General features: G+C 34.0%; 4 protein-coding genes across 4 annotated transcripts; 2 read left to right on the forward strand and 2 right to left on the reverse strand.

The window, feature by feature from the left end:
• Positions 1 to 16,606: 16,606 nt before the first annotated feature.
• On the reverse strand, positions 16,607 to 23,430 carry LOC115991014 (calcium-transporting ATPase 8, plasma membrane-type-like). Its single transcript, XM_031114769.1, has 5 exons — positions 23,269 to 23,430; positions 22,882 to 23,040; positions 22,108 to 22,440; positions 21,447 to 21,630; positions 16,607 to 18,709 (listed from the first exon to the last, which is right to left on the reverse strand). Exons 1-5 carry the CDS (start codon positions 23,428 to 23,430, stop codon positions 16,626 to 16,628), a joined length of 2,922 nt encoding a protein of 973 aa, XP_030970629.1. The 3' UTR covers positions 16,607 to 16,625.
• A 10,821-nt stretch (positions 23,431 to 34,251) lies between these two features.
• LOC115991015 (calcium-transporting ATPase 12, plasma membrane-type-like) lies at positions 34,252 to 41,065 on the reverse strand. The gene is made up of 5 exons (XM_031114770.1): positions 40,904 to 41,065; positions 40,473 to 40,631; positions 39,699 to 40,031; positions 38,901 to 39,233; positions 34,252 to 36,579 (listed from the first exon to the last, which is right to left on the reverse strand). Exons 1-5 carry the CDS (start codon positions 41,063 to 41,065, stop codon positions 34,252 to 34,254), a joined length of 3,315 nt encoding a protein of 1,104 aa, XP_030970630.1.
• Positions 41,066 to 43,995: 2,930 nt separating this feature from the next.
• On the forward strand, positions 43,996 to 45,455 carry LOC115991016 (putative protease Do-like 14). Its single transcript, XM_031114772.1, has 6 exons — positions 43,996 to 44,073; positions 44,199 to 44,298; positions 44,735 to 44,854; positions 44,925 to 45,107; positions 45,201 to 45,328; positions 45,450 to 45,455. Exons 1-6 carry the CDS (start codon positions 44,059 to 44,061, stop codon positions 45,453 to 45,455), a joined length of 552 nt encoding a protein of 183 aa, XP_030970632.1. The 5' UTR covers positions 43,996 to 44,058.
• An 8,948-nt stretch (positions 45,456 to 54,403) lies between these two features.
• Positions 54,404 to 55,064, forward strand: LOC115992530 (NADH-ubiquinone oxidoreductase 20.9 kDa subunit-like). Its single transcript, XM_031116734.1, has 2 exons — positions 54,404 to 54,572; positions 54,688 to 55,064. Exons 1-2 carry the CDS (start codon positions 54,410 to 54,412, stop codon positions 54,834 to 54,836), a joined length of 312 nt encoding a protein of 103 aa, XP_030972594.1. The 5' UTR covers positions 54,404 to 54,409; the 3' UTR covers positions 54,837 to 55,064.
• Positions 55,065 to 72,089: the final 17,025 nt, after the last annotated feature.

A 72,089-nucleotide genomic window follows, 5' to 3' on the forward strand; every position in this document is an offset into this window, starting at 1 on the left:
GTAATTTAATTCAGCGCGTGGTTGAACCCATCCACTTTATGGACTTCATAATTTTCTGATCATCCTCTTGGATGAACTTGTCCTCTTATGGACTTGTAATTTAATTCAACACGTGGTTGAACTCGTCCACTTTATGGACTTCATAATTTTCTGATCATCCTTGTTGATGAACCCGTCCTCTTATGGACTTGTAATTTTAGTTCAACACGTGGTTGAACCCGTCCACTTTATGGACTTGACATGTCAAATCACCCCCTTTGGGATGAGTCTGAGTTTATCCACTTGGACTTAATCATTTCAAACCACCCCCTTTGGGATGGGTTTGTCAACCTGGACCTGACATTTCAAATTACCCCTTTTGGGATGAATTCGTCCGTTTAGGACTTTAGTAATTTCGTAGATATGTAGATATCATACACGATATTTTTAAATAACTCCTCTTATTATATATGGTAAACATGCAAGTAGAAATTGTTAAAAAACTAAATAATAAAAAGTTAACTAGAAAAAAATAAACTAGAAATGAGGAGTGTTATATTATTGTTCATGTTGTCGCCTACTGGTAGTACTTTAGGTGCTTTGTGTTCTATGGGTGATTCAACTTTCGCCCGTCTAGTGTCTCTAGGTGGTAGGTTCCCTTCCTATGCCATGATGCGACTCTATATGGTCATTCCTAGTTAGGTCTTAGCTTCCCTTAGAAGGCGTCTCTTGTGGCACCTATCACCTTTCTCAAGACGAGATCTCCAACCTGGAAGTCTTTGTGTCTGACCCTAGAGTTGTAATGCTTGGCCATGAGATTCTAGTACCATGCTAACCTCTACTTAGCTGTTGCTCTTACTTCTTCCACCAAATCAAGCTGCTAATGCATTGCTTTGTCATTCTTGCCTTTGTCGTGGTTCCCTACTTTGTAGCTTGTAAGTCCTATTTCAGCCGGGATGATAGCCTCACTTTCGTATGCCAATCGAAACGATGTTTCCCCTGTAGGCGCTCTTGCCGTCATCCTGTATGTCCATAAAACACTTGGTAGTTTGTTCGGCCATATACCCTTTGCCCCCTCGACCCGAGTCTTGATGATTTTGAGCAAGGATCGGTTTGTGACATCAATTTGTCCATTGACCTGAGGGTGAGCGGGCGATGAGTAGTGGTTTTTGATCCCTAGCTGTGAGTAGAAGTTTCTGAACGCGACATTGTCAAACTGCTTTTTATTGTCGGAGACAAGCACTTTAGGTATACCGTACCTGCAGATAATGCTCTTCCATACGAAGTTGCTCACATTCTTCTCCATAATGGTGGCCAGGGCTTCTACTTTTACCCATTTGGTGAAGTAGTTGATGCCGACCACCAGGAACTTCAATTGTCTAACCGTTGTTGGGAAGGGGCCCATGATATCCATTCTCCATTGAGCGAATGACCATGGAGAAATTGTTAAAAAACTAAATAATAAAAAGTTAACTAGAAAACAATAAACTGGAAATGAGGAATTTTATATTATTACTCATGTTGTCGCCTACTGGTAGTACTTCTTTAGGTGCTCTGTGTTCCATGGGTGATTCAACTTTCACCTGTCCAGTGTCTCCAGGTGGTAGGTTCCCTTCCTATGTCATGATGTGACTCTGTATAGTCCTTCCCAGTTAGGTCTTAGCTTCCCTTAGAAGGCATCTCTTGTGGCGCCTATCACCTTTCTCAAGACGAGATCTCCAACCTGGAAGTTTCTGTGTCTAACCCTAGAGTTGTAATGCTTGGCCATGAAATTCTAGTACCGTGCTAACCTCTACTCAGTTGTTGCTCTTACTTCTTCCACCAAATCAAGCTGCAGATGCATTGCTTCGTCATTCTTGCCTTCGTCGTGGTTCCCTACTTTGTAGCTTGTAAGTCCTATTTTAGCCGGGATGATAGCCTCACTTTCATAAAACACTTGGTAGTTTGTCCGGCCATATACCCTTTGCCCCCTCGAGCCGAGTCTTGATGATTTTGAGCAAGGATTGGTTCTTGACCTCAACTTGTCCATTGACCTGAGGGTGAGCGGGCGATGAGTAGTGGTTTTTGATCCCTAGCTGCGAGCAGAAGTTTCTGAATGTGACAGTGTCGAACTGCTTTTTATTGTCGGAGACAAGCACTCTAGGTATACCATACATGCAGATAATGCTCTTCCATACGAAGTTACGCATATTCTTCTCCGTGATGATGGCCAGGGCTTCTACTTTTACCCATTTGGTGAAGTAGTTGATGCCGACCACCAGAAACTTCAATTGTCTTACCATTGTTGAGAAGGGGCCCATGATATCCAATCTCCATTAAGCGAATGGCCATGGAGCCGCTATTGGGGTGAGCTCCTCTATCGGTTGCCTGATGAGGTTGTCAAATCTCTGACACTTGTCGCAAGCTTTGACATATGCATGGGCATCCTTTTGCATCGTTGGTTAGTAGTATCCAGCTCGGATTAGTTTATGTACCAACAATCGTGATCACAAGTGGTTTCCATAGACTCTTTCGTGGACTTTTCTCATGACATAGTCTGCCTCATTGGGTACAAGGCACCTTAGGTACGGTCGGGAGAAGCCCCTTTTATATAGAATGTCTTTAATCAAAAGGAAGCGAGCTGCCTGAACCTTTAACTTCCTTGAAGCCTCTTTGTCGTTTGGCAGCACCCTGTCCTTTAGGTAGGAGGCTATTGGTGTCGTCTAATAGTTCTCAGAACTTATCTCCTGCACACTGGTATCATCTATTAATGATGAGATTTGGATGAAGGATAGTACCTGATCGGGGGCGAGCATGTGTTTTGCTGAAACAGTTTTAGCAAGTCAGTCGGCGTGCTCATTCTCCTCCCATGGGATTTGAACAAATTTTACTCGAAGACTTCTAATTCGATCCTTCACCTGCTCAAGGTACTTCTTTATCCGTTCATTCTTGTATTCATAGTCGCCATTAACTTGACTGGTTACTACTTGGGAATCTTAGTACATGACCAAATTTTCAGCTCCCGGCGTCTTGGCGAGGTCTAGCCCTGCTATCAAGGCTTCGTACTTCGCTTTGTTATTAGTCATAAGAAAGTCCAGATGGACCATGCATTCGATCTTATCTCCTTCTAGGTTGCGGAGTATCACACCAACTCCACTTGCTTACCTATTAGAGGACCCGTTTGTGTGGATGCTCCAATGCGGGATCTCTTCTACCCCTTAACCTTCAATAAGGGTGAATTTTGCAATGAAATCAGCTACTACTTGCCCCTTTATAGCCATGCGTGGTCGATATGTATGTCGAATTCACTTAGCTCGACTGCCCATAATGCCATCCGTCCTAAAGTTTCGGGGCTGCTCATAGCTTTACACAAGGGCTTATTAGTCAGAACGATCACAGTGTGCACTAGAAATACGGCTTGAGCTTTTGTGCCACACTTACTAACACAAAAGTGAGCTTTTCCATTTGAGGGTACCTCTCTTCCGCTCTTCGGAGTTCTCGGCTTATGAAGTATACGGGCTTCTGCACCCCATCCTCTTCTCTTATCAAAGCCGCGCTAATAGTGGCTAGGACGACGGCTAGGTATAGGAACAATTCTTCCCCTGGTTTAGATGGGCTTAGTAATGGCGGAAAAGAAAGATATACCTTTAGATCTTCAAATTCTTGTTGGCACTTGGCCGTCCTTTCAAACAACTTCTTTAATTTGTGGAAGAAGGGTAGACACTTATCTGTTGCTCTTGAGATGAACCTGTTTAATGCAGTTACCTTGCCGTTCAGGCTTTACCTCTTTGACCGTCTTTGGCGGGGCTAACTCCATTATGACCTGTATCTTTTCTAGGTTGACTTCAATACCTCTTTGGGATACTATGAATCCTAGGAACTTTCTTGTCGTCACCCCGAACATGCACTTTTTTGGATTCTGCTTTATGTTGTATGACTGAAGGGTATCGAAGGTCTCTTGGAGTTCGCTTAAGTGGTCGTCCTTTCGTATGCTATTTACCAACATGTCGTCTACATAAACTTGCACATTCCTTCCGATCTAATGCGTGATTTTTCTATTCATCAGCCTTTGGTATGTAGTGCCCGCGTTCTTGAGTCCGAACGACATCACTTTGTAGCAAAAGAGACCTTGGCTACTGACAAATGAAATCTTCTCCTAATCATCCTTACTCAGTTTGATCTGGTTGTAACCAGAGAATGCGTCCATGAAGTTTAGCAGCTGGTGTCTTGCAGTTGAGTCTACCAAGGTGTCAATCGATGGGAGAGGATAGCTGTCCTTGAGGCAGGCCCCGTTTAGGTCCTTGAAATCTACGCACATCCTTCACTTTCCGTTGGCTTTCTTAACCATCACCACATTCACCAGCCAATTGAGGTAGTACACTTCTCATATGAAGTCTGCTTCCTGTAATTTTTTAATCTCCTCAGCTATGGTTTTGTCCCGCTCCTATGTGAACACTCGCTTTTTCTGTCGGAATGGAGAGAATGAGGGCGATACATTTAACTTGTGGATTATTATCGACGGATCAATTCCTGGCATATCCTCATGAATCCAAGTGAACACGTCCTGGTTTTCCCTTAGGAACAACGTGAATGCTTGACACACTGGCTGGCCGGCCAAAATGCCTATCCTCATTGTTCATTCAGGCCTAGAGTCATCAAGGAGTGCTTCTTCCAACCCTTCGACTGGTTCTGCTACTGTCCGCTATTCTTCTATGCACATTGTCTATAAATGATTGTCCATCTCTAGCATGGCAATGTAGCATTCACGTGCTGCCACTTGATCTCCTCTTACTTCTCCCATTCCGTATTCGGTGGGAAACTTGATCGTCAAATGGTAGATGAAGGTTACGGCTTTCCATGAATTCAAAGTAGGGCGACCCAATAAGGCATTGTACGCAGATGAACAATTAACAACTAGGAACGTGACGTCCTTGGTGATCTACTGAGGGTAATCACCGATCGTTACTAGCAGGGTGATCGCTCTAGGGGATGCACCCTTGTTCCTCTGAATCCTACGAGTAGAGCGTTGGTTGGAATCAAACATGCTCTCCCTATCCTCATCTGCTGGAATGTCGGGTAGTATAGTATATCAACAGAGCTTTCGTTGTCTACAAGGATTCGGTGTGTGTTGTAATCCCCTACACGAATGTTGACTACAAGCGCATCGTCATATGGGTGATGGAGACGTCGGGCGTCTTCCTCTGTGAATCCAATCATGGGGTTATTGATTCGCGTTATCTTTAGGACGTACCCCGTCAGTTGGACGTTCTGAACCATCTACAGGTAGGTCTTGCTTGCTTTCTTGGAAGAACTGGAAGCCGTACTACCCTTATAATCATTCTTATGTCTCCCAATGATGGCCTAGGGCGCTCGTTTTCTCTCTAGGCAGGTTGTTCTTGTGGTCTTTCCATCCCTTCCTTATCGATGAACCTCTGTAACTTTTTTTGCCTGATAAGAGCTTCTATCTACTGTTTCAAGTCATAGCATTCAGATGTATCGTGGCCGTGATCGCGGTGGAAATGGCAGTACTTCTCCCTAGACCTCTTGCTAGGATCTCCCTTCAACTTGCCAGGGAATGTCAGGGCTCCTTCGTCCTTGATTTGCGTCAGGACTTGATTAATCAGGGTGTTCAGAGGGGTGAAGCTTGCAAATCTTCCTATGGGAGGTTTGGAGCATCTATCTTCCCTTCTATCTCCTGTCCTGGCCATCTTTCTCCCCCTGTCCTGTCGTGCTTCCTCTTTTCTCTCTCTCTTTTTAGGCTTGTCTTCGAGAGCTATTAGTGCGTCTTTCGTGTTCATGTATTTAGTAGCCTTTTAGAGCACATCCGACATGGTTTCGGGTCATTCTTATACAAGGAAAATAGAAACTTACCCTTCTGCAGCCTGTTCGTGAACACATCAATGAGTATCTTGTCATCAGCTTCATCGATTGAGAGTGCCTCCTTGTTAAAGCAGGCTATGTAAGACCTCAGTGTCTCATCCTCTCGTTACTTAATGCTCATTAGGCATGCAGTGGATTTCTTATACCTGTGCCCATTGATGAAGTGTGAGGTAAACTGGGCGCTCAACTCCTTAAAGGTACCAATGAAATTGGGCGTCAACCTGCTGAACCAAATCTTTGCAGGGCCCTTCAATGTAGTGGGGAAGACCTTGCACATAATCTCATTTGCCACTCCTTGCAGGTGCATTAGAGTCTTGAAGGACTCTGGGTGATCTAATGGGTCCATAGATCCATCATAGTTTTCCATCTGAGGCATTTGAAATTTTGGCGGTAGAGGGAACGACAAGACGGATGCAGTGAATGGTGAATCAGTTCAATGGACCAAGTCGTTGAGGTCACTAGACACCCGTCCTCTGAGGGCGTTCATCATGAAGTCCATCCCTTCTTTCATCATCTGTATCTCCGTGACTATATGAGGGGGAGCCATATTTATGCTAGATGGACGGCTGGTATCTTGTCGTTCTTGTCTACTAGGGGCGTTGCTACCTTCCGGCCCCTCTTGGTTCCTTCTTTCAGCGCTAGTTCCTTCTTGATCTTCCTCTTGGGTGTTAAGATCTGTGTTCTTTTGGCTCAGCTGTTCCTCCAGGTCATGATTCTGCTTGGTGAGGCGTTCCACCACTGCTGCGAGGGTTTGAACTTGTCTCTCTAGGCAGTGGTGCGCGGTTTGTCACGCTGATTGTTAGTGGTTGTTGCCATCGAACGAGTAAGTATCATGCAACTTTTTGTCCGGGAAGTGGCAGATATGGCTTATCTCCCTTTTCCCACAGATGGTGCCAACTGATGATGCCAAAAATTGTTAATAAGCCACACAGTACTCACATGCTAAAGATAATACTTGCAAAACAAAAATAATGAAAACCTTAGGAGAGTACTAGTGTGGTACCGGCCAAAAACCCTCTGAATGTTAAGTTAGAAATTTTTTCACAACTCTAGAGTACCAGAGCTAGGGTAAATTATGTGTACATTTTTCTTAAGGGCCTTGGGTTCTTATAGTTGTGTAATATCGACTTTCGTTTCTTGCATAGGAAGGTATTTCCTTACGGGGAAGATCATCATAAATGTGCGTATATTACGGGATCCCTTTCCTGTTAGAATTCTACTGATTAGGGTTAAGTGTGAGACACAAGTTGTTTCCATTTAGGACTCCTTGGAGGCCACTTAAGTCATGTGGATACCACGTGGCCTTTAGATCCGTCCACCTTATGTCCGTGTGCCTCAGATCCATCCATATATGAAGACTTACCGTCCACATAGTCTAGTACCGTCAGGTCTACTTAAATGGATCCGTCATCCCTGATTTTATACAGAAATACACATCTATTAATAGTATGCACATGGGATATACGAAAGATATTGTTGCATACTATCCTAAACAACATGTAATTGAACTCAGTTAACTCTTGAGAGTTAAGGCTGTGTTTGTTTTGGGTGAAAATCACTTCCGGAAATGCTTTTCCGTAAATGCGGGTGTTTGGTTGCGCATGGAAAATAAATTTTCCGGAAATGCTTTTCAGTTGACCGTGTGTTGGGGTGTAAAATGATTTCTGTTTTTATTTTACCTTCAAATATCATTTTCCGGAAAACAGAGAGAAAGCTGAGTGAGAGTGAGATCGCGCCCGCGCGCAGAGAGAGAGAGAGTGAGAGAGAGAGAGAGAGAGAGAAAGGAAGAAGAGAGAGGGAGAGAGCACACCCCTCCGGCTAGAGAGATCGCACTCAAAGAGAGATCAAACCCAGAGCCCAAAGCCCTTCGACTTCGACTTCGAATCGCACCCTTCGACTTCACCGTTCGACTTCAACTTCGAATCGCACCCAGATCACACCCTTCGACTTCGCCGACGAACCCAGAGCCTAGATCACGCATCCGACTTCGCCGAGATCGCACCCCAGGATCGCACTGAGATGGCACCGATCGCACGGAGATCGCTGTTGACACCCTATTTTGCAACCCGTATTTAACCTCACATGAAGGGTAAAAGGGTAATTTCACATTGAAAATATGCATCTTGATTCTGATCATTAGATCTTTAATCTCATTTCACCAAAATGATCTTGATGTTGTAACGATCAAATTGACTAGCCATGAGCCCTAATCGGACCATTAGATTGAAAGTTATCATCAAATCAAGTTTTAATGGCTGAGATGCACTATTACAAATTGAGTCTGACTATATGTGATTATGAACAATTGATTTCAATTGGTTATAAATATAATCAATTTGAGATCGATGATGTGTCATAATTTGATTGGTTAGGACTACATTTTATGGTAGAGTTGCATACACCTAATTAACTAGATAATTAAACATTAATTATTCAATGAGTAATATGTGCAATTATCTTTTAATTAGAGTAAATTTAGAGCCAATTAAGTCTAAAATGGGAGTGATTGGAGCCATTTAATGTTAATTGGGAGCTAATTTGGGGACCTATTAATGTTAATTGTGCTGAAACTATTTTTTAACAAATGATTTCTGCTTACCATTTCATTGATATCTCTCAGAATATTTTGAATCTGTGAATGAGGTTATTTTTCCCAGAAACTAGACATCCGGGGCTTTAATTTGAGCACAAGAATGAAACAATTCTGATCAGAATTGAGGCAGATATGATTTTTCAAAGTTAGTTCTATAGGCTGTGACAGCAGTTACGGGAAAACCGAATTTTGGCTTGCTCCTCACTCCCACCAATCTTTCCATTTAATGCACCAGATTTTCCCAAAGGCTAAAATGAGGTCCAAGTTCATGATTCCTTGTCAACTCTCATTAAATGGCCTTCCATTCATATTTCCTCCACCACTACTATATAAACCCCCCCTCTCCTTCATTCCAAAACACACAGAAAATCTCCATCTCTTTTCTTCTCTTGAGTTCTAGTGAAGTTGAGTAGTCTTATCATATCTTGGTCTTCCTGAGACTCAAGGTATTGAGTGAGACTCACTCTCCCTCTCCTAATTCTTCTTTTTCTCCACCCTTAGGACCTCCATCAAGAATCCCCTCCTTTATTATATGGATCTTGCATGAATGTATAATCTCATTCCCTAACTGTTTGCTTATATTGTCATGATGAGAATTTAAGATTAAAGCATGATAATTCTCTTGAATATGTTTGAATGTTCTTAATTGTTCTTATGTGTTCTTCACATGTTCTTAGTTGTTCATCACATGTTCATGCATATCACTAGATTTAATCTTAAATCCACATCAAAAATATGAAAAACATGTTTGTTTAGTAATTCTTTCAAATCCTTGAATCTAGGTTATCACTATCCACACACATTCACTAGAGTTCATTTTTTAATCCAAACGTCATGCTTAATAAATTGAATTAGGGTTTATCACATGCACACACATTAAATTCAACATACAAATTGATTGACATATTGGATGATGTGATATGAATGTTGGCCACCATAGTCTAGAAGACCGGTTTCACCGGGCAAGATGGGTGCCTAACACCTTCCCATCTTGTAACATAGCCTCCGAGCTTAGATCAAGGGTTAGTAGATCAAATACTTATCCATGTAATTTTTGATTTTTAGATTGTAATTAGGAAATAAAGCCATGTACTTTATCTTAGATTGTATCTAGGACCAAAACCATGTAATTTTCCTATGATCAATGTAAATTCAATTTCAAATTAATAAAATGAGGAAGTTTTCATTCATGGTTTTCTTATTTTTCCAATAATTAAATAAGTGGCGACTCCATTGTAAAACCCTTAATCTAAAGGGAAAAATATAACTAGTCGAACCTCCATTTTGAGAGGCAATAACACGACTCCACCCATTCACGTGGGTTTGGCCTAACACATCCTATAAAAACGGGCCGGGGGCGCGGTCTCTCACAATCGCAATTGAGAAATGGTTGGGTTTTGATGAATTTGACCGGATTTGATGAATTTTTTTTGGTTGGGTTTTGTTTCTGTGTTAGAAATGGTATTATATATTTGTTTGGAAGCTGAGAAAATGTGAGGAACAAGAAGAAAATGTGTTTTCTATATTATTTTCAGCAACACAACCAAACACTAGAAAATATTTTCCAAAACATTTTTTGGAATGCAACCAAAAACTTGAAAATATTTTCCTTTCCCGAAAATAGCATTTCCGGAAAATATTTATTTTCCGGAAAATATTTAACATAAACCTTCCGGAAAATATTTTACATAAACCAAACACAGCCTAAGTCTTGGTTCATTACCCCAAGTGATAGTTCTTCCACAAAGAAGTGTCATAACATCATCTATATGAGGAGTCTTGGTGTAAGGATAGGTAGGTCAAGACACAAGAGGAACATTGAGAACTTAAGAAACTATTTTCTTGAAACCAATTGCTTTCTTAGCACTTAGCTGCCCGACCCGCACCCCATGAGTTTGCAGCAAGACCACAATTCATTTCAAACAACTAAAGAAATCCCAAAATTGAACTAGAAATTCAAATCCGATTTGGACATTACAACACTCACCAATATATCCCATTAATCCATAATTCTCTTTGCCCCATAAATTTTAATCTTGCCTAGAAATTCAAAGCAGACTATACAACAAGAACACAACAACACAGTCAAAAGCACAACCCCTTATTAATGAAACAGTAATTCCATCATTTCATTAAAAGGAAATTCAAAAAAAAAAAAAAAAATCTACAGTTAAGAGCGTACATTTTTCTTAAGGGCCTTGGGTTCTTATAGTTGTGTAATACCGACTTTCGTTTCTTGCATAGGAAGGTATTTCCTTACGAAGAAGATCATCATAAATGTGCGTATATTACGAGATCCCTTTCCTATTAGAATTCTACTGATTAGGGTTAAGCGTGAGACACAAGTTGTTTCCATTTAGGATTCCTTGGAGGTCACTTAAGTCATGTGGATACCACGTGGCCTTTAGATCCGTCCACCTTATGTCCGTGTGCCTCAGATCCATCCATGTATGAAGACTTACTGTCCACATAGTCTAGTACCGTCAGGTCTACTTAAATGGATCCATTATCCCTAATTTTATACAGAAATACACATCTATTAATAGTATGCACATGGGATATAGGAAAGATATTGTTGCATACTATCCTAAACAACATGTAATTGAACTCAGTTAACTCTTGAGAGTTAAGGCTGTGTTCGTTTTGGGTGAAAATCACTTCCATAAATGCTTTTCCATAAATGCAGGTGTTTGGTTGCGCATGGAAAATAAATTTTCCGGAAATGCTTTTCAGTTGACCGTGTGTTGGGGTGTAAAATGATTTCCATTTTTATTTTACCTTCAGATATCATTTTCTGGAAAACAGAGAGAGAGCTGAGTGAAAGTGAGATCGCGCCCGCGCGCAGAGAGAGAGAGAGAGAGAGAGAGAGGGAGAGAGCACACCCCTCCGGCTAGCCAAGCTCCGGCCAGAGAGATCGCACCCAGAGAGAGATCGAACCCAGAGCCCACAGCCCTTCGACTTCGACTTTGAATCGCACTCAGATCGCACCCTTCGACTTCGCCGGCGAACCCAGAGCCCTTCGACTTCACCATTCGACTTCGACTTCAAATCGCACCCAGATCTCACCCTTCGACTTTGCCGGCGAACCCAGAGCCCAGATCACGCATTCGACTTCGTCGAGATCGTACCCCAGAATCGCACCAAGACGGCACCGATCGCACTGAGATCACAATTGAGAAATGGTTGGATTTTGATGAATTTGATCGGATTTGATGAATTTTTTTTGGTTGGGTTTTGTTTCTGTGTTAGAAATGGTATTTGTGGGGCCAAAGAACTTATGACCTAGCCCACTTTCCACTAGGGCCTAGGGCCCTTGCCGAGGAGGGTAGTTGCCGAGGACGAGTAGGGAAAGACCAAATAGCCTAGAGACGCAGCTGAGGATGACCCTGTCCTCGGCATCCGAAGACTCCGAAGGGAAGAGTGACATGTCATCAAGGGCCGCCTCCAAAAGACCCCCAGAAGAAGAGGCGAGTAGAATGAGACCCACGTGGGGGTACGGTGTGGAGGTGGTTCAAGGTAAATACGTCCCCTCCACATTGAATGCATCCACAAACGTCCCAACCATATTAATGAGAAAAGACGCCTGAACAGTGTGACTTCGGTTATTGCAACTAACAAAAAGCAAGGGGAAGCGGCTGATGGGACAGGTACTTGAATAGGCACTTGCCTGATCAATAGGTGGAGGGCTATGATCAGTCAAGAGGGGCTATATAATGTGAAGACTGATGCGCCAAGAAAGAGGCTGGGAAAAAAGGCCAAGAACCACAGCCTCCCAGACCGTCTCGAGGAGAAAGACTCCCCGAGCGAACATGGTTTAATTCTGTATGAACACCACGACTAAGCACCGTTCAGTGACCAAGGCCTAACCTTTTAAACCCACACTCTACAAATTATATTGTTTGGGCCCTCAACGTGCGAACCCAATACTGTTTTGGGGCCGTCGCGAATTGAGTCCATACAGTATTATATATTTGTTTGGAAGCTGAGAAAATGTGAGGAACAAGAAGAAAATGTGTTTTCTATATTATTTTCAGCAACGCAACCAAACACTAGAAAATATTTTCCAAAACATTTTTTGAAATGCAACCAAACACTTGAAAATATTTTCCTTTCCCAAAAATAGCATTTCCGAAAAATATTTATTTTCCAGAAAATATTTTACATAAACCAAACACAGCCTAAGTCTTGGTTCATTATCCTAAGTGATAGTTCTTCCACAAAGAAGTGTCATAACATCATCTATATGAGGAGTCTTGGTGTAAGGATAGGTAGGTCAAGACACAAGAGGAACATTGAGAACTTAAGAAACTATTTTCTTGAAACCAATTGCTTTCTTAGCACTTTGCTGCCCGACCCGCACCCCATGAGTTTGCAACAAGACCACAATTCATTTCAAACAACTAAAGAAATCCCAAAATTGAACTAGAAATTCAAATCCGATTTGGACATTACAACACTCACCAATATATCCCATTAATCCATAATTCTCTTTGCCCCATAAATTTTAATCTTGCCTAGAAATTCAAAGCAGACTATACAACAAGAACACAACAACACAGTCAAAAGCACAACCCCTTATTAATGAAACAGTAATTCCATCATTTCATTAAAAGGAAATTCAAAAAAAAAAAATTCTACAGTTACAATATCTTTAACTACAATTGTAACTAACTAGAGTACACAGAATTTTTTACTGTACAAAAACTTTTGTACAAAATTGAATTTCAAAGAAAAAAAAAAGTGACAAACCTTACCTGCATAAGAAGCTTGATACGTTCGAGCGGAGCCGTGAAGGTCTTGGCGGCTGTGGCACTGGAGCCGAAGAGCGCGGCTTCTTTGGGGACGTAAGCAGCTAAAGCCAGTGGGTGTTTGAGGAGCTGAGCCGGAGTCGGGTCGAACTCTTTTGTCTTTTCTGCCACTGAAAGGCAGGCGAAATTACAACGATTGCCATTGGCAGTGCCACTGTTAGCAAGTCTGTTGTTAGTTGGAAAAACACCAAAATATCTAAACGAGAGGCCCCTATTGCTTCATTGAGTCATCAAACTATGTTCCATATTTATCCTTGGGTCTTAAGAGACCTTATCAAGCAATTCAAAGCACACACGCACACTCTCCCTCTAGCCCAGCCAAGCTCTTTGAGCTTATCACTCAGGCCCGTAGGTCATATCAGTGGAGTATGCTCACCGATCTCGCTCACTCTCATTTCCATAAGCCACAGGTGCTTTTTCCCTCATGCATGTAATTATTTTTTGTTATCATTTTAGTTTCTTGTACATGCATTTGCATTTTATAATATATACACTCCGAGGCTTTTGTTTCAAGGGTGAGAGAAACCTAGTGTAGATTGACCTATTTAATTTTTATTTATTCTCTCAACATTTAAAATTTTATTTCTTCCTACTTGCATGCTCTTGTTAATATATATATATATATATATATATATATATATTTTTTTTTTTTTTTTTTTTCTGGGAAATTGTTGGAAATATGGGAATGGTGGGGATTTAAAGGAGGTATGAGATGTAGGCTTGTGCTTTTACTTTAATAAAGATTTATCGTTATTGTTATTTGGTTATTTGCACTTTTGAATTGGGTTTTAGTTTGTAAGTTAGTGTCCAGGTGGTTGGTGATGGTGTGGAACTGTTTTTGTATGCTTCCTTTGTCGTTGAATCAAGAAATGGTGTTACTTAGATGGACTAAGCTTCATTTTTTTTTTTTTTTTTTTTTTTTTTTTGTGGGTACTATTGACTTGATTTTAGCTTAAGTTTTTGAATTGATTGATAGAGCAAGCCAAGCCGAGTATGGTTCAAGCTTTATAATTAGCTACACTTGAAGGTTGTTATTCAACATATATGAGCAAGCTTGCATCAAGCTCAAGCAGAGTTTGAATATCTCATTAATCTTGTCAAGTTTGATAACTCAATGTTTGGCTTGGTTTGGCTAGATTAGAGCCCTAATCATTGTCAACAAATAACACTGTAATGGAAGTACTTACCCCAAAAAAAAAACTTTGAAATTATAGATGTGTTAAGTTGTCAAAATGGGATAAGGCAATGAGTGCAATCGTTGGTTAGTCATACTTAGCAAAAAAGAATCGGAGCTAAAATCCTCTTGAATTGATATTATTGGCCTCATACCAAGGTTAATGATTCAATTATGTATATGATCATATCCGCTAAAATATGATTAACTCAATGTTTGGCTTGATTTGGCTAGATTAGAGCCTTAATCATTGTCAACTGATAAAACTATAGTGGAAGTACTTACCCAAAGAAAAAAATTGAAAAGAAAACTTCGGAGGTAAAGTAGATGTGACAAGTTGTCAAAATAGGATAAAGCAATGGGTCTTAGTCATACTTAGCAAAAAAGAATCGGATTAAAATCCTCTTGAATTGATATTATTGGCCTCATACCAAGATTAATGATTCAATAATGCAAATGATGATATCCTCTAAAATGTGATTAACTTAGACCAGTATGCATGATATTCTTAAAAATCAACAAAATAAAAGCAGGTTATGTACATTTTGTTTTCATTATATAGTAAATATTTAAAGAAAATGTTTAGATTATATTGTACTAACAATATAAGATTATGTTAGACACTCTTCCTGTAAAGTTGTCACGATAATTCTGTAGCCCATGTGGATGGGTTCTAGTTCTTAATATAATTCATGTTTACCAACAACAACAACAACCAAAATATGTATATATATAAAAGATTCACATTATTGTACCTTTTATTTAAACTATAATGTAAGATTTTCATTACTAGTACATTAATATAAACCTATAATTACCCAATATGTAAGCATTATCTTTTGCCAATCTTGGCAAAAGTGTGTCATTTGTTTATGTTATATTGTTGTAGTTTCAGATATAATGTCAATTCTTTTACTCAAAGATCTTAATTAAGAATATTTTGAAACTCTAAAAAAAAATCCCTATTATGGGCAATCTAGTATAAACTATTAAATTACACCTTTACAATTATCTTTCGTAATATTGTGCAAAGGCAGAGTATTCTTAAAAATGACTTTATCTATAAGATTGAAAGTTGTCGGTTCAATATAAAGGTCCTAGTATGCTAACACTTGTGAGGTGTTATGAACATTGTGGACTCTATAAATTGAAACATGGTCTTAACAAATGCTAGCTTTTCCTAACAATGAACAAATCTGTTAAGAAAGTTGAGGACAATAATTACCTTTATAACTTTTTTAGTAATGTTAGGAACATCTTTTTTTTTTTTGTAATTGTTGATGCAATAAGTTGTAATTTAGATTGTGCATTACATATCTCTCATGGACTTGTAAGCACTCAAAACCTTATTTAAATATTCCCAACTTATTATAATAATAATAAAAAAATGTTTTTTTTGTTATTTATTTATGAATAAATTACATATTTGGTCTCTATCATTTACATTATATTTCAATTTGGTCCATTACTTTTTAATTGTGTCAATTAGACCTACAACCTTTAGTGTCGTATCAACTTAGTCTCTACTATTATTTTTTGTATGAAAATTGCTGATATGACTAATGGTCAAAATAAAAATTAATTTTTGTTGACATAGCAGTAAACTAAAATTTTATTTTGGGTGTTTGTAACGTTAGTAATTTTTATTTAAAAGATAATAGTAACTAGATGATTGTGAGAGAGACATTACCGCATGCTCCTTACCATCCGCCTCACCCACATGCTCCCATCCCCGTGGGAATTTTTTTTTTTTTTTTTTTTTTTGACAATACACAGTGGAGCAAGAAAACCTCAAATCAATTAATAAACTGATAAATTTATTAACAAAACAAAGGATAAATGATTAAATGAACAAACTCAGTGAGATGTGTGAAACATGAGAGAATGGATTCAAAATAGTGGTCATATATTCAAGAGATGAAGTACATATAAATACTGAAATACACATCAACAGAAGTTATATTAAACAACATATAACCATTACATTATCTATAGTTTCGAGTCTTTCGACAGAATCTTGACTCTCGAACTAACACCAGTAATAACAGCCAAAACCAATCACACGTAATATAAGTTACAAACTTTTAATAGCTTCTTCTAATGTGCAGCACAACTCGAAGCTAGCTTCAACAGATCGATAATGAAAGATTTCAATATGTACGTACACAACAAGTCCCTTTGTCCAGTGATGCACGACACGTTGTCCTGCTTATCAAGAAGTGCATGCACTTTGTAAACCAATCAATAGACAATTAATAACCCTTGAAACCATCCCAACTGAAAGACAAATGAACCACTGAATCCAAGTCAACTTTGCATCGGCTACCAGAATATGTGAAATTTCAATAAAAGCCACCTGCCCTAACAGAATAGCACCCACAGCCAACAAAAACAAGGGGTTACGAGGAAAGTGCTGAAGCACATTCTTAGTCCCCACTTGTCTTGCATTAATAATGTTACAGACTTGGCAGAGGACAAAAATATTGAAGATAATGGTATTACCAACCTTCTTATTAATGCCAATGATGGTTTGCCCTTTGAACTGGCATGTCACTAAGACGCCAAGTTGATACAGAGCTTGGATGACAACGTTTCGCCATATGGCCATGTTGATAAGTGGTTCAGTTTTTCTCAATGGTGGCTTTTCCATCAGCTCCTTTGATGGTGGCTCAGTCAATAATCCAAGGCCACCAAGAAGAGTCACAACAAAGTTTGCCCAGACTAATTGGATGGTCGTAATTGGAGAATTTCCACAAAACATTGTTGTGATAGAGGTTATCAACAACCCTGATATATTCATGGTGAGCTCAAGTTGCATATACTTGCGAATATTGTCATAAATACATCTTCCGCATCTGACAAGAGTCACAAGACTGTCCAAGAAACTGAGATTTCCATCCACGATGATGATGTCAGAACTTTGCCTAACCATTTCACTGCTAAAAGTCTGTATAGTGATCCCTACATCAGCTTCCTTTAGTGCTGGAATCACATTTCTTTTAATTCCAACCATTGCTACTGTGTGACCTTTTTCCTTCAAACATTGCACTAGAGCGAGCTTGTCAGAAGGGGTTAAACTTCCCATTAAGATGATTTTATCCACTTCATCCATCTGCTTTTCGTTGATGTAATTTTGAAAATCTTTAGCCTCGAGCTTCAATTTATCTGCATTGGGAAGTAGTCCACACTTGCAAGCTATGTCTTCCAATATTGAGACATCATCTTCTGAAACCAGTATGATATTAACTCCAGCATTTATCAAAGCTTCTATTTCTCTTTTTGTCGAGTCAGCTGCCTCTGAGTTTATTGATCGCCAAACACTTTCGTCAATACAGACAGTTGTGACTGAATTCATGGTGAAACAAGCCAAGGTTTCTTGAACAGTGGCCTTGCCAAATAGCATCTTCTTATTCCAATAACCAATGGCAAGAGTGACTACAAAAGGTATCCCTTCTGTTACTCCAAACAGAAACGTAAGAATTGAAGTTGATAACGTGGTGAACTTCCCATTTGGTGTCAAGAAAATTTTCTTACTCGTATCCATGATCTCTTTACTTGCAGCTGCTTTCCCCTTGAGGTCTGGGAGGTTAAAATGAAATCTTTTATTTTGAAGCTTAAAATGGAAGAACAACACTATAAGGTTGAGGATGGAGAGTAAAAGCCCTGTAATTTGTATGCTATTGTTCAGCTTATCAAGTTGCCCTGGTAATGGGGTCTTGTTGAGGGCGCCATAGGTAACCTGGTTCAACAAATCACCCAGTGTTGTGTTTATGCCCACTGATGTAACTAGCATGCAACCTTTTCCAGCAATCACCTTTGGACCATAGAAGAGAAATGGGTTTTCGTTGTTAATGATGGAGTCAAGATCATCATCCAGTTTTATGTATTCACCAGATACGAGCAAACCATCAGCAGGGACTAGAGATCCCCTCTCGAGGCATACTATGTCTTCCAACAAAACATCTGAGATGGATACTTTCAGCGACCTTCCCCCTCTAATGACCTCAACTTCCTCTTGGTGCATTTCCAAAGTATTCTGCCTTCTTGACATCTGCCGCGAACGTTCGAGCCAAAGTTCCCGTAAGGAATGAATAACCACAAGCACCATTATGAAAAGAATTGTGATGACACCTTTATGCCAATCGTTTGGGCTTTTCATAACGATCCCAAAGCCGAGTAACAGCATTGCATACACGAAGAGAAGAAAAATAATCCAATCATTGCATGTTTTCAAGAGTGATTTGAAGCAGCCTCGTGCAGGAGCCTGTGTTAGGGAGGGTGATGATTTAGCAATATCTATGCGTTGAGTACATGGATCTTGCTTAAGACCAGGGATTCTCTTCTGTAAATCAGTACCTAGAGCCTCTGCAATTCTTTGGATGCCACAGTTGTCATTCTCACCATTTACAGTAATGGAGACTTGAGCTGATGCAGATGAGATTTCCAAATCCTGAGAAATAACAATGAGATGATATATTAGAGTTTTGCAAATAACATAATTATTTACAATAAAATACTAAAAAAACTAAAAACTAAGAATACTGTAATAAAATAATTTTTAAATGTATGAATAATGCTATGAGACTCATTTTTAATGGAAAAGTTATTGAAAAGTGAAAAGTGAAGTTTGTGAGTCTCATGAACAGTGCACGGAACTCACTGATGTACACTGTACCTGTATAAAAGTCAACAACTGCAATTAAAAAAAAAAAAAGAAAAGAAAACGCGCAAACTAAAAAAGCAAACGTGAATAAGCTGAATCTAAACCAAAGTAGTACTTTTTAGCCTTTCAGGTCGTATTTTAATATATATGGTAAAAACATGTACCAAAAGTTCCAAAACACCTATTAAAAATAAAAATAATTTTAAAAAAAGAAAAGGAGAAAAAGAACTTAGGCAAGTTTAAAGCAAGGCAATGAGTCGAAATATGCCCCAAGATTTTCCAAGCAAGCCAATGACCATCATGTGATTGAGCCGAAGTATGCCCTAAGATTCAACCAGCGTCTAGACGAAGACGGTAAATATAAGTTTGTGAGTTTTTCACATTCCATGAAGTATTTATGGGTCTAATTAATGGGTGTTCTTAGATAATTAATTAACTATTCTAGAAAAAAATTTATACCATTTTTTGTAAAAAAATATAAAAAACTGTCATAAAATTCAATTGATTTTTTTTTTTTTTTTTATAAAAAATTTTCTAAGTTAATACCCTTAAACTTATGTTAACTTTTCTCTTTTACCTTTTTTTTTTGTTGCCTACTTTCAGCCTATATTCCACTACTTGAAAGCCTCTCTCGGAATCTACGAGGGCAAAAGATAGCTGCGATTTTTTTTTTGCCTCAGTGCTTTAGGTCATTTGAAAAAAAATAAACCTTGACCGTGAGTCCGTGACTTGTATATAGCTCTATCAAATCTACTTAACTATATATAAAGAGTCAAGGGCTCTAATAGCATCAGCAGTAGGCTTCTCAAATGCCAAATTATAAATTTCATTTGGCATTTGGGCCCAAATTGCTCCAGCAATTGGATGACTATACCTGGGACCAGCCAGATTTTTTTGGCATAGTGCTACAATGTGATCTCATATGTGAGATCGCATTGTAGCGCTAAGCCATCCAAAAAAAATGTATTTTAATGATAAAGTAGAATAGGAAAATATTATTTTAATGATAAAGTGTATTTTATTGTGTAGAAATATTATTTTAATAAGTAGAGTAGGAAAATAAAAGTTGAGATGCTGGGTGTATTGTAAAATGATATGGTATAATTGATAAAGTAGTTTTTTAGAATGATAAAATAAGATGAGATATAAAAACTGGTTGTGAATACTCTAACTATGGTACTTTTTGTTTATTCAAATTTTGTCTTTTTGTAATAAGTAAAAAAGGTGAGTTTGATGAGAAAGAAAAATTTTTAACATTAAGGTGCAGTTTGGATAGGGCGTTTGCGCGTCTACGTTTCCTCTTTCTGTGTTTTTTTTTTTTTTTTTCTCCCCAGCCGCAACTGTTGACCCGATCTTCTGTGAACAGTGTACTTGTGCGCTGTTCACGGGTCCCACAAACTCCACTTTTTATCAACTTTTTCATTAAAAATGGGTCTCACAGCACTATTCACACATTTAAAAATTATTTTACTATAGTATTTTCAGTTTTCAGTTTCAGCAAAATAAGTTCTATCCAAATAGACCCTAAATTTTTACAATAAAGTAACAAGTTATTATTTACTATTATTAATAATAAAAAAATAATTTTAGTAGTGGGTTTAAATTAGAATCATTAACAACCTACCATCGAAGATTTATTATAAAAGTATTATAAAAATATTATAGACGTAACACTTAATATTTAATACTATTACCATAACTATAAATAAATAAATAAAGTATTACAAAAAAATATTACATCTACAATATTTTTCAATGGTAAATTGTTATTTTAAATTGAACTTACCAATAAAATTATTTTTTTAACTACCAATAACAACATGTAATAACTTATTACTTATGATTTATAATAAAAATATTATGAATTTAGTATTTCGCTTGTGAGATATTAAGATATTTTATTGTCCTCATAATATTTTTATAACTGCTGAAATGTTTTTTTTTTTAAATTTAAAAAACAAATGCTTTAGAAAATAGAAAACTTATACTTTCAGAGCTTTATCTGCTCTTATAGTACGTGAATTTGCTCCTTCAGTTTCAAAACGATTTCGTTCCAACAGTGTCTTGCAGATATACTTGACGATGTCTCTACCATTAATAGAAAGAGTAAGCGTGTAATTCAAATCAAGTATATGACTTATAAGCTCAAACAAATTAACCAAAATTTCACTATCCACTACTATAGATCCACTCCACAGGAGGAAAAAAAAAAAAAACTTACTGCTTCTCCTGTGTCACTGGGGCTGAGATTGTCTAGAGCAACAGAACCTTTCTCAGATTCATCTCCTTTTCGATCCCGTAGCATTGAAACAATCCATTGCCAACGGTTTCGGGCACGGGCCTGTGTTGGGGAGAGTCTGTTAGATATGCTTTGAGAGCATAGATCTTGTTCAAGACCAGGGATTCCCTTCTCTAAATCTGTATCTAGAGCCTCTGCAATTTCTTGGATGCCTCCAAACTTCTGCATTGAATCCAAGTCCTCCTCGACCATCAAGGCAATATTTGCTTGTTGCAGTTTTGCATCACCAATACAATTGTTGGAGATTTTCACAGCCTGCAAAATATCAATTAGATTATATATTAGTGTTCTTGATATTCTTTAATGTTATGTTTGAGGGAGAGAAAGGAGTGGAGGATTTGGAGTAGAGTCCACCATTATTGAGGAGAACCCTTTTTTGTTCTATGGTGCAAAGGTGATTGATGGAAAGGGTTTCATACTAGTTGCATCAGTGGGCACGAACACTAGATTGGGTGATTTGATGAAGCAGCCCAAGACCCCGAAAAGACCCCCTTGAATTTTTCAAACATACAAAGTAGGCATGCTCAAGGTCTCTATCATTACCAAGATTGACCTAAAGGAAATACGAACTCCATCTTTAAGGCCTTTAAATTTTGAAACAGACAAAGTAAGCATGTAATTCAGATCAAGTATATGACTTATAACAAGCTCAAACAAATTAACCAAAATTTCACTATCCACTAATATAGATCCACACTCCACAGGAAAAAAAAAAAAAAAAAAAAAACTTACTGCTTCTCTTGTGTCACTGGGGCTGACATTATCTACAGCAACAGAACCTTTCTCAGATTCATCACCTTTTCGATCCCGTAGCATTGAAACAATCCATTGCCAATGGTTTCGGGCAGGAGCTTGTGTTGGAGAGATTGTGTTAGCTATGCGTTGAGAGCATAGATCTTGCTCAAGACCAGGGATTCCCTTCTCTAAATCTGTATCTAGAGCCTCTGCAATTTCTTGGATGCCTCCAACCTTCTGCATTGAATCCAAGTCCTCCTCTACCATCATGGCAATGTTTACTTGTTGCAGTTTTGCATCACCAATGCAATAGTTGGAAATTTTCACAGCCTGCAAAATATCAATTAGATTAAATATTAGTATTCTTGCTATTCTTTAATGTTATATTTGGAAGAGAAGGAGAATGAGAAAGAGGAGAGGAGAATAAAGGTAAAGGTGATATATCTCTGAATATCTCCATATCCTTCTCCATCCAAACCTACGTTAATTCTTGAACTCAGTTGACTTGAAGGCAGACACAAGCATCAAGAAAGTATATTCTGGTCACCTATTCTCCTCTTCTTTCTCCATATCCCTCCATCACCTCTTGAAGATAACTAAAGCACTTTCATCTACAAGTAGGGCAAAATATAGCAGCGGTTTTTCTTTCTTCTTCTTTTTTCATGGCTTTGGCATGTGAGAGCTCAAACAATAAGCCCGCTCAAAGAAATAAAGGTATACTTTTTGCCATATATAGATCCATGGGAGAGAAAATTGAAAACTTATACTTACTGCTTCTCCTGAGTCATCCTGGCTGATATTAGAAGTCCTTGAGGAAACTATGTCTAGAGCAAGAGAACCCTTGTCAGCTTTATCTGCTCCTGGAGCTATACTGGCCATTGACAAGACCGTTTGTTGCGACACTATGTCTCCCCCATGGCCATCACTGACCTAAAATAAGATCCAAAATATAAGCTTTATTTTTCAGGTATTAAAATTTTCAAGGAATTCAGAGCAAGTGCTTCAAAGAGAATGTTTCTACGAGTGTTGGAAAAAAAAAAGTGCCTTGACACCTAGACATTTATTCATATGCTTGAGCACAAACAAACCAAAGTTTCACTATCGATCCCATACAGATCGACCCAAGTTCCAAGGGAAAAACATATATAGAAAACATACTGCTCCTGTGTCATCTGGGCTGATATTACTGTAAAAGGAAATGGATGATGAGGCTGCAGGTCTGTCGAGAAAAAGAGAACCTTTCCCAGATTCATCTCCTCCGGGAGAGACCGTTTTCTGAGACTCAAGGACCTCATTTCTAGAGCTTTTGATGGTTAGCATTATTTAGTTTGTCTGAATTAGGCTGGAAAAGACTCTTTCTACAATAAGGAAACAAAAAATAAATAAATAAATCAATAGGGTTAGCCTAAACAAAACAGCTATGAAGAAAAGAAAAAGATTGAAGAAATAAACTGTATATATTGATGGTGAAGAAAAAAAGCATCTAGCTCCCAAACTATTCTCACTAAGATTATAAGAAGAAATGAAAGTTTTTTCAAGTGATTTAAAAGTAGCAACGTCGAAGGAATGAAAAAGAAAGGATGAAAACCGAGTAATTTGAAAGCAGCTTCGTCGAAGGAGAACGAGAACGAGAAAGAATGAAGAATGCTGGTGAGTGGTGAATGAATACTACAAGAAAAGGAGATAGGATTTATGGGAAAGAGAGTTTGTACTTGAAAAGGAGAAAATGAAAAGATAGTATTTAGAGATAGTAGAGCAAAGGGTGAAAGGTGAGTATAAATAGAGGAGCTGCTTTAACAGCTCATTCATAGGATGCGTGTGGCGCAGAGAATTTGTTTTTGTATACTTTTTATTTGAGTGTCCTATCTAGGAGGTTTCTAAACCATCTACCCTGTTTGAAAAGAATGAGAGCACGTACAAGATTCGCCACTACAAAAAAGGATAATAGTAATCCCACTACATTAAGTAAATGAAAAAAGAAATGATAGTGTCCTATCTGGGTGGTTTCTAAATCATCAACCCTGATTGAAAAGAACGAGAAAATGAAAAAAGAAATGATTAAATACGGAGCTTTCAATGTAGTAAGGGGGACATGTGTTTCTTTCCAGATTACCTTTCTTTTCACATTTAAATAAGGAGCTTTCTAAGAAATTAAGGAGAATGGTATTATTATTTAATCAAACTATAATCAATTTATCATTTACCTTCCGCAATCTCGTTAAATTAATTTCAAAACAATCTACCGGGTTTTGTAGTCCAAGTGGTACCTGATTTATCATGAAACCGTTAGCTCGGGGGTTTAAATCCCTGCACCCGCATAAACAATTACCTAGTAAAAAAAAAAAGTCTCAAAACAATCTTATTTGGAAAATTATTAGTTGTAAGTAAAAATAAAATGTCAATGGTGAACTCGGAAATAAAATGTCAATGGTGAACTCGGAGAAGAACAGGCTAATAAAGAATTGTCACCTAAAATTTGTTGTGAAATATTTAATAATAAAAAAAATTATAAGAAGGTCTATAGATAAAAAATAAAATACAACAAATTTGGCACCTATTGATGGAAATTGTTAATGCTATGTAAAAATGTAATATTAATAGTTAGTCAAGATGAAAATCAATATAAGTTTAATTAACACATTAATTAGTGTCAAAAATAGCACAATTTTTTTTTTAAGAAACAAACACACAAGAAAGAGAAAAAAAAATATACTCTAACATAAAATCAAAACATAAACTCCAATAAAAAAAAATTATGACAACTTTTATGAGAAAATTTTCAAAGTTTTTGTATACATATATAATATTGCTCAAATCACTAACACTTTTGAGAACTAAAATCAAGTCAATGAAATCATGTTGTCAACAGTGAGACATAATGGACCCTGACGTGAAAACGATCGTAATATACAATCTAGAATTCTTTTTTTTTTTTGGGTTAAAATACGAATTCATTAAAACTAAAGATTAATGTTCAGGTCAGGACCATGCCTGATCGAATACATGCCAGATAAATCAAAATCCAAATTATTCCTAACGTACACAGGCGGACAATCAAAAGATATAAAACAGGTACGGTCTAGAATCCTATATGTTGTGGATAGTGTGCTTTTCAGTCCAGCTTCCTCACGTAGCCACGTGTCCATTGTCACTAGCTCGTGGAGCTTAACGCGGTCGGCTAACCTATTTCATAACTCGACTTTTTCTCTCAATTTATTTCTTTCAAGCATACATCATTATTATCAATTTATAATAATTTATATTACTTATATATATATATATATATATATATATATATATATATATATATACTGGGATAAGCACGCCAATGTTGACTTTTTCACTACCAACGCGGTTTTAATTTTCTTCATACATACACAATGTTCAATTGGCTTGGGGTCGGCAAATATTTGAGCAGGAAAGAAATCCATTCTTTTACACAAAAATGTTTCACCTAATTGAGATATGAGTAGTCCTACCACTTTGCACTTTATCGTGTCAATTTGAGATAAGCTAAAAATTTTAGTTTATTTGTAATTTTAATTTATTTTTATTATTATTCATAAATTTTATTATATTTTTTAATACTATTTATGAGTTTCACTTTTCCTATATTATTAAGTGAACTTTGCATTGCCTTTTAACGTGGTAAAGTTTTCAATATTTTTAAATTTAATAAATAAGTATAAGGCACAGAAATTTCTAAAATCCTGTATCTTGTATGTGGGCTTTCAGTTTCTTGAAGCAGTGTTTACTACGACAGCAACAAGCATCAACATCCGGGAATATTCCAAGAAATCTACCTGTTGGTGAGGATATTGCATACATGATCAAGCCGTCGTCAATACTTCCGAGGAGGAAGAATTATCTCATACATTATACACCTATGCATGCGTAGGATTTTTAGTGCTAACTGTATTTGGTCTAAATATAAAAGGCTCTCAATAGGGTAAATTATTGAGTAAAATTTAGATATAATTACGTAGGTTCAGTTCATTAAATTTAAGAATGTAACTACATTATATTGAATTATCCTTGAAACGATAATATTGTGCTTTATTGAATATTACAACCATGTCTGTCTGGTAAAGATTATTTTTGTCAACTTATTTTACTATTTAGCAATTTTTGTTACTATTTATGGGTCTCACTGCACTTTCTAGTATTATTTATGAGTCACACTGTACTATTTAAGTTAACTTTTACATTTATTTATAGTACTTTCAATAAAAAAAATTTAGTTTCACCAAAATAATCAGATCTCAAACGGATATAATAAAAGTTTGGCTTAAAAATCTTGGTTGCACTAAGCCGTTAGGTTGCAATTTTTTTTCTAAAACTAAAAACAATTATTCAGTTGTTCCTACTAATAATGAGACCTATTAAGAAGTACATGGTGATTTTTAATTGGTTTCTTTTTTTTAATGCATCACATGAATTTAGAGATATGACATGGCCATTTATGATTGGACAGAGAACTTGATCGGTAACGTTATTCAAGTAAATTCATGTTATTCTTCTATTAAAATTTTTTTTTAAAGGTAAATATCGTGGTATTTGTAGGCCTCATCAATGGATAATGGGCTAGGCTTAACGGACTGTTGACTAGTTAATGGGATGGGTCGGGCTGGGCTGAATGGAAAAACCCTAACCCATGGCCCTACCCATGGGCAATGCCCACTTGGGCTTTAGCGGGTTAGGCTAGTGAGGTGGGTTTAATAGGCTACCCATGGACATTTTTAACAGGTCTTCAATGGGGTTATAAAAATGGCATAGGTATTTATAGGTTGGATACTTGAATACTTGAACACACACACACACACATGGGCTACCCATGGGCATTTTTAACAGGTCTTCAATGGGGTTATAAAAATGGCATAGGTATTTATAGGTTGGATACTTGAATACTTGAACACACACACACACACACGGGCTACCCATGGGCATTTTTAATAGGTCTTCAATGGGGTTATAAAAATGGCATAGGTATTTATAGGTTGGATACTTGAACACACACACACAAAAGAAAAAATGAAAAAAGAAGAACTGACTTTTGTATTGTTCAAACGGTAAGCATTTTTAAAGGAAATTTCCTTTAAGAATGCTCACCGTTTGAACAATATTTGATTCTTCAAATTTAAATATTTCTTCAAATATTTAAATATTTAAAGAATCAAATATCAATTCTTAAAGGAAATATTTGAAGAATAAAATATCAATTCTTAAAGGAAATATATGAAGAATCAAATATCATTTCATTAAGGAAAGAATTTTTTCCAACCAACGGTAAGCTTTTTTTTTTTAAAGGAATTATAGATATTTTAAAGGAATTTCTTCTATAATTGTAACTTGTTAGGAAAGAATTGGAATTTATCAAAGGAAATAATGACTTTCTTTCCAGAGTCACAGAGGTAGGGCAACAGTCATCTTAGGGTACATTTGGTACACTGAATGTGGATTACAACAGGAATGGTAATCTTTATTACCAGGAATAAAAGGTGTTGTAATGGAATAACTAAACCTTTTCATTAGTTTGGTTGTGAGTTCTAATATTAGAATAAAACTTATGATCTATTTTAGGAAATATCTCATTCATACAAATATATTTCCTAGAAAATAATATATTTTAAATTTTAGAGAGATGAGTTATTTTTTGATGATTTTTTATTTCCATAATTGTTAGGTGGATATGGAAAGTTTATTTATTTGGAAATATATTAATATTAGAAATTATTACATCTACTAAGGAATAACTATTACAACCCTTTTAGAGAGGAATAGTTATTCCTCATATTAAAGAATAGCTATTCATAAGGAATGACTATTCCTTGTAATAAAAATATAACCAAACTATTGAATAGCTAAACCATAGGAATAACTATTACATTACAGTGCCTATTACAGTCTACCAAACGTGTCCTAGTAACTTTGTTTTAAAAATCAAAACTACTAGACTAATACCAAAATATATATATTTATTATGCATATTATATCACAATCATTCCAAGTATTTAGTAGTTAGGTGTGTGGTCTTAAAGTTTTTATAATGTCTAAAGTTCAATCCCTCACCCACCCAACCCCCAAATTATTTTGTTATAAATTTTGGGTAATGAGTTAGGCTAACGGGTCGGGCTAATGGGCTGAGCTAACGGGCTGGCCCACCGGGCGCTCATGGGTAAAAAAACCAACCCATAGCCTGTCACATTGGGCTACTAGGCTGCCCATGGGCTTCAATATTACCGAGCCGAGTTGCCCATTAGCCTGGTGGGCTAGTAGGCTACTGGGCCAGCCCATGGATCATGGGCTATTTGATAACCCTTAGGTATTTGCTATTTTTTGGTATTGTAACTTGATTTGGTGTGGTGTTGGGCGTCATATGTATCAATGTCATGCACCGATCGACCTTAGAAATTTCAACGTCTTTTTTTTGATGAACCAAAAATTATATTAAGGAAGAAATAAAACTACACAGGTATATAAAGAGCCTTGACCCTAGTGATAGAAACAAAAACAAGAAGGCCCAACCTCACATCAAAAGAGTCAAAAGGAGTTGTTTGACGAAGACCACTGGCCTAAAACTAGACATGGCAAAACGGGTCAGAATTTTCTGACCCGACCCGACTCGACCCAAAAATACCCGACCCGAACCTGATTTTTTGACCTGAAATAAAAACGGGTTGACCCGTGACCCGACCCGCGTTTTGTGCGATTCAACCCGACCTAACCCGAACCCGACCCATTTTTTTAAAACTTTTTTTTTTGGGTAAAAAAATAGTGAAATTAAGACAATATTAGTTTAATTGTTTATTGTGAGCTTTAAGGAAACAATAAGAAAATGATAAATGACAAGTTATGATTGACATAAAACAAAGTAAAACACTAAAAATGAGATAGAAAATTTCTCAATTTCTGTTCTAGCTAAACTATTTATAAAGAAATTTTGTTTATCATTTACCTTTGGCAGCTTCATAAACTAATGATTAATAATAGGGTTACAACAATTTCACAACAATTTTATGTGGGAAATTGTTAATGGTAAGTAAAAATGTGATGTCAATGGTGAATTTAGATAAGAACCAGCTAATAATATATTATCACCTAAGATTTGTTGTGAATTTTAAAATTTTAAAAAAAAAAAAATGTGAGAAGGTCTATAGACACACAAAATATACAACAAATTTGACACTTATTAATGGAGATTGTTAGTAATATGTAAAAATGTAATATTAGTAATGAACTTGAATGAAAATCAATATGAGCTTACCACATCAATTAGTATTAAAAATTGCACATTTTCTTTTTTAGAACAAACACACAAAGAATTGAAAAATATATTCTAACACAAAAATACATTACAATCCCCACTCAAAAATTATAATAACTTTCAAGAAAAAGTTGTCAAAAAGTTTTTGTATACACTAACATTCCTCTTTGTGAACTAAAATCAAAGCCAATGAAACCATGTTGTTAACGGGGAGGCATAATGGATCTAGAGGTGAAAACTAACGTAATACACAAGTAATACAGTCTATAATTGTAGGTGTTGTGTATGGAAGGATATGGTGGATAGTGGCGTTTTTAGTATAACTTTCATCACGTAGTCACGTGTCAACCTAGTGTCCATTATCCACTCGTGGGGCTTAACACGGTAGGCTAATAACACAACTTATTTCCAAATGAAAAATCTATTACCACAGTTTATTTGACTTTTTTACTACCATTGTGATGTGAAAAAAAAAAATTGTAAGTCTATATGTAAATTAGAGACAACAATTAGGACAAAAAGTTATAAAATAGGGTATGATCCTAAAACTACTCATTTTATAACTCAACTTTTTCTCTCAAACCTATATCATCTTCAATTAATTATTAATATTAATTTTTTATATATACTAATCACAATTTATCATTTTATCAAACTATAATCAATTTATAAAATATGTAGTGGGCATAGAATTTTTTATATATTTTTAAATATACTCATTATTATGACTTTGAGGACATGTACGAATTTCATCTCATATATATATATATATATAAAAGCAAATGGAAAAGCATTTTCACCCGTTAAAAAAAAACGCGGGGGGGGGGGGGGGGGGGGGGGTGGGGTGGGGTGGGGTGTAAGCACGCCAATGTTGACCAACGCGGTTTTAATTAGTTCATACATACACAATTTTCACTTGGCTGGGGGTCGGCAAATGGAACCATTGCCGTGAATAATGGAGCAGGAAAGAAATCCTTCTTCTACACGAAAATGTTTCACCTAATTGAGATAACACTAGTCTTTTATCATTTTGCACTTATTTAAAATCATATACTATATATATAATATAAGCTAGACTTAAAAATTATGGTTGCATGCGCTAAGTAATTGTATCAAATTGCAACAATTTTTTTTCTCTAAGAATAAAAACAAGGCTTTAGTTGTTCTTATTGATAATGGAACCTACTAAAAAATAGGTGGCTATTTTTAATAGATCTTTTTAAAGAGTAATGTTAGAGATATAAATTTTTTTACAAAAAATTTTTACAAACTGCTAATGTAGTAAGTGATTATGGGTAAATAAAAAAGTGACATTAAAAATTAACTTAGATGAAAATCAGTAAAAAATTGACTACATCAATAATTTGTAAAAATATTATAATAAATAGTTTGTAATTTTAACATTATTATTTTTTTTTAATCATCATAACTACTTTTTAATGCACTACATGAATTTAGCGACATGACATGACCATTTATGATGGGACAGAAAACTAGATCCGTAACATAATTCAAGTAAATTCATGGTATTCTTCTATTAAAAAAAATTTAAAGGTAAATTCGTGGTACTTGCATTTTTTTGGCATTGTAACTTGATTTGGTGTGGTGTTGGGAAATATTCCTAGGTTGGAACATTGATATGAAATCAATGTCATGCACCGATCGACCTCAGAAATTTCAACGTCTTGCAAGTCCTGACCAAGACCAATCGCATCTTAATGATCAAGTGGACTCTTTAGTCTTTGCTAGCAGATGAGAGGATAAAAACTGACTAATTAAATAATCATAAGAGCTCATGAGTGGTAGATGGGCTGGCAGTGATTCTGATTCATACGCTGGCCCTGATATATCCAATGTCAGCGAAGGAGGAAAACAAAAATACTGGTGACATTAAATTTTATTTCGCAACTTTTTTTATCATTTAATTATAAATGTTAATCAAAGTAATACCACTTTTTCATATACTTATCATGAATAAAAAAAATTTCATATATCTTTTTTATATATATATATATATATATATATAAAAAGATTAAGTTACTTTATAAATTGAAAAAAAAAAAATTCTTTGGAGCATTAAGACATGATTTTTACTCACTTATTACTAACAATAGTAGTTTTAACCCGTTTGTACACATGGATAAATTTAAAATAAACATATTTTAACCTTATCCCATTTGTGCATTTTCCATACTTTGGTAATGCAATGCACTTAGACACCATATGTGTTTGCTACCATTGCCATACCCTGCTCAATATCATGTTTATACATCTTATTGATCATTTTGCATCCTTAGCATGTTATGTTTACTTTATACTTTGTAGCATTTTATTTTTAATGTGTTGTCTTTTGTTTGAGTTTCATTTCTCATTCATGTTATACCCCATGTGCATCCTATCCTTATTCATATCTTGATTTCTTTCCCTCCTTCTTGGAGTATTTGTCTATTCATGACAAAAATGGGGAGAGTATTGTCATTTCTATATGACTCTTATGCACATTCTCAATAGGAAAAATTCTACTTCTTGTGCATATGCGTAGGAGAAGAAATTTCATAAGAGAAATGCATAAACCAATGGGGAGAAGACATCCTTTTATAAGATAACCCTGTTTTGTATTGTTTTACATTATGTTTGTTTTCTTGTTTTCTTTATGATGCTTTAAGTTACTTTTAGTTTCTATACTTTGTTGTTCTCATTGCATCGTATTTGTGTGTTGGACATGCATACATCTTTATGCTATTATGTTTTATTGATTGCATGTCTAAATGATCATTTGCTTTGCTAAGTGATCATTGTAGTCATTTCCATATGACTGTCATGTGTTTGATCAAGTTGCTCATACATTTCACATCATGTTTACTTGGTTGTATTTTTGCTTGTTACTTTATACCTGTCCTTTATTACTTGTTTTACCTTGAGGGTCTAATGTGATTTGTGTAAGTGTTTTAGGATACAGGTATTTGATTTCAAGTTCATCACAGGTTTTAGATTTAGGTATGAGTGAGTTTTGCCATTGTTCTCATATTTTGTGGGATTTAATTGTAATGAGTTTAATATTAAGTTGGTGAAGATTGCTCAAGATAGTGAAATTTGTGACTTGATCGCGATTGACTCACAAGTGGACAACCCGTGAAAGGTCACATGAAAAGCACATGCTAGAAGCTGAAGAATCAAGTGTCAGACTATATTTCGTGAGTCACTATGCGACTTGGCTAACCCACGAGTGACCCGCGAAACTCTCTTCTTGGATAATTTTAAGTGTTACTCTTATATCCTTCACTCATACTATATATACCCTCATTAACCATAAAATTATAAGGAGACTATTCAGAAGAAAACCCTAGAAAGCTTTTTACAACACACTCACCTTGTTAGAGAGAGACCTACTCATCCTCAAGAGAGAAATCATTGTAATAATTTATCTTATGTTAAATTTTATAGCTTTGAAAATTATATTGTTAGTGCTCACTGATTATAGTATATAGTTTCATGGTATTTATTTTGAGAAACTTTGTTTTTCATTATTTGATCATTCTTGTTATATTATTATTGAAAATGATCCTGCAGTATTTAGTTAGAAATTTCCCAAATTAAAACAAGCTTTGTAAACTGCTCATCATCATGAAACTTGAATCTCCCCCACCCCCATTAATAATGCTACTTTTTGGGTTCTGTGTCATCCCATTCTTTTACAAAAAATTTCAGAGTAGACAATGATCATTTTTAGACATGTTTTTGTGGCTAGCAGTAGTTAGACTAACTACTGATGGAGGCTGAACTTTTGTGATGATAATTTTTAGATACTGTACATCCTAAAGTAGACTTGACTAATTCTTTTGTATATAATAGTGGTGATGATTTTTATTCCCACTGATAGGACAAACTAATGATATGTAATTATATTTATTTAGACCTCCATTCTTTTGTAGCCAATAGTCCTTGTAATTATTATATAGAGGTTTGACTTACTTTGGAAGTATCTTTATTGAAATTATTATGAAAATCCTTGATGTTAGTACTTGGTATGAATTATTTAGATTGAAGTGTCAAAAAAGGAGAAATCTATAGGTACCTTTGGATTGTATTTCTAATGCTTTGGACCCTTTTGGGTTTTGGGTGTGACACCTAAGTTTCCAAAAAAAAAAAAAAAAGACAAAAAGAAGAAGAAGAAGAAGAAGGTATGGGGTGGGAAGCTTAAACTAAACTTGATGATTGATAGAGAGACATTGCCACATGCTACCATCTGCCTTTTTCTTGTGACAATACAGTGCTGCAAGAAAACCTCAAATCAATTGATAAACCGATAAACTCATCAACAAAACAAAGGAAAAAAAGATTAAATGAAAAACTCAAGTGAGATGAGTGAAACGCGAGAGAATGAACACAAAATATTGGTCATATATAAATATGTGAATAATACCGTGAGACCCATTTTTAATAAAAAAGTGACTAAAAAGTGGAGTTTGTTTGTTTGACGAATTCATGGTTCACGGAAGAATAATCAAAAATTGCGGCTGAAAAAAAAAAAAAAAAAAAAAAAAAAAACCAAACAAACAAACAAACGTGCAAAGTGGATCCAAACCCTACCATAATATATACAAGAAATAAATACTGAAATATACAGTAACAACATATAGCCTTTACATTATCTACAGTTTCGACAGAATCTTGACTCTCGACCGAACACCAATAATAACAGCCAAAGCCAATCACACGTGATATAAGTTACAAACTTATAATAGCTTCTTCTGACGTACAGCACAACTCGTAGCTAGCTTCAACAGATCAATAATGAAAGATATCAAATATGTACGTACAAGACAAGTCCCTTTGTCATTCATGTGATGCACGAGCACGACACGTTGTTCTGCTTATCAAGAAATGCATGCACTTTGTAACCCAATCAATAGGCAACTAATAAACCATGAAACCATCCCAACTGAAAGACAAATAAACCACTGAAGCAAAGTCAACCTTGCATATGCTAACACTGCCAGAATATGTGTAATTTCAATAAAGGCCACCTGCAGTAACAGAATAACACCCACTGCCAACCAAAACAATGGGTTACGAGGAAAGTGCTCAACCACATTCATCTTCCTCACTTGTCTTGCATTAATAATGTTACAGACTTGGCAGAGGACAAAACTATTGAAGATAATGGTATTACTAACCTCCTTGTTAATGCCAATCATGGTTTGCCCTTTGAATTGCCATGTCACTGAGACGCCAGATTGATACAGAGCTTGGATGACAACGTTAGTCCACATGGTCATGTTGATAAGTGGTTCAGTTTGTCTCAATGGTGGCTTTTCCATCAGTTTCTTTGATGGTGGCTCAGTCAATAATCCAAGGCCACCAAGAAGAGTCACAACAAAGTTTGCCCAGGCTAATTGGATGGTTGTAATTGGAGAATGTCCGAAAATCGTTGTTGTGATAAAGGTTATCAACAACCCTGCTATATTCATGGTGAGCTCAAGTTGCATATACTTGCAAATATTGTCATAAATACATCTTCCGCATCTGACAAGACTGACCAAGACACCGAGATTTCCATCCATGATGATGAGGTTACAACTTTCTCTAACCATTTCACTGCTAAAAGTCTGTATGGTGATCCTTACATCAGCTTCCTTTAGTGCTGGAATCACATTTGAACTAACTCCAACCATTGCTACAGTGTGACCTTTTTTCTTTAAACATTGCACTAGAAGGAGCTTGTCAGAAGGGATTAAACCTCCCATTAAGATGATTTTATCCACTTCATCCATCCGCTTTTTGTTGGTGTAGTTTCGAAACTCTTTTGCCTCAAGCTTCAATTTATCTGCATTGGGAAGTAGTCTATACTCAGAAGCTATGTCCTCCAATATTGAGACACTATCTTCTGAAATCAATATGATATTAACTCCAGCATTTATCCAAGCTTCTATTTCTCCTCTTGTCGAGTCCATGTCAACTTCCACTGGGTTTAGTGATCGCCAACCACTTTTGTCAATACAGACAGTCGTGACTGAATTCATGGTGAGACAAGCCAAGGGTTCTTGAATAGTGGCCTTGCCAAATAGCATCTTCTTATTCCAATAACCAATGGCAAGAGTGACTACAAAAGGAATCCCTTCTGTTACTCCAAACAGAAACGTAAGAATTGAAGTTGATAATGTGTTGAACTTCCCATTTGGTGTCCAGAAAATTTTCTTACTCGTATCCATGATCCCTTTACTTGCAACTGCTTTCCCCTTGAGGTCTGGGAGGTTAAAATGAAATCTTTTCTTTTGAAGCATAAAATGGAAGAACAACACTACAAGGTTGAGGATGGAGAGTAAAAGCCCTGTAATTTGTATGCTAGTGTTCAGCTTATCAAGTTGCACTGGTAATGGGGTCTTGTTGAGGGGGCCATAGGTAACCTTGTTTAACAAGTCACCCAATGTCGTGTTCATGCCCACTGATGTAACTAGCATGCGACCTTTTCCATCAATCACCTTTGGACCATAGAACAGAAATGGGTTTTCGTTGTTAATGATGGAGTCAAGATCATCATCCAGTTTTATGTATTCACCAGATACGAGCAAACCATCAGCAGGGACTAGAGATCCCCTCTCGAGGCATACTATGTCACCCAACAAAACATCTGATATGAATACTTTCTGCGAGCTTCCCCCTCTAATGACCTCAACTTCCACTTGGTGCATTTCCGAAGTACTCTGCCTTCTTGACATCTGCCGCGAACGTTCGAGCCAAAGTTCCCGTAAGGAATGAATAACCACAAGCACCATGATGAAAAGAATTGTGATGACACCTTTATGCCAATCTTTTGGGCTTTTCATAACGATCCCAAAGCCTAGTAACAGCATTGCATACACGAAGAGAAGAAAAACAATCCAATCATTGCATGTTTTCAAGAGTGATTTGAAGAAGCCTCGTGCAGGAGCCTGTGTTATGGAGGGTGATGAATTAGCAATATCTATGCGTTGAGTACATGGATCTTGCTTAAGACCGGGGATTCCTTTCTCTAAATCAGTACCTAGAGCCTCTGCAATTCTTTGGATGCCTCCAAAATTTTGTATTGAATCAAAGTTCTTCTCCTTTACCATCTTGGCAATATTTGCTTGTTGGAGTTTTACATCACAGATACAGTTGTCATTATCACCATCCAAATTTACAGTAATGGAGACTTGAGCTGATGCAGATGAGATTTCCAAATCCTGAGAAATAACAATAAGATGATATATTAGAGTTTTGCAAATAACATAATTATTTACAATACAATACAATATAAAAAATAAAAAAAATAAAAATTGTGACCTAATTCAATGAAATGGGTGTGTGCCATACTGCCATGTGTAACTCATTTGGGAACAAAATGTGATGCGAAAATTTACAAAACATAGTCTCTATCTTTTCATGTTTTCTCTTCAAGAAACATTTAATAACTCAAATGATCAAATATGCTAATTAATCCTTACGCTTAATATATAAACAATTGTTTTCATTATCAAGTTAAAATCTGCATCTTATTTAGCCCAGAAGAATAAATAATCATAATCTGAAACTTGATTCGAAGATGCTAAACTTGACAATTCTATTTGAGAACTACCAGTCTACCACTGCACTTTTCCGCATGGCAATGTAAATGCAGTTTCTTATGGAAATAGAATTTTTTTTTTGGATAATATATTGGTTCATTATATAACCCTATTTTTTGGTGAAGACTTTGATGAAAATAAAATAAATAAATAAATAAAAATAATTACTCCTCAATTTAAAGAATAACTATTTTTGAGAAACAACTATTCCCTACAATGAATATGAAACCAAATAATTGAATAACTATTTCACATAAATAATAATTTATTATAGGACCTATTATCGCATAAAAAACATGCCCCAAGAGTCAAGCTTACAAGTTACAAGTTGCATTTAAGATTTTATTTTCAATGGGTAATTAATCAACAAAGATCTTGCGATTAAGTATAAATGAATATAGTGTCCATTTCTTGTTTATGAAAGGAAAGGTGACTAGAAAATTTTGAGATGTTAACATAAGAAGAAAAAAAAGAATAATAATAAAAGCATTTTAATTTCTACGCATGCTTTTTCTTTAAATGGATGATGAGAGAAAGTAGTACTTTTTAACATTTCAGGTCGTATTTTAATATAATGGTAAAAACATGTACCAAAAGTTCCAAAACACCTATTAAAAAAATAGAAATAATTTAAAAAGAAAAAAAAGAAAAGGAGAAAAAGAACTTAGGCAAGTTTAAAGCAAGGCAATGAGTCGAAATATGCCCTAAGATTCAACCAGCGTCTAGACGTAGACGGTAATTAATGGGTGTTCTTAGATAATTAATTAACTATTCTAGAAAAAAATGTATACCATTTTTTGTAAAAAATATAAAAAACTGTCATAAAAGTCAATTGATTTTTATTTTTTATAAAAAATTTTCTAAATTAATACCCTTAAACTTATGTTAACTTTTCTCTTTTACCTTTTTTTTTTGTTGTTGCCCACTTTCGGCCTATATTCCACTACTTGAAAGCCTCTCTCGGAATCTACAAGGAGGGCAAAAGATAGCTGCGATTTTTTTTTCCCTCAGTGCTTTAGGTCATTTGAAAATAAATAAATCTTGACCGTGAGTCCGTGACTTGTACATAGCTCTATCAAATCTACTTAACCATATATATGAGTCAAGTGCTCTAACTACGGTACTTTTTTAGTTTATTCAAATTTTGTCTTTCTGTAATAAGAAAAATGGTGAGTTTGATGAGAAAGAAAAAATTTTAACATTAAATTTTAACAAGTTATTATTAACTATTATTAATGAAAAAAATAATTTTAGTGGTGTGTTCAAATTAAAATCATTAATAACCTACTCGGAAATAATTTATTATAAAAATATTATAGACGTAACACATAATATTTAATACTATTACCATAATCCTTCTCTAAAAAAAAATACTATTACCATAATTATAAAAAAAAAAAAAAGTATTACAAAAAAAAGTACTATATCTACAATATTTTTTACGATATTTCCATTACAAATTTTCAATAGTAAATTGTTATTTTAAATTGAAATTACTTTTTTGACCACTAATAACAACATATAATACCCTACTACTTATGATTTATAATAAAAATACTGTAGACTTAGTATTTCTCTTGTGAAAGATATTAAGACATTTTATTGTTATCATAATATTTTTACAACAGCTGAGATGTTAATTCTATTTTTTTTTTTTTTTAACGACAAAAAAAAGTGCTTTAGAAAATAGAAAACTTATACTTTCAGAGCTTTATCTGCTCTTATAGTACGTGAATTTGCTCCTTCAGTTTCAAAACGATTTCGTTCCAACAGTGTCTTGCAGATATTACTTGACGAGGTCTCTACCATTAATAGAAAGAATAAGCGTGTAATTCAGATCAAGTATATGACTTATAAGCTCAAACAAATTAACCAAAGTTTCACTATCCACTACTATAGATCCACACTCCACATGAGGAAAAAAAAAAAAAAAAACTTACTGCTTCTCCTGTGTCACTGGGGCTGAGATTGTCTAGAGCAACAGAACCTTTCTCAGATTCATCACCTTTTCGATCCCGTAGCATTGAAACAATCCATTGCCAACGGTTTCGGGCACGGGCCTGTGTTGGGGAGAGTGTTATAGATATGCTTTGAGAGCATAGATCTTGTTCAAGACCAGGGATTCCCTTCTCTAAATCTGTATCTAGAGCCTCTGCAATTTCTTGGATGCCTCCAAACTTCTGCATTGAATCCAAGTCCTCCTCGACCATCAAGGCAATATTTGCTTGTTGCAGTTTTGCATCACCAATACAATTGTTGGAGATTTTCGCAGCCTGCAAAATATCAATTAGATTATATATTAGTGTTCTTGATATTCTTTAATGTTATGTTTGAGAGAGAGAAAGGAGTGGAGGGCTTGGAGTAGAGTCCACCATTAATGAGGAGAACCCTTTTTTGTTCTATGGTGCAAAGGTGATTGATGGAAAGGGTTGCATGCTAGTTGCATCAGTGGGCACGTACACTAGATTGGGTGATTTGATGAAGCAGCCCATCACCCCGGAAAGACCCCCTTAAATTTTTCAAACATACAAAGTAGGCATGCTCAAGGTTTCTACCATTACCAAGATTGACCAAAAAGAAATACGAACTCCATCTTTAAGGCCTTTAAATTTTCAAACAGACAAAGTAAGCATGTAATTCAGATCAAGTATATGACTTATAACAAGCTCAAACAAATTAACCAAAATTTCACTATCCACTAATATAGATCCACACTCCACAGGAAAAAAAAAACTTACTGCTTCTCTTGTGTCACCGGGGCTGACATTATCTAGAGCAACAGAACCTTTCTCAGATTCATCACCTTTTCGATCCCGTAGCATTGAAACAATCCATTGCCAATGGTTTCGGGCAGGAGCTTGTGTTGGAGAGATTGTGTTAGCTATGCGTTGTGAGCATAGATCTTGCTCAAGACCAGGGATTCCCTTCTCTAAATCTGTATCTAGAGCCTCTGCAATTTCTTGGATGCCTTCAACCTTCTGCATTGAATCCAAGTCCTCCTCTACCATCATGGCAATGTTTACTTGTTGCAGTTTTGCATCACCAATGCAATAGTTGGAGATTTTCACAGCCTGCAAAATATCAATTAGATTAAATATTAGTATTCTTGCTATTCTTTAATGTTATATTTGGAAGAGAAGGAGAATGAGAAAGAGGAGAGGAGAATAAAGGTAAAGGTGATATATCTCTGAATCTCTCCATATCCTTCTCCATCCAAACCTACGTTAATTCTTGAACTCAGTTGACTTGAAGGCAGACACAAGCATCAAGAAAGTATATTCTGGTCACCTATTCTCCTCTTCTTTCTCCATATCCCTCCATCACCTCTTGAAGATAACTAAAGCACTTTCATCTACAAGTAGGGCAAAATATAGCAGCGGTTTTTCTTTCTTCTTCTTTTTTCATGGCTTTGGCATGTGAGAGCTCAAACAATAAGCCCGCTCAAAGAAATAAAGGTATGCTTTTTGCCATATATAGATCCATGGGAGAGAAAATTGAAAACTTATACTTACTGCTTCTCCTGAGTCATCCTGGCTGATATTAGAAGTCCTTGAGGAAACTATGTCTAGAGCAAGAGAACCCTTGTCAGCATTATCTGCTCCTGGAGCTATACTGGCCATTGACAAGACCGTTTGTTGCGACACTATGTCTCCACCATGGCCACCACTGACCTAAAATAAGACCCAAAATATGAGCTTTATTTTTCAGGTATTAAAATTTTCAAGGAATTCAGAGCAAGTGCTTCAAAGAGAATGTTTCTACGAGTGTTGGAAAAAAAAAGAGTGCCTTGACACTTATTGTCAACCACTTCAATAGGTTGTGATATTGGGCATGTTGCTAGACATTTATTCATATGCTTGAGCACAAACAAACCAAAGTTTCACTATCGATCCCATACAGATCGACCCAAGTTCCAAGGGAAAAACATATATAGAAAACATACTGCTCCTGTGTCATCTGGGCTGATATTACTGTAAAAGGAAATGGATGATGAGGCTGCAGGTCTGTCGAGAAAAAGAGAACCTTTCCCAGATTCATCTCCTCCGGGAGAGACCGTTTTCTGAGACTCAAGGACCTCATTTCTAGAGCTTTTGATGGTCAGCATTATTTAGTTTGTCTGAATTAGTCTGGAAAAGACTCTTTCTGCAATAAGGAAACAAAAAAAATAAATAAATAAATCAATAGGGTTAACCTAAACAAAACAGCTATGAAGAAAAGAAAAAGATTGAAGAAATAAACTGAATATATTGATGGTGAAGAAAAAGAGCATCTAGCTCCCAAACTATTCTCATCAAGATTATAAGAAGAAATGAAAGTTTTTTCAAGTGATTTAAAAGTAGCAACGTCGAAGGAATGAAAAAGAAAGGATGAAAACCGAGTAATTTGAAAGCAGCTTCGTCGAAGGAGAACGAGAACGAGAACGAGAAAGAATTAAGAATGCTGGTGAGTGGTGAATGAACACTACAAGAAAAGATGGAGAGGAAAGGAGATAGGATTTATGGGAAAGAGAGTTTGTACTTGAAAAGGAGAAAATGAAAAGATAGTATTTAGAGATAGTGGAGCAAAGGGTGAAAAATGAGCTTAAATAGAGGAGCTACTTTAACACCTCATTCATGGGATGCGTGTGGCGAAGAGAATTTGTTTTTGGGTTTTGTGTTTTTGTATTTTTTTTTTTTTTTTGAGAAAGATTGTATATTTTTATTTGAGCGTCCTATCTAGGAGGTTTCTAAACCATCTACCCTGTTTGAAAAGAATAATAGTAATCCCACAAGATTCGCCACTACAAAAAGGATAATAGTGATCCCACTGCATTAAGTAAATGAAAAGAGAAATGATATATTTTTTATTTGAGTGTCCTATCTGGTTGGTTTCTAAATCATCAACCCTGATTGAAAAGAACGAGAAAATGAAAAAAGAAATGATTAAACACGGAGCTTTCAATGTAGTAAAGGGGGACACGTGTTTCTTTCCAGATTACCTTTCTTTTCACATTTAAATAAGGAGCTTTCTAAGAAATTAAGGAGAATGGTATTATTATTTCATCAAACGATAATCAATTTATCATTAACCTTCCGCAGGTTCGTTAAACTAATTTCAAAACAATTTTATTTGAAAAATTATTAGTGGTAAGTAAAAATAAAATGTCAATGGTGAACTCAGAAAAGAACCGGCTAATAAAGAATTGTCACCTAAAATTTGTTGTGAAATATTTAATAAAAAAAAACATTATGAGAAGGTCTATAGACAAAAAAAAAAATACAACAAATTTGACACATATTGATGGAAATTGTTAATGATATGTAAAAATGTAATATTAATAGTTAGTCAGGATGAAAACCAATATAAGTTTAATTAACATATTAATTAGTGTAAAAAATGTTAGCACAATTTTTTTTAAGAAACAAATACACACAAGAAAGAGAAAAAAAATATACTCTAAAATACGAATTCATTAAAACTAAAGATTAATGTACGGGTCAGGACCATGCCTGATCGAATACATGCAAGATAAATCAAAATCCAAATTATTCCTAACGTACACAGGCGGACAATCAAAATATATAAAACTGGTACAATCTAGAATCCTATATGTTGTGGATAGTGAGCTTTTCAGTCCAGCTTCCTCACGTAGCCACGTGTCCATTGACACTAGCTCGTGGAGCTTAACGCGGTAGGCTAATATATAAGACAAACCTCTTTTATAACTCGACTTTATATAATTTATAATAATTTATATTACTTTTTATATATACACTGGGATAAGCGCGCCAATGTTGACTTTTTCACTGCCAACGCGGTTTTAATTTTCTTCACACATACACAATGTTCAATTGGCTTGGGGTCGGCAAATATTTGAGCAGGAAAGAAATCCATTATTTTACACAAAAATGTTTCACCTAATTGAGATACGAGTAGTCCTACCACTTTGCACTTTATCGTGTCTATTTGAGATAAGTTGAAAATTTTAGTTTATTTATAATTTTAATTTATTTTTATTATTATTCATAAATTTTATTGCACTTTTTAATACTATTTATAAGCCTCACTCTCACTATACTATTAAGTGAACTTTGCATTGCCTTTTAACGTGGTAAAGTCTTCAATATTTTTAAATTTAATAAATAAGGCATAGAAATTTCTAAAATCCTGTATCTTGTATGTGGGCTTTCAGTTTCTTGAAGCGGTGTTTACTACAACAGCAACAAGCATCAACATCCGGGAATATTCCAAGAAATCTACCTGTTGGTAAGGATATTGCATACATGATCAAGCCGTCGTCAATACTTCCGAGGAGGAAGAATTATCTCATACATTACACACCTATGCATGCGTAGGATTTTTAGTGCTAACTGTATTTGGTCTAAATTTAAAAGGCTCTCAATAGGGTAAATTATTGAGTAAAATTTAGATATAATTACATAGGTTCAGTTCATTAAATTTAAGAATGTAACTACATTATATTGAATTATCCTTGAAACGATAATATCGTGCTTTATTGAATATTACAACCATGTCTGTTTGGTAAAGATTATTTTTGTCAACTTATTTTACTATTTAGTTATTTTTGTTACTATTTATAGGTCTCACTGCACTTTCTAGTACTATTTATGAGTCACACTGTACTATTTAAGTTAACTTTTACATTTATTTATAGTACTTTCAATAAAATAAAAATTTAGTTTCACCAAAATAATCAGATCTCAAACGGATATAATAAAAGTTTGGCTTAAAAATCTTGGTTGCACTAAGCCGTTAGGTTGCAATTTTTTTTTTTCTAAAAATAAAAACAATTGTCCATTTGTTCCTATTAATAATCTATATATATATATAAAACCGAAACTTTTGAAGCTTCCACAATTTTCCATGTCAGCACATTTTTTAAATATAATATAAAAATAAATTTAAAAAAAAAAACATAAAACTGATGTCACGGGAAATATTTATGCGCCTTCTCTTAAAACCTAAACCTAAACCTAAACTTAAATGTAAGGACTAAATATTTATGCGCCTTCTCTTGCATAAACCAGGGTTTTAACTAGGGTTTTGAATCAAGCACAGCTGCTCTTTCTTTTGTGGTCTTCTGCTTTCATCGAAGCTATGTCCATTTTTCTGGTACTCTTCTTCTGTTTCATCTTCTCATTTTTATTTCCGAACCTCCTTTCATTAATATTCTCACAGCGCCAATTTTTTTTTTTTTCATTTTTTATCTAATTTTTTTAGAAACAATTTTGTGGCAGAGAAAGCTCTCAGTTTCCAATAGAAACTCTCTCCTTCGCATCATAGCAATCGCTTCTGCCGGGTCGGGTCTTTTGTATGCCAATAGCAACTCAAATTCCAGTAAGCTTCTAATTTTCTTTTCTGGGTTTTGATTCTCTTACCACTTCTTTGCTTCTTCTTTTTTTTTTTTTTTTTTTTCATTTTGGTATAATTGAGAAGTATTAAAGTTTAAATTTTGATTCTTTCTTTGTGGGTCTTTCTTGAAATAGAAAACTGAGAATTGGGTTTTATTTAGTATGTTCTGAAATCAAACAGAACACAACAATTCCAATTGGTTCTTTATAAATAAAAAATCTTATATGCTGTTATGATAAATTTTAGGAGCAAATGTAGCTAAAGTTTAAATTTTGATTCTTTCTTTGTGGGTCTTTCTTAAAATACAAAACTGAGAATTGGGTTTTATTTAGTATGTTCTTAAATCAAACAAACCACAACAATTCCAATTGGTTCTTTATAAAAAAAAATCTTATATGCTTTTGTTATGATAACATTTTAGGAGCAAATGTAGCAGTGAAGGTTCTTGTGGCTCTGCAGGAATCACTATCGCTACCATGGCGAATTACGCAATACATATTTCCCTGCCCTTCGTTACTTTTATCGGATCCATGGCAACCTGGTTTGTTCTTAAATTTTATTTGGCAATAGATTGATATGTTTTTGGGTTCAATTCGAGCTTGAAATTGGAGGAATGCTTCCATTATTTTCTTCTAGAGTTGGTTCGGCTCCATCATCGGATATAAAGAAAGACAATTCTTTGGGGGCAGTTGGAGGTGACCCCAAACCATGTTGCAATTGTTTGGGGAGAGATACAATTGCAAATGCTGCCGCTAGGGTTGGTCCTGCTGTAGTAAATCTTTCGGTTCTACGGGGTATATATTTTGGGTTGTTGTATATGTTTGAGATTTAGTTAATTTGTTTAAAAATAGGATCTAACAGTTGTTTGTGATCTTTGTGTTTGATAGGGTTCTATGGCATTACTAATGGAAAGAGTATAGGGTCAGGAACTATAATTGATCAGGATGGTACAATTTTAACATGTGCTCATGTTGTGGTTGATTTTCAAGGCATGAGGGGTTCAGTCAAAGGAAAGGTCAGTGTCTTTGGTGCTTTGTATATGTTGTCTCCCTTAGTAATACAACTGTTCCATAAACGAAAACCTATATACAACTTCTCCATAAACCAGTAGGTCTTGCTTTCCTCATGCTTCACAGATTTGACTGGTCTTCAAGTTATAGTATACCAATTGAATAGCTTTATTTTACTAATACTTCTGTCGTTCTTTGCAATCTCATGCTTCACAGATTCTTGGTTTTAAATTTCAATATGAACTGATTCCAATTTTTCCCAAGGTAAGGATGTGTCGTAGGTTGACTGGTCTTCAAGTTATAGTATACTAATTGAATAGCTTTATTTTACTAATACTTTTGTCATTCTTTGCAGTCTCATGCTTCACAGATTCTTGGTTTTAAATTTCAATATTATCAGCGTACGGAAGTAAATAGTCCTATATCGCAAGACAATATGTCTTTTAATATATGCATGCTTTATTATTTTCCAATAGTTTTCCCGTGCATCGCACGGGTTAGCGACTAGTGAGACCTATTAAGAAGTACATGGTGATTTTTAATTGGTTTATTTTTTTTAATGCATCACATGAATTTAGTGATATGACATGGCCATTTATGATTGGACAGAGAACTTGATCTGTAACGTTATTCAAGTAAATTCATGGTATTCTTCTATTAATTTTTTTTTTTTAAGGTAAATATCGTGGTATTTGCCATTTTTTGGTATTGTAACTTGATTTGATGTGGTGTTGGGCGTCATACGTATCAATGTCATGCACCGATCGACCTTAGAAATTTCAACGTCTTTTTTTTGATGAACCGAAAATTTTATTAAGGAAGAAATAAAACTACACAGGCATATAAAGAGCCTTGACCCTAATAATAGAAACAAAACAAGAAGGCCCAACCTCACATCAAAAGAGTCAAAAGGAGCTGTTTGACGAAGACCACTGGCCTAAAACATGAGCAGCAACGTCCTGCATGTCCTGACCTAGTCCAATCACATCTTAATGATCAAGTGGATTGACTTCAATCCAAACGCGTACTGTCTTTGCTAGATCGAGATGATATAAAACTGACTGATTAATAATCACTAGCTAGAGGTGCTTTCTTAAATAATAATAAAAAAAGAGTGAGGACCCCGATTAATAACACCACCGTTGATTTAAAAAAAGGGGAAAAACAAAGGCCAAAAAATAAAAAGGCAAGACGTTGAAAATTAAGAAAAAAAGAACACAGTATGAGGTGTGAACGTAACTCAACGTATTCTTACATTAATTTGCAGACGCACTTGCAAGGATAGGTGCTGATCAAGACTTGATTTTAGAATTTTTGAAAGTCCGCTTGTGGACGTTTTTGTTTTCATTGAACAAGACAACAATGGGCTGTGCTTTAACAGGCTGTGTCCTGAGTCTGTTGAGTTTTCTTAGTTTTTTATGAAATCATCTCATTCACCGGGAAAAAAAAAAAAAGAAGGAGAACGTAACTCAACGTAACTCAATGCATAGAAAATATGCATAGATACACTGAAAGGGGAGGGGTAAATTTGGTATTTAGTTCGCATGATGTTTTTTCTTCAGTTACTCCCCGAGAAAATATTTTGATGGGTTTAAAGAGAAAACACTCGTGCTCCACCAAACAACCATCAAAATTGTTTTCTCCCCTATTTTCTCTCCCTTTTTCATCTTCTCTAAAATCCACCCAACCAAACATACCCTTAAATGAGAAGATTAAAATAAAATTTCTACTTGAAGAAATATAACTCTATACATTAAAAATATGTGTCATCCAAAGTTAATCTTATTTCTATAAGAATTTTTATCACACACAAAATTATGGTAGTTATTTAACATATGAATATCTATTTTATTATAATAGTTTCTTGGTACTTATTTACTAAAGACAATATCCATTCACGAAAAACTTCTAAGAATGTTAATTAATATCATCATCTTCCATAAATACACAATTGATTTTTACAAAGACATGTCACAATATTTAAATTTTCTAAATGAATGATATCATATGCTACAATTGAAGCTCTTCATCAAATAGCATTAACTATACACAATGAAAAATTTTGTCATTCATACTTTCTTCTTTATCATTCTACATGAGTCTAGGTGTAATATTTAGTTTACTTAGTTTTTAATGAACTCCCATTTTAGGAAAGAAAAAAATTTTTAAAAAATAACAAAAGGGCGCATGTGTCATCAAATTTTCCATTAAATAAATTATGAGTTTCAAATATTTAAATTTAGAAAATCAATGTTCTCTAGGTAATAAATAAAACACCTTATATTATCATTCCAACTTTCTAAGCATTACTACCATCTAAAACTTAAAGTACGCGAAGAAAATTTTTGGGATATTAAAATTTAGTGGAGGTATTTTAGACATTACACAATGGAATATTTTAAAAATCATAAGTTTTCATTAGGGTTTAAATGAGAGAATACCAATATGACATATTTGCTATTTTCCAAAATATTAGGGGAAAAATTGCTTGATTTTAAAATTTAAGAGGAAGTGTGGACTATCCTAAACTTAAAGGATGAAAAGTGTTTTTATCCTAAATTTTTGATTTTCTGTGGGTGAAAAATAGTGTTTTTACTTAAAATGGTGCGTAAAGATAAAAACACAATAAAAAATACAAAAAGTCAACCTAAGAAAATTATATGTGAAACAGTGAATTTTGGCTCTACAGAATGGTATAACATTACTACCTATAATTTGTTATGAAAATGTTGTGAAAAATATTGTGGATGTAACACTTCTTTTTTCACAATACCTTTATTTTTAGTTGTGGTTAGTTCTAGTATGATATTTTATTTTGACCTATAAAGAATTAAACCTCAACAATTGTGAAAATATTGTGACAATTTGTTGTGTTAGCTAACCACTCTATATAAAATAAAATAAAATTTAAAAAAAAAAAAAAAGTTGACTAGGTGATATTACTGAAGAAGAAAAAAAAGGCCAATGAACAGTGCAATTGAATAAACCAAAAAATAAACTATAGCTACTACTATAGCTTTACAATTCACACTTTTGTTATGAAATTGTTATAAAAATGTTGTGGATGTAGCATTTTTTTTTTTCACAATACCTTTATTTTTAGTTGTAGTTGGTTCTAGTATGATATTTTATTTTGACTTATAAGGAATTAACATCTCAAAAATTATGAAAATATTATGACAATTTGTTGGGTTAACTAATAGCTCTGTATTTAAAAAAAATTAATAAATAAATAAATAAAAAAGAGTTGACCGGACTATATTATCGGGGAAAAAAAAGAAAGAGGCCAGCAAAACAAACCAAAGTCTTGTGGTTGTTTACTATAGCTATAATGCATTGGGTCTAGGGCTATCCAAACCCAGCCGAAGACCCGACCCACCCAAAGAAATCGACAGGATCCAATTCGACGCCAGTCGACCTGACTACTCTGGCAGTCGACAACAGGTCTTCACCATTAGAAATCAACTCCAGCAGTTTGATTTTGGTTTCCTTCCCCCAAAAACCGAAAAACCCTTATCGACCAACAAAAACCCAGATTCTGGCAAAAAACCCGTATTCTGACAAAAATTTTCCAAATCCCGACGAAAAAACCCAAATTCCAATGATATTTCACATAAATCCAGTGAGATTTTGACCAGATCTGGCGAAATCTCATAAAATCCGATGAGATTTTTGTCGAATCTGGGTTTTTCTCATCATTTCTCAAGTATATGACACTAACCAACCCGTCCGCCACCCTTTGAAGTTCTTATCCACCCAACCCAACTACTCCGGCAATCGGCAGCAAATAAGATTTTTTGCCACCCGATTCTATCGGGTCAGTTCCAAGTTGGGCACAAACCTGACCTGAACTGACCCATGGCCAGCCTTAATTGGCTCTTTATATATATATATATATAGATAAGAGCTCATGAGTAGTAGATGGGATGGCAGTGATTCTGATTCATACTCTGGCCCGAATATATCAAATGTTAGCAAAGTTGAGGAAAATTTTAAAAAAAAAAATGTTGGTGACATTAAATTTTATTTCACAACTTTTTTATAATTTAAGTATAAATGTTAATCAGAGTAATACTACTTTTTCATATACTTATCATGAACAAAAGCTTTCATATTAAGTTACTTTATAAATTGAAAAAAAAAAAAAAAACTTTGCAGCAAAATACAATTAAGACATGATTTTTATTCACTTATTACTAGCAGTAGTAACTTGTAACCCTCGCATATACGTGAATAAATTTAAAAATAAAAAAATTTTGTTGCCATGGAAATATATACAATTAATCGAATTATTAGAAGAAAAAAAATGTAAATAGATGCATGATAAAATTCCTTTCTTAAGTTTAGCACTACTACTTATGATCATTTTTATTCTAAATTTTAATTAGATAAAACATGTGGTGATTGTTGTTAAATAAATATATGATTGATTTTTTATTTAGTTATTTATAGTTTATTAATATTAGACTTTTTGTATTTTGCACTCATTAACTCACTTAGCATACTAGAAAACTTTACATAGAGATATAATTTAGTTATGTTATCTCAAACTAAAACAAATAAAGTTCGTTTCAATAGGGTTCTAATCTTCACTATATGCATAAACCTAAAATTTGTATGTATGAAAATTCAAAAAGTAAAATATTGGCTTAAGAGGATTCATATGCAAATATAATAGTGGTTGTGAACAATTGAAAAAACTAACCATTATTTCAAACATCAATAAGTTGTATTAACATAAAATACCCTTCATAACTTAATTTACGCTAAGTTCTTCTCAAAATTTATTTGAACTAGATAATTTCATAATTAAAAATAAAATATCATAAAATTTGTATTCCATCATAGTTCAATCATCCTAAAACACATCAAGATATAGCCAAAATGCATTTACACATTTATAGTACATGTAAGGTAGTTAACTAATCTCTCAGCCAAAAAAAAAAAAAAAGAAGAAAAAAAAAAGATAGTTGACTAATAATTACTAACCAACATTACATTCAAAGTTAAGAACCTTCACTCTAAATGATCATCTAATAACACAATCTGACAATCATAATTCATAAAAGTTAAACAGATAAACCCTTTACACTCCATTTGGAAGGTGGAAAAGTAATGGAATAAAATAAATTATTTTGGAATGTTCCTTCCATTTCCTTGTTTGAAAGTTTTGATAGAATTAATAAAATGGGTAAGAGGGAACACTCATTCATCTTTATTCCTTCAAAATCTTAAATTTTTATTCCCCAAAAATTGGAGGAATCAAAGGGAATGAAATTATTAATGAAGTTTTCACTGAAACTCCTAAAATATCCCTATATATTCAACCCTTTATTTTAAAATAGAGATCTAATAATAATATTATCATAAAATAATTATATTCATTTTCCTCTATGTTACTCCCAAACAATGTAACTTACTTTCCATTCCTTTATCTAAAAACATCCAAACAATATTACCTAGCTTTATTCTATTCATTTCTTTTCCATTACTTTCCCTTAAATGCATTTCATTCCAATTTATTTCATTCATTTCCATTCCTTTTTTATTTACTCATTCTATTCTATTCCTTTATGAACTCCCAATTGAAGTATTAGACAAAACAATAAATCAATTCTCTATTCGGGATTTTTAAAAAAAAAAAAAAAAACCCTAGGCAAATAAAATACCCAAAACAATTACAAAATACAAATCCCTAGCAAAAACAAAAGGGATTTTACCCAATTTCTCTCTCTTAGTGGAGAGCTCTCTGCCTCTCTTAACCATCATTTCTTCCTCTAAAGCTCCACTTTGCCACCGAATCAGCACCTCCCACTGATTGCTCCATCTATAGACCAATTTGTGTCACCAACAGCTTGGGTCCATTAGCTAGTATCTCCACCTCACTAGCCCAATCCATCACAACACTCACATATGAGTTGAAATTAGCAATGGTATGCCCTAATTAGGGCCGACTCAACAGTTGATGCAATTGATGCAATCGTCTAAGGCCCCCAAATAAAAGAAGGCCCCACTTGTTAAAAAAAAAATATATATATATATATATAATAAATTTATCTATATGTTTTAATTAAAAAAAATTTAAGTACTTTTATTGGTTAATAAAATGCATTAAAAAGGATTCATTTTATCCTAAAATGCAAAAGATTAAAAAGGGAAAACAAAAAAATGGTCAAACTTCAACTAACAAAATTAAATTTTAGGAGACAAATTTATTAACTCATTCTTGAAATATGCTAAAATCAAAATTAATTCCAGAAAAATTCATTGATAATACAACGTAATTGTCTTGAAATATGCAAAAATAAAGATTACAAATTTCAAAAAAAAAAAAAAATCTCTCATCTCTCTATCACTCTGCCTCTCCAACTATATTCTTACCCTTCTTCTTTTCATCTTGATTCTTGATCTTTTTCTATAAGCTCAGTCTAGCTTGAAATCTTTTTTTGCTCATTCCCTTCAATTCACAGTAAATTCAAAATTGAAAAGAGGCAATGAGGGCCATGTGCATACCAGAGGTAACCTTCTCTCTCTCTCTATCTTTTCGAAAATTAAAATGGAGGAGTTTGCTATTGATTCAATTTAAATATTTTAAATTATATATTTTTTGAATCTATTTTACTACTTGATTGATTGATAGGAGTACAACACATTTTTTGCATAGTTGCACAATGCACGGGATGCACAACCCACAACACTGTATAGTGATAGTGCACACTGCACACTGGCTGTGGGCTGTGCAAACAAGACTGCACAGTGCATACAGCACTGCACAGTTTGCCCGGAGGCCACAGAACATCATAGCTAGCCCGCCACACACTAATTAATAATTTATCACATTTTTTTTTAATGCATACTCTTATTTTATCAATTATTATAAATTATCATACCAATTAATAATTTGGTGTGTATCATATGAACTCATTTGTATTATAATGATACTAAATAAATTTTAAATATAAAAAATGTTCCACTTAAAATTTTCACTTAAGGCCCCCAAAATTGTTGAGCCGGCCTTGGGCCTCATGGATCTTTTTATCCTCTATCTACAATGTGTTCTTGTGGCTATGAGAAAGCCCTTTGCTCTTTAATAACTGTTGTGATTCTTGTTTTCTATTTTTGAAAATAAGATGCTAGAAATTAATTAATTTGCAGTGTTTGTACAACGAACTTATGTATGATGTAAAAAATTGTGAGAGAAAGTGTAAAATGGCTCCCTACCAAACACAATACAAACCCACTTGCCATTTATCATTATGCGTATCGGATAATGAATGTGTGTGAACAAAACAATAGCATCAATAACTGTTATGTGACCACTTTAATTTTTATGTATCTCACAATAGATTTCTCTCTCTCACCATTTTTTTGTCTTAATATTCATGCATGATGTTGGTTAACCATCATTTTAGTTGTTTTTATTAATCTAGTGATCAATTGGCATGAGTTTGAACTTTGAACATTGAACAATATTTGTTTTGCAGCATCTTAAGGGCCCGTTTGATAATGTTGTTCTAGTAATGTTGTTTGTATTTTTTAAAAATATGTGTGGGTGAAAAAATATGTAGAAATACGTGTAATGTTATTTAAAAACTGAAAACGTGTATTTAAACACATGTATCAAACAGAGTTTTTTGTTTTTTTTTCCCCTTGATGTGTTTTGTCCTGATCATCTGTTTCAATGATGACAATGACAATAATTCTCAAAATGTTGTGTTACATCTCCAATAAAATACTATGTTCATAATATCTTCACAACAAATCCTAAGTGACATGTTGTTATTGGTGGGTAAAAAAATAATTTCAGACCAATAACAACTTACCATCTAGAAAGTGTTGTGAACATGTGTTATAAATTTAGCACCACTCTGCAATAGGGGTGGGGGATTTAAAACCTTCTATGATGTGAAAATACTTTTTTTTTTTTTTTTTTTTGTTTTATAACATGTGAAAATCAATGTTAGTGTTACATTTTGTGATTCTTTTGGTATTTTTTATGAATTCAGGTTTGTCAAATTTATTTTCCTGATTTTTTTTTTTTTTAATTTGAGACTTACAAAAATAACAAAACAACATCATTTTTGGGACACTTAACGAAGCATTTCAAGTGGACAATATGACCATATTCAATTAAATTCAAAATTATAGGATTAAAATGAATAAGAGTGCCTTTGGATTTCCTCCACAAAAAAAAAAAAAAAAGAGTGCCTTTGGATTATGCAATTTCTGATAACTTCTTTGTATAATATTTATTAAAAAGAAAATATAATTTTTGATAAATTTTATGTTAAATGTGTAACAAATAGTTAAAAATTACCTCATTTCTTAATAAGTTAAGATTTATATTATTTGAAAAATAACTAAATAAATAAATTAAAAGGCAAATCAACTTTTTTCAAAGGCACACTTAAATCAAAATTTATCCAAAATATAATTTAATCTTTTTTTTTCTTCATAAAATTAAAAGAACATGATCCCCAAAACTGTCAAAAAGCCTAATAGAGTCCATTTAGAGCTAGAACTCAGCCCATGAGGCCCAAAATCCCATTTCCTCTTAACGAAACAGTTCCAAGTGGACAATATGACCATATTCAATTAAATTCAAAATTATAGGATTAAAATGAATAAGAGTGCCTTTGGATTTCCTCCAAAAAAAAAGAAAAAAAAAAAAAAAGAGTGCCCTTGGATTATGCAATTTCTGATAACTTCTTTGTATAATATTTATTAAAAAGAAAATATAATTTTTGATAAATTTTATGTTAAATGTGTAACAAATAGTTAAAAACTAACTCATTTCTTAATAAGTTAAGATTTATATTATTTGAAAAATAACTAAATAAATAAATTAAAAGGTAAATCAACTTTCTCCAAAGGCACACTTAAATCAAAACTTATCCAAAATATAATTTAATCTTTTTTTTTTTCTTCATAAAATTAAAAGAACATGATCCCCAAAACTTTCAAAAAGCCTAATAGTCCATTTAGAGCTAGAACTCAGCCCATGAGGCCCAAAATCCCATTTCCTCTAGTAATTTACACTAGCAGTGGCAGACTGCAGAGTACAGAAGTCTACAACTCAGGTAAAAATGTCGAAGATGAACATAGACATCACAGCATCGGTGAAGCCAGAGTACCCAGTCTTAGATCGGGACCCTCCGTTCACCAGAGTCGTCGGAAACTTCAACTCCCTCGACTACCTCCGCTTCGTCACCATCACCGGCGTCTCCGTCACCGTCGGCTACCTCTCCGGTAACCCATCTCTCTCTCTCTCTCTTTCTCTCACTACTTTTTCAAATTTGTTTCTTCAATTTCCGAAACTGAATTGAGCAATGAAATGTTGAATCATTTGGGTGTGAAAAAATAGGGATTAAGCCAGGGATTAGGGGACCGTCGATGGTGACCGGAGGCATAATCGGGCTTATGGGTGGGTTCATGTACGCTTACCAGAACTCGGCGGGTCGAATCATGGGCTTTTTCCCCAACGACGGCGAGGTAGCTCGTTACAAAAAGTGACACCATTTTTTTTGGGTTTTTCAACCAGTCCTTAAATTTGTCACTCTTTTCAGACAAGTTTTAATTTTTAAGGTTTTTTTTTTTGTTGTTCTTTTTATTTTTCCCATGATATTTTGTCCTGATCGTATGTTTCAATGATGATAATAATTCTCAGACTATTGTGTTGCATTGTATTGAGAAAACACCAAAGAATTGGTATTTCCAAAGACCCTTTTGATTTTGGCTTTATTGGTTTGATTATCATGTGTTGTGAATATCAGAATGTAGTGTTAAATGATAGTACACATCCATAATGTCTAATTGTGGAAATGATAGGGTGGGAATTTAAAAATCTTATCTGATGTGAAAATCAATGTAAGTGTTACGGTGTTGTTGACTCAATAATTAGGAGACCCTTTTAGAGGTACTCTCTGGAATCTGCAAGAATGTTGTTTTTGATTTTGTGATTAATGTAGGCGTCGTAAAGGACGGGATTGCTATCTTTTTGGGTCAATTTTTAAGGAGAATTATCTGAATGTTTTCTTTCTATGTGATTATGAATTTAGGTTTGTTAATTGATGGTTTGATGAATACCATAGTGCGTGCACTTGTGTCAACTATTGCATATGTGCATGGTTCTTGTAACTTGTAAGGTCCTAGGATTTAGAATGTTCTCTCTCGATCTTCTTGTTTAATAGTGGGGTACTAGTTTTGCTCTCTTCTGGGTTGTAGATTATGCTCTTTTCCTAGTTGAGGAGTTCACCCTGCTGGCATCTGGTCTGGTGTATTCATTACAAAGCAAATCTGTCTTTAAATTTTTTTCTTTTTTCATTGTAGCTTTGAAATAGTCTCATATCATGTCACTAGAATGGAACTCTGAACTTGGGAATACTTTAGTAGATTGTTTGAATGGTGTTGGCTTTAGAACACTAGGAGGATTTACATTCCAATTTAGATGGTCCTTATTTTCAAGTAATGTTAGTTATGGCTTTGTGAATGTTTTCTTATCCCAAAAATACAAAAAACAAAAAATACTGCTTTAAAGAATGTTTAATTGAGCTATTGAATGTGTGCGTACCTTTTTGTGGGAAGAAAGAAATATGATAGGCACTTGGGTCACCTGTGCTTAACTTTTTGGGGAGAAAGAAAGGTGACAGGATTTAGACAACCCCATACCTTCATAGAGCTGGAACTGGGCAAATATGGGCAGAGCAGGGAATATTACAAAACAATTACTCCCAACACTGCACCTTCCCCTAAAAACTCTGGCAGAATGGTGCACAGAGAGATGTTAAGAGAATGCGTGATGCAAATTTGAAGCAATCTTCCAGTCTATTAAATGAACTATAGTTAATCTTGAGGCTGAAATGTTGCAGACTGCCTCACTTAATAGGTCTTTTAGCCAAAACTGTTTGGAGCTTTGCCTTTTGGCCTGGTGAGTGGAATTTGTAATGTGAAACAGCAATTTGTTGTTTAGCTATAGTATCCCATTAAATGTAGAACCATGTCTGTTGCTATTTGCCTCAACTGGCACCTCTTTGTATTTTTGACAAAGACATCTAGGATTTAAATCTTCCACTCCTATTTATCGAATTATTAAAAAAAAAATTTGCTGCTACTCAACAGGGTTGACAGAATGGCTTGACTCCAAATGGTTGCCTTTTGTTTTATGGTTGATTTCTTTTTCTCCCTCTCCCTCTTTCTATTTGGTGTTGGGGTTGTTAACATGTTTCTCAGGGGACTTCAACGATTGTGGCTTTAATAGAATAATTATGATGGTGTGATTTGTTTTTGAATGTGTGGATGGATGTATTTTCGTTTTAGCAGGATGCCACAACAAAATGAAATAGTCATTTTACTCATATGTAATTCTCTGATCATTGTGCTCTCCATTTCCTTATCAATTCTAACTCCTGCTCAAATTAGAAATGCTTGGAGTCTTTTGGTGCCATACTAGTTCAGGTCAAAATACTTCACCATGTTGTGCAATCCCAACATGTGAAGCAAGCTTCCATTTCTTAATTAAACCTTTAGTTAATCTTGAGGCTGAAATGTTGTGGACAGCCTCACTTAAGAGTTCTTCTAGCCAAAACTATTAGGAGTTATACTTGGTTGGCCTGTTCAATGGATTTCTTTCATGTGAAAGAACAATTTATGTTGTTACTGAAGTAGTTTAGTAAATGATTTTGTATCCATTAAATGTAGTATCATGTCCCTTGCTATTTAACAGGGATGGCTTGACTTCAAATGGTTGATTCTTTTTTTTATTTTTCCTCTTGTGGTTGATCTCTTCTTTCCTTTTTCTATTCGGTTTCAGGATGCTGTTCAGGGAAATTTAACGAAAGTGGGTTAAATAGAATAATGATGATGGTACTTCCTTTTTTGCAGTAGCGTGCCACAGCAAAATGGGATAGCCATTTTTTGCATTTATAAGTCTGCTCATCAACCCCGTATCAATTCTTAAAGTTTATTATTCACTGCACAAATTAGAAATACTGCGTTCTCTGCATATTCATTTCATGCCAGATTGAGGATCCCCAGCAAGAGGAAGTGTGGGGTGTCTTAAAAAGCTAATATCTATATGATGTTGGTATTGTGTAGGGCCTGTAGGCCTATGGAATTTGCATTCAACATATAACAATGTAATGTTAGAACGTAAAACCCCATCAAAATCTCGAACAACTTGGTGTTATATGTTGAATGCAAATTATATTGTTATATAATTGTATGTTTTAGTGTTCTAACATTATACTGTTATATGTTGAATGCTTGTGGAGCCAGTTATAATCGTATTTGTGGGCTAGATATTGCATAGTTTTCATTAGAGATCAATTTTATTTCTTCTTAGTTTGCTGATCTTAATCTTTCTAGTCATAACATTCTCTTGAGCTGGTTGAATCCATGATTATAGTGGAAGATAACTAAAACTAATACAATGGTAGTCATCCTAAAAGGTTTTTCCCTGTGAAAGTTCAAAAAATTATGTTTCTTGTGAGAGTAATCATCATTCTAAAAGGTTTGTCCACGTGAAATCTCAAAAAACTTTGTTCCTTGTGAGAGCAATCATCATTATAAAGCGGATGTTATAAAGGTTCAAATTTTATTGAATACTGGTCAGAGCATTGTGATGATTGAAGCACTTGACATTGTTCGAACATTCCTTTTTTTCGGAAGAACCCAGATTCAGCATTAACCATTTTACTTTGCCCTGCCAATATGACCTGTTTAATCAACGCTCAAAAAAATTGCTTATATTATCTGGAGTTGTGATCATTGTTCCAGGCTTTAGCATTAAGGGTTAACTTTGGTCGTTCATCTTTATTTTGTTTGGATGCAACTGATCTTTAGATTGGTAAAAGAGGGTTACTTCTTATGAATGATAATATATTAAAAAGAAACAAGAGGAGTGCAATCCATCTTCAACTTTAGGGACAACCACCCAAGAAGGAAGAGAGGAGATTGAGATAGATCCATTTCAATTGCAGAAGGCAGCCTGGCGAGCCATATCGTGAGGCAAAAAATTAACATTCCTAGGAACGAAAAAGAAATCCCAACAAGCTTCAGTGAAAATAGGAGCGATGAACCTAGGGGGTAAAGAGTGTAGTTCAGTAGGGATTTAATGACGCATTTAGAAACCCCTGCAAAAATAACATATTGGCATTTGTGCAAGACAGCCAATTCAATGTCTTGGAAGGCAGCATGAGGGAGTCGGGTCTGCTGGGGGGAAGAGACGTGAATGTGTAAAAACGATATCACCAAACTCATTTCTACAAACAGCTGCAAAGAAGGAGGCATGAGTTTGGAGAGATTCAAGAAATAATAATCAAACTTTGATGCTGCCAGTAGGAGGTGAACACCATTTTATGCTTGGAGAAACAGCCAATGAGGACCATGCTGAGATGATGTGGTCTTGACTCTTGATACACTTTGATTATACCTTCTGCATCTTTCCTTGTCTCTGGTGAGTGCCCTGCAAAATTGGTTTGGTTTCTAATTCTCCATATGTTATCAAATAAAACTGAAAGCAAATAAAGTGAATCGGTTCACAATCTTAGCTTATAGATACTGGGGATTTTGGAAAAGTACACTCTGATTAGAGACATTAGGCTGTGAAAATTTCCAAGGACATGGATTAGGCATTTGTATTGGCCTAAGAATACGTTAAAATAGAATCCCTGGGTATATATTAAAAAGATCGAATATAATTTTATTGATAAGATTATCAAGATATTGAAAGATTCAAGAAATTGATTGGGATTGGTTGACATAGGAGAAATATATAGTAATAGAATTGGTTCCAATATTTTCTCCACCAATTTATGGTAGGTTTAGATTAGAGGGAATAGAGTAAAGTAGAATATAATTGGCTCAAAATTAACCTATTTACAGTTAATTCTACTTTACTCTCCTCCACTCTCCCTCCCTCCCCACTCAATCCAAACAAACCCTTAAGTACCTACCTTTTAAAGATGTTGTCTTGTGTTATCGCCAAATTTATAACCGTCCTTCCATATAGAAAAGTCAAAAAAATAAAATTGTCAATAATAAAGGCAACAGCCCTTTGGATCATTTGTGTCGGGAAATGTAGACGTATGCCTATTCTTTCTCTCTCTCATAATTTAATTGTTACAATTTACAATGGAAAAAGACAGGATTTAAATACAAATTATCTTCATTGAAAATATTAGGAAGTGTGAATCATTTGAAAAAAAGTTAAGAAAGTGTCAATCATTTGAACCTCTCTCTCTCTCTCTCTCTCTTCCTTCATCTATCTATTTCATCATTCTATCCTTAATTAATTCTAATATGACCTTACATAGAACTTTATTGTAGTCTTTGCATGCCAAACTGGAATGATCCATTTAGAGGAAAAAAAAATTTTCAAAATTTACTTTATAATTTCCTTGTGTCAATTTATGATTGGTACAATATTACTATCATATGGTATTATCATTAACATTTTTTTTTTTTTCCCATATACCAATCACAAATTCACATCACAAATTCACAACACGTTAACTCAATAATTATTATTAAAAAAAAAAAAACAATAAGTTGATTTAAATGTTGATAATGTAATAAAAAAAAGTAGCGCCATGTCTACAACATTTCCACAATACTTTCATTACAAATCGTAGGTGGCAAGTTGTTTTTTATCTTAATATAAACCCATTATTGTAATTACATTTTATCTCAATAGTAATAGCAAATTTAACAATTTGTCACCTAAGACTTGTTGTGAAAAGTGTTGCAAAAATGTCGAGGACATAACATTTCTTATAAAGTAAAGTCCAATTTACTAATTTCATATGAACGTAAGGTTGTAAATGAACTAAAATGTTGATGAACAACTGGAAAAAACTTGTTTACTTTTGTTTTTTTAGCAAACAAGCCAAGCTCAAGCCTAAATTTAGGCTTAACTATTAAATTAGCCAAGCTCAAAAATTATAATATATTTGTGAATAAGTTCATAAATATGTTTTGAATTAACTATATATCTACTTGTCTAAAATATACTTTTATAGACTTGAGATTAGAATGTATAAATTTGTAACTAGGTTTATATGATATTAAATTATTTTTTATGGTTTATTCATAATATAAACAGACTATTCGTAGTAAAAATTCATAGATTTGTGAAGGGATAAAAAAAATTATTCATAGTTCTATACTTTTATTGTATATGGGAAAAGAATTAATCAAGCATCTTATGCACAAGCTCAAGCTTGTTCAATCAATCTTGAACATATACTCTTGTTTAGTGATGAGCTCGAGCTTACCTCATGTTTAAAGTAAAATTAAATGAACAAACTTAAATTTTTAAAGACAAAGTTTAGCTACAAAATTGGTTGTAACCTTAGATTACAACCTTATTCAATATCTTTTTATTGGAGGTAAATTTTGACAAGTCCACTATTAGATTACATATTCCTCTTATATCCTCCATGCTTGCAAAATTTTAAAAAAATTAAAGATCAATAGCTATGTTATCAATAAAATTTTTAAATTGCAAGTTTTTGTAATTTAAAATTATGCATAAAATATAAATTTATAGATAATATAGTAAATAATATCCGATTAACACAAAATTTGGCATATGTATTAAGATAATATAGAACATACAATTCAACGGTTAGATTTTTAAAATATGTAGTAATGTTTATTTTATTGAGTAAGTTTGTAGCCTTAAACTACAACTAATTTTGTAGCTAAATTTAGTCCAATTTTTAATACTTTAAACTCAGCTCAACTCAATTTCAGGCCTATTCAACGGTTTGAAGGATGCTGTTATTTTCATGTACCATTTGCTTCTTTTCTGGTAAAAGAAGCAAGACTGACCTCACCCCACCAGGTTGTGTTTGAAGCTTTTTTGGTCTTTATCCTTTGGCAAGAAAGTATGATTATTCTACACACGTCCACAGAAACACATAAAAATCAAAGTATTGCTTCTATATGACAATAATTGAAAAAAAAATTTTACGTGGGGCACACTGGAAGGTCTCTTTCTTTAGTTGGAGAGATCAAGACAAATCTGGATTTGTGATAAAACTTATGTTAATGATTTTCTTAAAGTGGTCAAGGGTTTTGATCTGGTCACCCCTACATTACGTACTAGGTGATCTCTCATTCTGCTGACGTTTATTGGTTGAAACTATAACCAGGTTGGTCTAACAATGGCCCATATTATAATTGCACTAGGTGGAACATTTGAACATGTTGAGAATGCAACTATCTTTGATTTTTAAATTAATAGATGTGTTTTTTTACTTGTTTATTGAAGGATTATGACTTTATACGCTAGGTACAGTGCATAGAGGTTTCTGGGAGAACTCAGAAAACTAAAAAAAAAAAAAAAACAAAAATAAATAAAGATATGCCCAGAGAGACGGAGAATCTAATCTTTATAATCGGTGGGTGTTTTCTGTAGCAACTTGCATATGAATAAAATAAGTTTAATGGCTACTGACATAATCTGATGGTCAGCTTCAGAGATATCTTCTGTGAATTATTTTATATGAAGTTCAAAATGGTTCTAATTTGGATTTTTTTTTTTTTTTTTTGGCAAATGGTAATTCAGGGAATGATAAATTGCAGATGTACGTATCAAATATTTGTTGCTAGCATGATCTTGTAAGTAGGAGTGCAGCCAACCTGCTAATCTGTTAAAACTGCAGTCAATCACAAAAAGGGCTCCTACTGTAACATAGAAAGTAAAATAAATTAAATTGACAAAAAATTTCTCATAATTTTGTTTTGTGTGTAAATTCTACAATGATATTTTTTTTTTTAAGAAAGTTGCAATGTATAACGTCTACTACTAATGATAACTCTTTATCATCAGACTAAGAAATCAATCGATTTTTGATATAAATGGAAGTTGAACCTATCAAAGCCGTAGTCAATCACAAAAATAGCTACTACTAGAACATAGAAAGTAAAATGAATTACATTGATATAAAATTTCGTACATTTTCTTTTTGTGTGTGTAATTTCTGCAATGATTTTTTTTTTTGTTTTTTAAAAAAGAGTTTCAACATATGACATTCACTCCTGATAAGAGCTCTGTATTATTAAACTAAAACACCAATCGATTTTTGGTGTAAACAAATATTGAACCTGTCAAAACCGCAGTCAATCACAAAAAGATCTCCTACTAAAACATAGAAAGTAAAATGAATTAAATTGACACAAAATTTCCCACAAATTTTTTTGTGTAAATTCTACAATGATTTTTTTTTTTTTTTTTTTTTTTGAGAGAGAGAGTTGGCATCCGCTCCTAAGGATAACTCTTTGTCATCAAACTAAAATATCAATTGATTTTTGGTATAGACGAAGATTGAACCTCAAATCTCTTATTCAACAATTAAAAAATTTACCAGTTAAGTTAATTGAGACTCATAACAATAATATGTTAATTAATTGGTATATAATTTTTTTTTTAAATGTCAACCTTAAATTCATGTGAAAATAATGTAACATTATATCACAACTTATTCTCTTTTAACAAATTGTGTGGGAAAAAACAAAAGCCCCCAATAATATCCATTTCTCTTGGGCATGGTCTATCACTTTTAGTGTTTTTTTTAGCTTCTGATTCGAAGCACAAAACCAATTGTGATACACCTCTAGGTAAGGTTCTAGGGATAAAGAAGGGTGATAGTTATAAGATTTGGCTTCTTTGGATCAATCTCAATCCTTCAATTTCTGACATTAGCTTACTTTTTCTTTTTTAACTTTCATCACTTTTATTCACTTGCCGACAGTAAAAGAAGAAACTTTCGTCTAATGCATTGATGAAGATAAAAAGTGGGCCATAATTATTAAGCTGCTCTTTTTTATTTTATTTAAAGTATATAAAGGAAAGAACCAGGATTCTCCTTTCCATAAATTCCCTCTATCAAACATCATTTTCAGATCTCACCGGCCACTAACCATTAACTATACTTGTGGAAAATGGGGAAGCCGATCGGAAGAAGAGAAAAAGTAATGATAGATCATAGTGATAATAATTATACCTATAAAGCGAATCACTTTGAGCTCAAACTCCCAAAATTCCATTCTAATTTGGAATCACCGTCCCAAAAGAATTTGGAATATGGCCTGCATTTGGTTGTGACTGTATACGAAACTTTGGTACGTGATTGAAGTAATTCTTAACAAATTTAAAGTATTTTAAACACATATTCTTAATTTTTAAACAATATTATATATATTTTTATACATTTTTTTATTTATATGTATTTTAAAAAATACAAATAACGTTACTCAAATTTCTCTACCAAACGAGCCCTTAGATTTTCTCTGAGTAAATAAGATTTAAGAAAAAACTAATCCAAAACAATAAAATCTAAATCAAATGTTTCATAATGAACTTTTAAAAAGATCTTAAATCAATAATTACAATTTTAAAAAAAATTAAGACCCTTTAGCACTAAATTTTTTTTGTTTTGTTTCTTTTTTACTTGCAATGTTTTTATTGAGCTTTAATTTAATTAAACTAATCCAAGGGTCTTATAACTCAATTGATTGACACCTCCTAATATTTCCATAACATCTAACAACAAAATATTTTATAAACTCCGTTTAAAAGCTATGATATGTTTTAAGGAGAGTTAAGCAAAGAAAAACTCAACCTAAAACAATTCTTTATGAGACTAAAAGTAGTTGCTTTGAATTTTCCGTGGAGGTGGTTAACTAAATTAGACTCTAATGACACAAATTAATGGAGCACTATCTAGTACAAGAAATAAATAAGCCATTGATTTTTCTGCACTAAGCAAGACCCGAACTTTGTCACGTTATTTTAATTCTGTCTTCCACCCAACTCTTTTCTTACACTATTTAAGGTTAGGTAATCGTATCAATTGGCTAAAAAGGTAGGAACAAAAATATTCAGGTGATTTGTTGCATACCATGCAATCATGCATTAATAAAATTCAACATATAAGAATCTATTTTCTAGTTATCTGATCTTTCTCCTCCCTTAAAACAAAACTTTAAATTTATCGCCGATTTTAAAAGTAATGTTAAAATCACATAATTTTATATAATTTTGACTACAATTCATCATGTGACAAATTATAAGTAATAAATGTATAAATTCATATGGACCCACTAGCACTCGTTTATCATTCCCAAGTCCCAACTTAACATTTTCCCTATTTTAATTGTAGTTTCCGCCCAAATCTTTTACCCTATTAGCTAAGGTTGGGTCAGTCTTACTCTTATTCATTGGTCAACAAAAATGAAAATAAATAAATATAATATAGCCACATGGTGACGTGCAACGCGTTTTCCATATAGTGCATGGAATTATTATTCAATTGGAAAAATAAATATAAATAGATACAACCGTTGAACGGCACATTCTCACCCACAATTTTTAGGGTACCTGCCTATTCAGATGATGACGTGGCACTATGCCTTTGGTAAGAGAATTGATAATACACGCGCGCGGCGTGTTCATTCTCATTCATTCATTGCCCGCGCTTCCTCGTGTCTCATATGAAAACACGCTATGGTGACAAGGAATACTGAGTAGTTGCAGATGTGGCTAATTATAAGCCGTCCATTTTTTTTAGATTAATTACTTTTAATTGATATAGTAAGGGTGAGTTTGATTAAACCTTTTAAACTTTTATTTTTTCAAAGTAATTTTTTTTTTTTTTTTTTACTATTTCTACTAATTATCAACCTCTTCCAATGTGAAAAATGAGAATAATTGAATAAAAAAATTACGTTTTGTAAATTTTACCAAATACATTAATTCACTTCTTGAAACAACAAATGTGAATTTTTGCCCAAAATGTTGTAACCAAACAAGCACTAAAACACATTGTTATAATCACTTTTTTTTTCCTGACAGTAAATACTAAGGATATTATCAATTTTGCAGTATAAAGTGACAATGAATATAATTGGTGAATTTTTAAAACATAATAAATAAATATTTGAATTTCATTGTGACTAAAAATACATCAATTTATAAAGATTATGTAGTATTGATAAAAATAAAATTATATAGTAAAAATTATTATCCTTGTCACTCTTTTTTAATAGTTACAATAGGAATTAAAACATATGGTATTTATGATGATTTTTTTATCATCAAGTCAAAATTCAATAAAATAAGATTTAAAATATATGATATCTATTCTATGATAATTGTTTTTTTAGTTTTATGTTAAAAAATTAATGAATATAATTTATGTGTAGATGAGATTCCAAAAAAAGTTAATGATGATTGTCTTTTATGAATTTATCATGAGGCCAAAAAGACACTACCCAAATCACAATTTTTTTAATAAATAAAATATAATTTAAACCTTATGGAGTATGTTATATGATATTTAGTTTTTAGCATAGGTTAAAACATCATTGACTTTCTTCTTTGAATAGTCGTGATTCAAACTTAAATGTATTAGTATTATTACAGCTCTTTTTTTTTTTTTTTCCTTTTTTGTCTTTACATTAATCATTACGAGTCTGTTTAGATCCACTTATTTCGTTAAAAATAAAAAAATTTGTTGAAAATACTATAAATAAAAGTAAAAATTAATTGAAATAGTATAGTGAGACTCATAAATTGTACCAAAAAATACAATAAGACTTATAAATAATAACAAAAATAAACTAAATATTAAAATAAATTAGCAAAATTAACAAGATCAAGCGGACACTTATATTGTTTACACACTAAAGCAACATGGTCCTTCCACCACGCGATTACCGCCAAACCGTGTCTACTATGTGACGTGGGGTGTGGGGTCGTGAAGTGAGTGGGAAGATGTTGATTTCCACGTCACTATTACTATTTTTTTAAAATAAAAATAAAAGAAATACTATTTGGTTAGAATTTAGAATCAAAGCTGCTTCGAGGAATGTGTAGGCGTCAGAGTCTCAACTCTCAAGTAAAATACGTGTTTATTAAACTTCCTTAAAATTCAGTTCATTTACTGAAATGCCATTTGACCGTGTTTCCGTACACGAACGATAGAGCTCATGGTTTCATTATTACACCTCACGGCTTTACTAATGTTCAGTATTCTCCATCTTCTAGATCCCACTTCTATAGTGTCTGTATTTGTATATAAGGTTTTTTTTTTTTAATTTTTTTTTTTATCAATTATTCAGTTAAGTTTATTACTCCTAGTACTTTTATATGAATTTTGTCACGGGCATTAGTTACATTAGATACGTTAAGATATAGATATGTATTTCTCTTTTTGATAATCTTATCTTAAGTTTAAGAGTTCAGTTAACGAATGTCCGTAAGACATTTATTAATGGACAATTTTAAAAAAGTTTTGATACTATTCTTTTGAAAAATATAAAGAACTACCAAAAAAGTTAGTTACTTTTTTTTTTTTTTTTAACATAAAAAGTTTTTAAGTACATTTTCTAAATTTTAAGGCATCCATTAACTTATCCCTAAGTGTAATATGCTTATTTTAAACCTATCAAATATTTTTTAATAGAAGATTTAGACATCTCAACTTAGGATTTGGATTAGGTCCAGTCTAATGTCCAATTGCTTTAGACTCATTTAGACGATGACATGTTTAACAGTAAAAATATGACATCATTAGAATGAGTTTAGTGCAACTGGACACTGAACTCAATCCTTACCCCCCTCCACCCCTCAACTTAAATGATACTCTTCTTATTTAAAAATTTTATAAAAAAAAAAAAAAAAAAAAACTACAATTTTTATGATTTTTATTATTATTTATCTTTTTCAAAGAGTTTTAATTCAACTAACACATCACCACACACTCTTAGTGCAATAGTCACTTTACAAGTATAAGTGTTTATAGGGGTGTGGGGAGTAAGGGCTGGGATTCAGGTCTGCATTAAAGGAAGTTTGACATACATATACACTTAGATTGGGTTAGAGTAGAATTTCTATCTTGTATAATAATTTTTTTTTTTTTTAAATCACACTTTCTTTCTTCTATAATACTAAGTAATGAGATAAAGACTAAGGTAATGAGTTTTTTTTTTTTTTTTTTTACTTTTTTGAAGGTAAGTCAACTTTTATAAATTTAAATTATGAATCATTAAAGGAACAAAATTAGGAAGAATTTTTTCCATTCAGACGTTCATATTATGAGCATCTATTGCTGTTTTAGTCAAAACATGTGCTACTACATTCACTTATATCATCACCTTAATCTACTAGGTTAAACCTTAACTCCAGTGATGATGTGCCCATACTTGGAAAAGTTAGGAGTAGATTCAAGAAGAGATTTCACTAGGTCATGAGTATGGTTGTCAAAATTGCGATCTGGATCATAGGATTGCATGATTTTATAATCTCACCTCACCAAAATGTTTAGGATCGCATTAGGATCGTAAAAATTGTAGGATCAGGTAGGATCATAGAGGATCGTAGGATAATATGGGATCCTATCGATTCCACCAAAAGATTTTTTTTTTTTTTTTTTTTTTTTTTTTTTTTTTTTTTTTTATGGGATAAATTTTTGGTTTTGATAAAGTTTTAAGGGTTTTTATTTTTCTATGTTGTGATGGTATGAATTTTTATTTATTTTTATATAATTATGTTAACCTAAGCAAATGTTTTATAGTTTCTAGTTCACTTGTAATCAAAATGAAGGAATACTTCGTCATTTCTAAATAAAGAATTTATATTGGCTTTACTACCTTTTAAGCTATAATGTTGTTAAATTTGTTTGATCAATATACTAATTTGTGTTCTAATATTATTAATTTTTTTTCTTATATATAATTTTATTAGTATGCTTGTATTTGTATATTGATTGATTGATTTTTTTTTTTTTTTTTATAGCATGCTCTGTAATTGTTGCTGAGTGTTATAACTTGAATAGTTGAGTATGAAATTGTATCTTTATCTCTTTTACAGTTCTAATATACAAATATACAATGTTTACATAGATGATGAAATGGATGATGATGATTAGGACGGTGGTTATAAGAACCCTAAAATAGGAATAATTAAATGTTCACTTCACCTTAATATTCATCTTGCTTTTGGATTTCATATTTTAATTAGCTAGTTTTCATTTGTTAGCTTATTTTGGATTTTAAACTTGGAACTTGGAAAATATTTTCATATGTATTGATAAATATTTTGTTATTTGGTTGCTAATTAAACATTTATTGAATTTTTTAGATACATTTGGTCAAAACTTAAATATATTTGTTTTGTTAATATAGACGTAGAGATGTATGACAAGCAAATTGCATCATATGATGCAAATCTTTGATTTTTTTATGGATAAATTCACAATTTACGTGATTATTCAACATACAAAATTATTATCAATGTGTTTTTTTACTTTAAATCTAAAAATATGTAGGATCTTACGATCTACGATCCGATTCTACGATTCACAATCCCACCTACCTCCTCCGATCTTACGTAGGATTCTGAATTTGACAACCTTCATGAGTTTAAAACTAATAGATTACATGTATAAATTATTAATATTTATGTCATTTTAATTTGTTTATTGCGAAGTAATTAACAATTTGGGAAGATCATTATATTTATTTTATTAATAATCATGGAATTGATATCTATTTAGAGACAAAGAAAATATAAGAAATAAACTATTAACATAAAAATGTCATTATATTATTTTATACAAATTTTGATACGTTTTGTTTGTCTCTTGAAATTTATTTAAGCATAAAGTTTGACTATAAAATTTATTGTTGTCAATGGCTACAACTACACTCAACATCTTTTTATTAAATATGAATTTTGACAAATCTAACATTTGATTACTTTTCTTTTTCTTATATCCTCCATTATTGCAAAATTCTCAAAAAAATTAAATATCAATAGCTATTTTATTAATCAAATTTTTAAATTTAAAATTTTTTTAGTCTAAAATTATGCATAAATAAGTTTATAAATAGAATAATAAATAATATTTGATTGACATGAAATTTAAGATGTCTGTTAAACACATAATGAATATGCAATCTGACAATTAGATTTTCAAAATCATATTATATATAATAAAAGTTGGGTTTAAACACCGTGGTTGCGCCACATGGCTTCATCAAATTGCAAAAATTTTAATAAATTTTTAGATTTTAAGAATAGATATATACATATTTTTTGGATAAATATGACAAATCAAGTAATAAAAAAAAGTAGTATTTGATTTACAACTATAACAGTTGTGTCTATCTAAAATGTTATCAACAAACCCTAAAATCAAAAAAATAGATATATTTTTTTTTGTTAAAGTGAAAAAATAGTTAAATAAGGACTCTAAAGTCTAGAGAGAGATAAATTTTAAATCTTTGTTTTTGATAAGGATATAACTTCTTAATTTGTTGAAATTTTAATGAGTACGAAACAGCTCCATGTTGACACCGACACTCCACCAGCCAAGATGATGAAAACTCCATATGCTACTTCGCCACAGCAAATAATGAGTAAATAAAATGTATATTTTTTTTTATAAATAATCGCAACTCCCACGTGCAAAATCCAAATCTCATCACAATGAGAAAGAGATTGTTTATAATAAATAAATAAATAAATATATATATATATATATATATATATATATTGTGGGGCTAGAGAATTTGTGATCCCGATCCACTTTACATTAAGGCCCAAGGCCTGCGCCGAGGAGAGATGTTGCCGAGGACATGTAATGGAAGTCCAAATGGCCTAGAGATATAGCCGAGGACGATTCTGTCCTCGGCATCCCAAAACCTAGAAGAAAGTAACGGCACACCATCAAAAGCAGTCCCCAAAGCGCTCCCAGAAGAAAGGGCGAGTACAGTATAGAGCGGTTCAAGGAAAAAGCTAACACCTCCGCATTGAATGTGCCAACAAACGTCCTAGCCATATTGATGGGGAAAGGACCCCTAAACAGTGTGACGACAAAGGACAAGGGAAAGGCTGCCATTACTGCAATTAAGTACTCTACGCCTGACAGAGCCATGCTTTTCAGTTTTTATAACCACCCCCAACCACTTTGGGTATGGGCTGATAGGACAAGTATCAGTCCTAGAAAGCTGAACCTACACGTGGACGTTGGAGGGAGGGGAAAAGCTAGTATAAAAGGAGAATGAAGCAGTCTAGAAAAGGGGCTGGGACCAGGGCCAAGAACCAGAGCCACCCAGACCGTGCCGAGGAGAAAGTCTTCTTGGGCAAGCACAGTTCACCTCTGTACGATCATCTTGAACACCATGACTAACTACTATCCGATAACCAAGGCCTAGCCTTTTAGCCCACTCTCTACAAATTTATTGTTTGGACCTTTAACGTTCGAACCCAATACATCAATTTGGGGTTGTTACAAATTGAGTCCTTATATATATATATATATATATATATATATATTTATATATATGTAAGGGACGCTTTCACGTGCGGACCGTAACAGTGTCGGGTTCGCCGTGAAAAAGGCCCCTAACAATACATTTGTAGAGCGTGGGTTTGGAAGGCTGGCCAACTTGGTTGACAAGGCGGTGGGCCTTTTTTCGTGTATTACAATACAAGTTTCGGTTTTCCTTCACCCCTGGAGTCTTTCTCCTGGAGGTGGGCTGGGAGGCTCTGGTTTCTGGCCATTTTTCCCAACCCCCCTTATAGATTACTTACTCTTCCTTTTATACTAGCTCGCGTCCACTGTCCTTCGTCCACGCGTAGGGTTAAACTTTCCAAGGTTGATACTTGTCCCATCAGTCCATACTCAAAGTCGTTAGGGATGGTTGTAAAAGCCAAAGAATACGGCTCTGTTAGGTTCAGAGCATTAAATGGCAGTAACAGCAGCTTTCCCTTGATATTTTAGATCTTTCTTCCAAGTTTCAGTCCTATACCGTCTTTACCCTTATTTCTTCTTTGGGGAGACTTTGGGTCTGCCGAGGATTGAGCTGTCCTCGGCGGTATCCAAAGGCTATTTTGTCGAGCTTGGACCATAGCCCTCCTCGGCTTGGGCCTCCGAATTTTCCCTGGGTAGATGGGCCTGGCCCATAGATCATTTGGGCCCCACAATAGCCCCTCAAAACCCGGTTGTCCAACCTCTTGGTTGGAAAGGGGGGTTTTGGTGATGTCCAACCTCGTCCTACGGCCCAATCAATTTGGCCTATTAATAATGCTGGCGGCTCTTCATCTGTCCAAGAAATGCACCGGTCCATGAGACGGTTTTTTTTGATTTCGCGCTTGACGCGTTCTTATCGTTTGGGTATTCCAAAACGTGCTTTTAATGACCACTATTTACGAGACTACTTTAATTTGGCGGTTTGTTTTGACGGGGTGGAGAAGCGGAACCGGCATGTTTGTGTTGGCAGATTCCTTTGGAGATCTGAACCTATTAAATGTCTCCCGCTCCACCCTCTGTATAAGAAGGAAAGGAGGAGGTTATTGTTTTTGCAAAGAATCCCTTTTCATCCTTCTGAGATTTGAAATACTTGGCCTCCCCTAGGGTTCATTTTACCCACTGGTTTATATACTAAATCGTGATACACTTTACCGTAACAACAAGGGGTGCAAAATCCCCATCCCTCCCAAAAACGCCACGTTCCGATAAAGCTCATCATGGCTCGATCGGGACAAGGATGGCGAAGACTCAAAATCAACCTCATCCTTTTTTCAGTCAAAATCCGAAGTAGGGACTCGTCACGTCAAACTTTCGACGTGGCTGGGTCGAGAACACCCAAAGTCGTTACCATCCGGCTCCTCATGAGCGTACCTAATATGGCACCGGTGTGTTAGGAATCAGGGCTGAGGCAGGGGATAAGTGCTTCTGTTTCTCCCTCTTTTGC

Source organism: Quercus lobata, chromosome 5, assembly GCF_001633185.2.
Source record: "Quercus lobata isolate SW786 chromosome 5, ValleyOak3.0 Primary Assembly, whole genome shotgun sequence".
NCBI classification, from domain to species: domain Eukaryota; kingdom Viridiplantae; phylum Streptophyta; class Magnoliopsida; order Fagales; family Fagaceae; genus Quercus; species Quercus lobata.

Excerpts from the sequence above, each read along its gene's own strand:
- LOC115991014 (XM_031114769.1), bottom strand. The coding sequence starts at position 23,430 with ATGCTAACCATCAAAAGCTCTAGAAATGAGGTCCTTGAGTCTCAGAAA. Across the intron at positions 22,441-22,881 it reads AGGATGACTCAGGAGAAGCA|GCTGTGAAAATTTCCAACTA; the intron begins GTAAGTATAAGT and ends GATATTTTGCAG. Across the intron at positions 18,710-21,446 it reads ACAAGATCTATGCTCTCAAA|ATATTGCTAAATCATCACCC; the intron begins GCATATCTAACA and ends CTCAACGCATAG.
- LOC115991015 (XM_031114770.1), bottom strand. The coding sequence starts at position 41,065 with ATGCTGACCATCAAAAGCTCTAGAAATGAGGTCCTTGAGTCTCAGAAA. Across the intron at positions 40,632-40,903 it reads GCCCAGATGACACAGGAGCA|GTCAGTGGTGGCCATGGTGG; the intron begins GTATGTTTTCTA and ends GTCTTATTTTAG. Across the intron at positions 36,580-38,900 it reads CCAGTGACACAGGAGAAGCA|GATTTGGAAATCTCATCTGC; the intron begins GTAAGTTTTTTT and ends GTTATTTCTCAG.
- LOC115991016 (XM_031114772.1), top strand. Across the intron at positions 44,299-44,734 it reads CAATAGCAACTCAAATTCCA|GAGCAAATGTAGCAGTGAAG; the intron begins GTAAGCTTCTAA and ends ATAACATTTTAG. Across the intron at positions 44,855-44,924 it reads ATCGGATCCATGGCAACCTG|GAATGCTTCCATTATTTTCT; the intron begins GTTTGTTCTTAA and ends TTGAAATTGGAG.
- LOC115992530 (XM_031116734.1), top strand. The coding sequence starts at position 54,410 with ATGTCGAAGATGAACATAGACATCACAGCATCGGTGAAGCCAGAGTAC. Across the intron at positions 54,573-54,687 it reads CACCGTCGGCTACCTCTCCG|GGATTAAGCCAGGGATTAGG; the intron begins GTAACCCATCTC and ends GTGAAAAAATAG.